Here is a 72089-nt window from a genome sequence, read left to right as displayed (position 1 = left end):
CTGGCATCTTATTTTTAAATCTATGCCAAACAGAGTTGAAGTCTGCATTGAGTGCATTGTGCAGATTTACCCTTTCAACAAATCTTATGGTTTTTTCCTGTTTTACACATTTTATTCTGTGTAAAACTACAAATACACTTGCTGGTCTGGTTAGCTTATTAATTGTTTGTCTGTTGTGTCCACTGGTTCCCAACATGGGGGTCACGGCCCCCCAAAGCTTCACAAGGGGGGTCGCAAGGCCTTTTTGATTTTAAGGGGTTGGAAAACGAATAAGATACAGTTGGCTTATACCTCAGCATTTCATTTATTTCTGTGAAGAAAACTAGACTAAACTGTTTTTGTTTTATGATTATTATTAAAGATGTAATCACACAGGATAATGTCACGGTGAAGACCTGAATAGCTATAGTCACAGAGCCTTCCCACTCTGCATGATTGTTAAAAATTCATAAAAGTACATAGTGCAGGCAGAGAGTTGTATTAGAAATCATCTCTAATACGATATTTACAAGTGTTATTCTGCTCCAAATTCAACCTAATCACTCATTTGAAAGAATCTTCCTGCAGTTATTCCTTTTTAACTTTTTGGATTAATTGTACAGTTCATCAGTTGTTCTGTACTGTTATTGTTATCAATTGAAAATAGGGGTTCGTCAGTTGATAGAAAAGGAACCACTGGTGTAGTCGATCTGAAAAGAAGGACTGCATAAATATCTCTCTACATATATATATACAGTATATCTCTGCTGGTTCTGGTGGTTGGTATGATTAAACCCGTTGGAATAAAATTATATAAGCCTCTGGATGGATAACTTTTGTCTAGGTGGTTTTACAGCGCCATAAATATGCAAATGCTTTAAGCATAAGTAACAAATAAGAACCAAAACCACAAATCCTTGCAATGTTGGTGCCAACTTTTCCTCCTCTAGCCCCTATTTCTTACTGAATTCCTTCCTAATTCAGCCCTATAAGTCATCAAAGGGAAGCTACAGATTCCTGGAATAATTTTTTTTTCTTTTCAAATATTTCTGCCTCTCAAGAAGCTTAAAGACGCAGCTGCCAGCAGCCGATGTTTTCAATGCTCCACAAGCTTCTTTTTTTTATTTTTTAGTAAGTGTCACAATGTTGCCTTCTACCTGTCAGTCACAAAAGATTAGAGAGACCAGCGAGCTGACATGTTGGACAAACGTAGAGTCGCAGGACTGAAAGGTTCTACAGATTAGCCTCTTCTCTCTTGGGAAGACCAACACCCCAGGTATCAATCTTCTCTGTGACTGCACGCTGTAGCCTGGAGGCCTGGGAGCTTGAAACGAATACTACTGCCGCCTGCGGGAGCCAAAAGGACAAATGTTGTTATGCAAAGTGGGCAGAGGAGTTGACGGAGATGTGATCACATTTGACAACATAAAAAATTATGCCATCAACTGACATTTACTTCTCAACTGAACCGTGCATTGAACAGTTTGGATACAGTTATTATCATTTGTGTCTTGTTGGAGTGCACATTGTTTCGCAGCCAGAGATTAGAAGTGGAGTCCCAGCCTTATATGCAGGACAAGACTTTAGCTGAGGCAGGTACACACCCAACATTCCTACACTGTTTGTCTTATATCAAGGATGGAACATTATTAATATATATCAAATGCATATTTATTTATAGATACACATTTATGTGTAAGTTTTCTACTTTCCCATCAGTTCACAGAGTCAGCTGGGTGGCAAAGTGTTTGTCCAAAGCCGGTGTGGGAATGATTTGCAAAATACATCGGTGTGTCTGTAATCGTCAGGAGCTTTACACAACTCTTCTTTACATTATCAGCTCTAACATATAGTGCTTGAATTACATTCCAGCTGGCCTGGACAGTCATGGTTTCTGTTTAATTTAACAAAAGTCCAAACCACTGTAGCATTTAATGAGCCCGGATCCAATTTAAACCCAATTTTAACCATGACATACAATGCACCGTAGCAGAGTCAAACTCCCCGTCTTTCTATACCTTAACTTTTTTTTTTTCACACAGTAGAAATAAAGCACATCTTGTCAATGCTGATAAATTTGTTCCTTCTGTGTTGTTTTCCTGTTTAAGTATTCGTAACCAAGAGAGGTCTTAAATGTCACGGAAAGTGTCTGCTCTGTAAGTATCCTGAGGCAGTTTGTGCAATGAGTGGTTTTGGGTGTGGAAGCTAGAATATGTGTCTGTGACACAAGCATTGTATTGCTCTGGCAGAGTTCAAGAAGACTTTCCCAGTGTACAGCTCCATCAAAAAATGAAGCATATGAAAGTGATACATTGTCCTGTTGTAACTTTATAGATAAATACTGTATTTACTGAGTAAATGACCTTTCCTTTCCGTCTCTCTCCATCTCATCTGCTGGTTTTCCCGCAGAGTGTATCAGAAACCGAAGTCCCTGCAGTTCTGCCCCAATCCCAGCATGGTATTGAGGAGTTGTCGGACGCCGTGGCAGGGCTGGGCACCGTGGAGGAGGTCATGAAGTACCTGGAGCCGGAGCGATGGCAGCTGGATATGGAGGAGTTGTACAAACCTACATGGCATCTGCTGGGGAAATCCTTTTTCCACAATAAGAAGGCCAGAGGTAGGACACTTTTAAACTTGTACATTTTAGAAAACAACATGATAATTTACAGTGATCATGAATTTTTAAATTTAAACAGAGCCACTGAATATGAACTCAAACTGTAAAAAGTTTGTTTCGATAGGAAGTCTTTCTGATCATGACTTCTCTGTGTCTTTTTGAGGAGGAGCTGATCTCAATCTGTTGAGGGAGGAAGTTCGACTGTACAGCTGCACTCCACGTAACTTCTCTGTATCCTTGCGTGAGGAGCTGAAGAGGACAGATGCCATTTTCTGGCCAAGCTGCCTACTGGTGAAGCGCTGTGGTGGAAACTGTGCCTGCTGCTCTCACCGCTGCTACGACTGCCAGTGTGTTCCCGCCAGGGTGACGAAGAAATACCATGAGGTAAATATCGATGTGATTATGAAGTGCGAAGAACATGTAACCTGTATAGTCTTTGAATTAATAAAAAATCAAATATTTAAGTTATTATGAAATGAACCAGCAGTAAAAATGATATGGTTAAATATATTTCCTGTGCACCAACCTCAGACAAATGATCAACTATATATAGGAGATAAGTATTCATGACCAAACATTGAATTTGCTGTGCATATCCTATGATCCTATGATTCTATTTCCACCCTTTACAGTATTTCCAATTGTGCACAAGATACAGCATAATGTAATAAACATGACATTTGCTGAGCACATTCATACTTCAATTTGGTGACTTCATGAACCACAATCAGGCTGACCTAACATTTTTAACCACACATCTACTGTGGTAGCAAGGCTCTCAGAAAAGCAATCTTCACACTACACCACAATATACTATAGTACTTTAATGTCTTCGGCGGTTGCATACTTGTCTTCAGATGAAATGTAATGGCAGTCAACTGTACGGCTCAGAAATTGAGAGTGAGCCTTGGTCACTGATATTATACTCTTTAGAAAAATTGGATTTCCGTGCATTGGGTCAGTTATGACTTTTTAGAAACTTTCAAAAATGTATAGGTTAATAAACTGGTATCATTTCTGAATAAAGTACCCACTGAGCATGCTTTACATGAACTGTTTGAGGGGAAGCACAGCTGTTAACTAAAGCCTCCTTCTCTTTGACAGGTTCTGCTGTTGAAACACCGAAGCGGTGTTAGAGGCTTGCAGAAGTCCATGGCGGATGTGCCCTTGGAGCACCATGAGGAGTGTGCCTGTGTGTGCAAAGATGACTTGGACTGACCTCAGACAAGCGTAATACCTGCCACTGGAATCACACAGGATGTTTGAAATTAACGTCTGCCGCTGTTGCAGCGTTCTGTATCTCATCCACTTCGGAGCAAACTAGATCGTCCCTTTATCCTGTTGTCCTTACGCTAATTGGATGAAGCAGAACAGACTGGAATCTAATAAATCTTCTAAATGGATCTGACTGCTGTGAAATAGCAATAGTGTGCTCTGAGTGCATTTTAGAAAGACAAAAATGCACTGGAGAAGATCTGGACTACTACCTATGTGCTCTGAAGACTATTTTCTTGAGCTCACAGATCAGAACATATAGGTATTTTTGCCTCTTCTTTAAGCCAGTGAGGGCTGATAGTGTCATGGAAAATAGGAGCCTCTTTGTTCAAGTACTTTTTTATGTCGAGAGCTGGCTCCAGCTGATTTACTCCCTCTGCTCCTCTTTTATTACCACCAAGGCAAAGAAAGGTGCTTTTTCATCAGCAGTTTTTCTTTGCTCTTGTTTCATTACAGATTTAATCTGCAGCCACGGTAATGCTGAAATGTCTTGCTAATGAGACCTATTATGTGTAAATATGTCATCTACATTCTGTACTATCATGTCTTTTCTACCAAAGATTCTCAAAGAGAAGATACAAGTTGCACATGTAGAATCAGTTGGGTTTTGTTCATTACAACTCTTCATTCTATCTCAAATCTGCTTGCTTCAGGAATGCCTTCTGGAATGCCTCGCATCAAGCAATTCTTGCTACGTTTGGGATTGTTCATAGTCAATATTTATTTGTTTAATGAAAGGGAAACTTAGGTCCAAGATGTCTTGTTTGTTACATGTGTCACTGTACAGTAGTATTAGCCTCCAGTTTTCATTCTTTGCTATTTTACATTGCCATCGTGTCATGGATGTTTTACAATTTTCTGTATGCCAAAGTTATTTATCTCTACCTTTGCAATAACTGTTTGTGTGTATCATTGTACTGAACATCAAAAATAAATGCTTCCATTTTTAATTGGAGGTACAGTACTTAAGCTCAGCAGAGAAGATATAGATGATCCAAAACTATTGCAAACATTTTCCAAAGCAAAAACACCCAATGATGGATATGTGCTTCAAGACATCAATGACAGAAATGATGGTTGTATTTGGAAAAGAAATACTATTGTTTCTAGCATGCTATTAGTGGAAGTTATGTGAGATAAACTCTGAACATTGGTAAATAAAGAAGGTTGAGGGGTTCTCTGTGAAACTAAGGTGGAACGTATTCCTCTGTGGGAGAGCATAACATGATCATATGCATGTTGCATTGAATTATAAATCTGATTTTCTACAAACACAAAAACAGTGAATATCGTAACAGTAACACATTTGCTCTTTATAGCCTAATGTAGTTTACAGGTACTTCATAGAAAATCCACAACAATGCCTCGAAGGTGCTGAATTTAAGAAATCTGAGCATATCTGTGATTGAGGAATTGCCTCCACGCAACATGATGATGGCTGAGCTGGCAGCTACCAACGGCTAAACAACGGCAACAGTGCTAAGAGAGCAAACAGTAATTGGGGGGGAACCAGATTAAACACTAGTGTAAGGGATTACAATTTCCCAAACAGTAATTACATCACAGTATTTACGCTAAGTAATGTTGCTGCGCAAAGAACACAACTTGTTTCTTTATGATAGGTAAGCTGTTATGATCACATGAACTTGCGGCTAGTAAGTATGCATCCTCGCATCACATCGTAAACTCACTTTGAGCTTTTAGGTGAATATCGCCTCGGGCGCATGCTTCACTATGCCCTGGGGGAGAGGAAAAGACTGGTGAGGTTCTACGAGGATGCATAAGATTGCGTTGCCCCCAAGGTTTAAAATTTTGCACCCTAACTTGAAATTGTAATATTAATAGCCAAGTGTTAGGTAGTAGGTGTACGGAGTGTGTGGACATCTCCATGCGCAACTTCTATTTTGGTTCATGTAAGTGCAGCAGCACAACATGCAAAACGACTTGGTGCATATTGATCGGCGGTGTGTCACCAGCCACCAGGTACATTTTTTAAAATGGTATCATCTGCATAGAAATATATCAAAAATGTATGATGTTTCCAATTCAGCGTATCCCACTTAATTAATTATCCAGGTTTGTTCTGATGGTGATATGACTCTTCAATGCTTTAGTTGTATACTATGATCTCAACAAAGGGGCAAGTGCCAATCTTCAACCACTTGACTCTGATTTTGCCTCATCGCATACAGTCACAGATTAATGTAAGCCTTCAGCTCATCTATCACAATGAGCTAAAAAATAACCACCAGGAAGTGTTTTTAAAAAAATCAGGAAACCTTTAGATTGCCAAAGTGTTTTTTCAGTGTGTTGGTGAAGAAGTTGAGACTTGGCACACAAAGTTATCTATTTATGCATGAATGGGTAAACCTGTAAGTTAAAGTTTGTGTGTGAAGATACAATATTCTGAGATAATTACTCCACTTGCTATTATTGCCTGATATTAAAAGTAATAAAAACCTAAAGAGGCAGCACCTCCCCATTAAACCATATATATATATATACACAGTGTATATAAGCTCCTTATCAGACACTGACCAGCGTTGTTCCTTCTCCCCATCGGCCATCAGGTCGCCCAGGAGGAGGTTCTTATTTGTCCATCTCACGCTGCTGTCCTGGCCAATTATTCTGATCTAGTGTGCGCCCTGGCAGGCATGTGCGGTGACGCCAGATGCCACTGCATAAACCCACCGGCTCCCAGTTCCCAGTGTGGTTTTTGTAATATTAAACAGACTGCCTTCCTCAGTGGGTGCAGTGTTTCTTTTCAGAGGAAACCTCACTGCTCTGGCACAAGATGTGACACAGCATGGGAAGTTTGTCTCGTTCATAGTGTGCTTGTGTATGTGTGAGTGTGAGTGTGTGTGTGTAGGTGTGTGCGTGCACAACTCCAATCCTCCACCCCCCACCCCCTGCTCATTGCCTCCTCTGTGAAACCAAGGCAGCCTCAGTCAGACTAAACCACAGCATCATGGTGCAATTTAAATGTCTTTACTTAACACAAGAAACTAGATTTTAATTAATTTAGTCTCTGAGGAAAAATAAACTCTTAACCTGCACCCAACATAGAAGTGTTGGTTAAGATGTGGGCTGAATAGACAACGAAAAGGCAGTGTGAATAGAAAGTCAAGCTTTTCTAACAAGAAATGCAACCTGCACTGTCACTGTGCAGTACATCTCACAGCCAACACACTACGCCAGTGGTTGTTCAGCACAGCAGATGTTGCCAATACAACAAAAAGCACAGAATCTCACTGGTTTGAAGTCTGTCAATGCTTTTGGAGTTTGACTCTTGCTCTGATCAAAGTCTGATGCACAATGACAGTCTTTTTCTGCCTCCTCTTCGCATGAATCATCTCTACAACAGGCGCAACACACTCAGCTCCGACATCTCCTCCTACAAAGACTCAAATCACAAGGCTACCCTCTAATAAATTACAGGTTTCACCTTTCCTCTGCATATCCAACTAGCCAGAAAGACAGAGCCTTCTACACCTCTATACACATCAGTTGACACAATAAATCCAAACTCAACACAAGGCTTCATAGGTGTAAGAGTTGTCCCTGACATTTCTCTTTCAATGAAAGATGTTGAAGTTTCCTTACAGACATGAACAATATATGATTTAAACTGAACACAGTATTCCAGTGTGTGCTCAAAAAACATGTATACACTACATTTGGGAGTGTGACAAAATTAAGAAATTCTGGGGGAGGTGATCAATAAACTCATGAACATTTTTTCCGTGAATGTTCCAGTAAACTCGAATATGATATTGCTACAACAGATCCAACAGATCTCAATTTGGAAATCAAATAATATGCATTTATTAGTTTTGCTGTATTGCAAAATGAATGATAGATATAGAAAAGTGATGCACAGATCAAGAATATAAGAATATTATTTCAAGAATAAATCATTTTGCTAAAAAGAAAGTTGGAAAGGAGGCTGTGACGGTATTCCATCACATACAGTTGTTGTCATAAGACTAGTCAGTGATTTCTGATAGGGAACTTGCAAATGGACGTAGGAGGGCCATCCCCTTTAGATTCAAGTTTGCTCACTTGCTTTTTTTCTGCTTGTTTTGCAGAATATCGAGAATAAACTCCATCTGTCATACTTGTCTATTCCCAAGAGTTAAAAAACCATTCTGGCCTTGTCTCAAATCTCAGCCGCCAGAACTTTATGGTCTTGCAGTTTCCACTTATCTCTGTCATTTCCCATCACTGCAAACTGTTCCTAGACTCTGTTGCTAAATATGCGTTATGCACTACCTCCAAAAATATGAATCTAAATTTACCTTCAAAGAAAACTGACATTTCAATTCACACTCTAACAATCGAGGGATATTGTGACATTTGTATGTCTTTGTATCTAATCTCCAAGTGTTTTCCCTGAAGTGACTTGGAAGTGCTGTTAGCATGCCCCCAATACAACCATGGGTCACAGCTTGCTGCAAGTGCATAGTTAGCTGTGCCTGTATGTAGAATGCTAATATACTAGACATTTTAAGATCAATAAAGCACGGGTAAAGAAACTTTTCTTTCCACAGACAAAACATAATATCTCTATAATGCAAGTTCAAAACTTTACGCACCGCTCGCTTTACTACGTCACTTGCTCTGACCGAATGCAAAAACGTCCATATTCAAGACATCCATGGTTTGCATAAATGTACAAAGCCAACATTTTTCCAGGCAACTGGGCTGCATCTATGCCTGATAAAAAGTAGAAGTGATCTAGAAAATGATTTGTTACACTCCCGTCCTATTTTCCTACAAGTTACATTGTTGCATCTACAAGAGGGAAATCTTGGAAGATTCACTACAGCCTTTACAGAGCCTTCACATTTGCAACCATCCATCTGCTGTACCAGGCAAATGATTATAAATTTCGACATGCGGTCTGGGAATCGATCGCAACTTGAGGTTATTTATAACAGTGCTGGGTCTTGGAGCACTGGCTGATGGGGAAAATATAACAGCTCCATGGAGATGACATCTCCAGCATCCCTAATTGGTTCACAGTATATGGAGGGAAAGGCCAAATTGACGAGTGCATGTTATGTTTTGATAATTATAGGATGCTGCAGTAGCAGTTTTCGGGGAAGCGGCTATTGTTGCTGGGAATGTAAGGTCCTTGACTTTAGTGTAGTATAAATCCTGGGTCAGGAAATCATTTACGCAGCCCAACAGAGGAGAGCTCCACGTTAAATATACTGTAGGTTGAATCATTTGACAGATGTCTCTCATTGCAGCCTTCATCTCCTCATTACGTCTAACGTTTAACCACTCCATGTTACCAAGATGAAAGGTTTTTACTCTGAACTCTATAATGCACTATACATTACACATCCTGCAATAAATCACATACGAAACTGTACAGTACACAGCAATTTTACCAAACAGAGAAACCACAGGCGAAGTAGAGCACTATACATGTATGTATTGAAACTACTAGAAGGTTCAACATTTAAATTCTATTGCAACAATCAACAATTTTTAAAAGGAAAGTCATCAGGTGTAAATTCTATTGACTGAATGACTTGATTGAAGTTGTCCCCTCCCCTGACTTAAATCGCTCAGCAAATGCCATCAGACTGAGACTTTATCCCCGAGCACATCTGGGCCAGTGATAGTGTGTGAGCTGCTTTCACGTCATAGCATATCTCCTACAATCCACGCACACAACATGGTGGCAGTGTTGTAGATTGCCGAGGGAACAGGACTGATGAGCTCTGACAAGCCTCTCACAGCTGACGTTATTAGTCACAGACGTCTGACCCCGCCGACGGCCATAAGGGAAATGCATCTTTAATAGAAAGCGAGGTCAAAAGTCACGGACTCCTGTTTCATCCAGTTAATTGGCAGTGTGTTTTGCTGACCCTGGAGGAACACTTTGTGGGTCTCTGATGATGAATTCAAACGAAGGGGAATACAGCTCGTTCTTTTTTTAGTCTTCGGCTTGCTATTTTAATATTCTGAAGGGCAGAAATAAAAGCATTCAATAAAATTCCAGGGAATGAAAGAAATGTGGCTGTTTTTTGGAGCAAAACTTAAGATGCTTGATCTCCAAACCTGAGCATTCAAGCAGAATGTATTAGGATAAACACAGATTCTCCTATTCAGCAATCGTTGTGTCCTCAGTAGGCTTTGCAACCTAATGGGAAAGGGTTTGGGCATGGTTAAGTAAGTATGAATCACTGACATTGAAGTAGAAAGCTTAACACATGGTATTTAAGGTGAAGTTGTCATCAACTATGCACAAGCCACAGCAGACATTTTTAGATGCCATGGCAGATAAAGCACATGTGTAATTAATAACATCATTATGGCTGCCAGTGCCTGGGCCCAAGTTATGTGCATGCTGGACCATTGACATGGCTTACTGGGAAAACAGGCATTGTTAATGGTATTGATTACACCTTTGATTTGTCTGATAAGTCAAACCTTCTTCTGTGGAAAAAAAGTCCATACAGCTACCCTCATATTCAAAAATTGAGCAATACAGTTGCACTAATTTTGTTAAATGTTAAAATACACAGTTTTCATCAGCCTGAATTTACGGGCCTGCAAAAGAGAAGTTACCTTATCAGATAAGAGTTCTTCACTGATTACTCTTTTGGAATTGGACATGGCAGGTGACTGATATGTTGTTGACACATAGGACACACATGTGTGCTCCACATGGCCTGAGGTGGCAGAGGTCACATGATGTGAGGGAGGTCTCCAGGGGCCTGTGGGTAATCACTCACTTGGAGCTCCCTGTGAATGCCAGGGGACCTGGATCCCAACAATCCTGTGACACTGACAGATATCAGAGTGGATTCTCCCCTGACACTGGTAAATAAGACTTGTACCACTAAATAACATCAGCCACTGAATTTAGTAATATCCATGAAGTAAAAGACATTGAATACCCTTTTTTCTATTAAACACACACATTATTATTTTTATAGTGAACCTCCTTAAATTTGAATTTTAAAGTTATTTAGTTATAGCTAAAGCTATCCACAACCTCTCCAAAACGGCTGAAATGTGGTTTTCAATATTTTTAAATAGTAATGTTTGTTGTTGTTGTTGTTGTTATTTGTGTTGTTTTACAGATAATATCTTGGAGTTAATGGCAAAAATATTCATACTAACAACCACAAAAGGCAGTGGGAATGAGGAGGGGAGGACTTCCGTCCACTGAAATCTTGTGATTACTGAAATGCAGATTTAGATTAATTATTACAATAGACTTTGCATATTGATAAAGGTAATAGACGGTTCTTATTGTGTAAAATTAGACTCAGGCTCTGGTGCTGAGCACATGCATTTACTGGTATGGCTGTCAGGCACACATTAATGGAATCAGCACAAGTTTCTTATTATGTTCTTGGGAATATTTTTGTATATATGTTCTCTGCTTTAGTTCACGCCACAACTGAATTATCCCATTATACAAGTAGTGTATATATACATTTATTTTCTTTTTTGATGTCCAGTCATTTTCAACCTGTTTTCACCCTAAATTAAAAAGTCATAACACAAATCTCACTTTGTGTGATTCAGCTGCCATCGTACCAAGGTTTGACCTGGCAAAGATGTACCCTGTTGACAAGCATAATACATTGAGTCTGTTGTTCATATTTAGATATCCGCGCTTCCGTCCCAATAACAAAAAAAATGTATGCCTTGTAATTTAATCCAACAAGTTTCCTTTATAGAGTTAGTTCACAAAAATAAAACCACGAGTTTCATATAGTCGTTCTGCTCCAACAGTGTCACGTCTTTTTAAGGTATAGCCACGGTGACTGCTTCCTTTACTCAGCTAGTCAGGACATGAGCACTGACTGCTTCTCCGTGTTGGCTTTTACATCTGAGTATTAGCTAAACACAAGGGCTCTCTGTCACACGCCAGACATAGATGGATGGTTTTTAATGCCACTTTATGTTTCTTTCTGAGGGTGAAAGGGTGACATGGTAGCATGTGTAAACAAGACTTTTCCAGGTCGTGTTGTTTTAGAGATGTGTAAGAGTATCTTTAGCTGCATTGCATGGGGGACTTCTTGATTTTGATCATGAAAACAGATATTAGGGGAAAGGACATAATTAAGAAATATAGGCACAATAACATATTTTTTTAAACGGATATAACAAAGCATTAGTAGAACTAATCTTCACTGTTGTCTACAAAGTTCTTGAAAGTGAGAAAATGCCCTGAAGTTTTGCATAACAATGATTACATAAAAAGATGACATACAAAGTTAAATTAGGAGGAACTGTTTCTAATTGCAGCATATCATAATATAAGTACAATTTTTAGTTTTAGATGTAATAAGAACCCTTTGTCCCTGAAAATGTTGGGTTTTTCTTTTCCGATTATTTGTAACAGTTTTCCTTTATTTGTAAGCAATACATTCATTCTGCAAAAGAGAAGCAACAATTAGTTGCATAATCGATTAGTCGACCGATTAATCTGCAACTATCTTGACATATCGACCAATAGTTAAAGCAATTATTCGTGCAAAAATGGCAGAGAATGCTGTTTACAGTCATCCAAATGTGGAGATGTCCTGCTTTTCTTTATTTTATATCCAAGTAAACTGAATATCTTTGAGTGTTGGACTGACAAAACAAGACATTTAAAGACATAAACTTGGGCTTTGAGAAACTGGCGTGGACATTTTGTTGTAAAAGAAACAGGATTTGAAGGATTGAGTTTAAAGTTTGCTTTGCATTTCAGGAGCTGAGCGTTAGATCATGGATCAAGCGTGGAAGGCACTGGAGACCATAACTGAATTGTTTTCTTTTCTACATGCCTGGACTTGCCCCATTGCCTCACTTTTAGTCACACACAGAAATGGGCCGAGTCAAATGGTTTACGCATCCTGTTTTCTTTTTTCGACACTGTTTGAAATGAGGGTCACAGACCACATGTGAGGCACAACAGAGGTCCCAGTCAGCAGTCCTCTAAATGTCCCATTCATGGCCAGGCACTGCTGAGCCAGTTCTTAAAAATCTACCCGACTGATGTGGTCACTAGGAAAAAAAACACAACGGACGGGGTCAGTTTACACTCCGTCCGGTAGCGAAGGTGTACAAATTTAGGAAACCAGCATTTGGCTGCTGGTGACATGGGGCGTCTTCTTTCCTGCAGACTTTCCAGTCATTCAGCTTCTGGAAAATCTCAACACAATTATACGAGGTAGCGGTGAACACCCAACATCGGTGCTGATAGCGTCAGCGCAGCACTAATCTGAAGCAAATGCTTGTCTCTGCTTAAATCAGTCGAGCACACTGTACAATCTAGAAATTAAAGGCAGACCTTAAATATTGAGTTTTATTTAATGAGACACACACACACCGAAGGAGAGCTCTGCTGCTTATCTGTGTTTCCTCTCTCTGTTAACAATGTGGACAAGTATTTCAAATTAAGTCCTGAGTGAAGCTAAAATAAACTCTCCCATCACATAACCTTATAAACATAGACCGGCCAGTGTCCTTTTAAGGAAGAAAGAACACTGTTTGAACGTACCACCATTTCTGAAACATAATGGTGGGCAACATGTACTTTGAAGGGAGACCAAATACAACATTAGATGCCAAGTGTTTTGTTCTCCTGCCAATCTCTTAAACTAACTCAGCCTCTTTCGGGTTTTTACATTTTTAAACTCAGTACTACCACCACTTATTTCTTCTTGCTTGCTTACATTTTCCCTGTTCAGATCATGTTCTCCAGTAGCATTTTCATCCACAAATGCCCAATCTGGTCCCGAGGGGTGCTCTTGACTTTGATGCCCAGCTGTGTTCCTCTAAGCAGTTGTCAGGGGAGACGAACTTGTTACGTATCTTCAGCTGTGATCATTTGAAGGTTGTGAGGAGTCTGTAGAGTGAACTCATTTACCTCACTCTCTTCATTCATGTTCCTATTTAAAGCAAAGTCAATCGTTTTAGTTGTTCTTTGACTGATATCTAAATTTGTGTAGATGGTTTGTTGTTATTATCACCGGAGGAGAGTATGTGCTCGGTAGTGTGTGTGTGTGTGTGTGTGCATGCATGCTTGTGCATCTCTGTGTCTGTCTGTTTGTTTGTACACTGCTAATCTCATATACTGCTGGACCTATCAGCCTAATATTTTTATGCTCATTGAAGGGTTAGACAATTGTTGTTTGCATTCATTCAGTGAAACATTACAGCAGTGGTCGTTGCAGACACACCTGGCAGAGATCTGCTCTCTACTGAGTGCACTTTTCTAGTTTTTTACTGGTTTATCCTTTGACCCATCATGCAAAAGGTGGGTCAATGGTAACAATTTTCAAAGTCATACCAAAGTGCCATGATGTGTGTACCATATCATGACACACCGTGCCAGATTGCAGATACTGACCTTATTTGACACACTGTTAATTGGCTATGATGTAACACACATTAATACAAATCATTACAAAATGCAGTGTTTCTGCAATCAGCTGCATCCATTTAGTCACATTTAGCAGGTTAAACGTGAATGTATATTGCTGATTTATGCCCTCCAGTAGATTTTTACGGAGAAATATTGAGCGGTGACTGATTACCATTTTAATGGGTAAATATGAGTCCATGCCGTTACGACTGTATGCTCCGGAGGCCAAAAAAGGCTACCTTGAAATGGAAGCTGCTATGATCGATTATCAAGCTGTTAGATGCAGACTGTGGAAGATCCAGTCCCTGAACTGGGACACAGCTATTGTCTAAGTGAACACTTTTTCCTTCAAATGCAACAGAGGCTTCTCGGTGTTTGCTATTGTTCTAAGTAAACCACTCCCTCAAAATGGGTGTTGAAAACCCACCAGGTTCCAAATTGCTCCCCAGCTCTCTGGATATGCTGTCATCTGAACATTAAGGCTGCACAAAAGAATTCATCAACTGAAATTGATAGTCAAATTGATAATTGCAATCTGAAAATCAAAAGATGCTGTAACTTAGTTTAACAGGGGAAATATATGACAGTCCTTTGCTACGTTTTCAAGCTGCTTTCAGTAGAAATTCAGAGTAAGAATCTCTTGCCTCTTCAAGTTTCTCCGGAAACTTTTATAAATGCTGAAATAAAATGAAATCCAAAACTGAGTTACTGCAAATCATATTGCAATTATTTAAACAATTGCATCATCTTTTTGTCAGTAAGTGGTGCAGCTGTGGTAATTATCCAGTTGATAATTACAGTAGGTTGATGACATCTTGTGTTGCTGGTCATCTTACATTTTCCAAAATAGACATTTGTCGCAACCTGTTGTGAAATTTGCAATCAGGGTTTCAATATGTGTTGTAAAGAGTAACCTTTGATGTCAGATGACAAAAAATGCAGCCCTTAGTACAAAACTGTTCCTTGGTTCTCCAGTTCTCTTCTGTCTATCTATCTGGCATTTAGTGTGCTGCATGGGTTTTATACTCGATCAACTTCTGTGGTTTTCCTAATAAAAATGTCTTTGAAGTCAGACTCAGATAAGATCAAACATTCGTATATAAAACTGTAACAGAATTATTAAACACAGAATGTATTAAAAAAAAAGTGTTGCACCCGCTCTTTGTCTGTAAAGGGATCAAAGCCTTCTGACTCCCTCAGGTATTGGCTTGAAGCGGTTAAAGTAGCATGATGGGACTTGTGCATCAGTGATATACCGCTTTTTATTTTTCTGACAAAAGTCACACATCTTGAACAAGTCAACTTTTTACAAACGGAAAGAGTTTGTCAGTAATGGCAGTGAAAGTATTCAACAAGTTTGAAGAGCTTGAGGTTAATGAATGCCACTCTAAACAAACTAGCAATCTGTTCATGTACACTTTGGTGCTTTTGTTCCTGTAGCAACACAACTTTTTCTGTGTGCTGAGCGACCCACCAATCCACAGAGACATTCAACAAGGGATCAACATTGTCATAAAGCTCTGGATAATGGCATGGTATATTTTAAAAAACGTGGATTTTCTAGCAACAGAAGTCTGTATTTACTTTTTTCCAGTGGCAGAGTTGTTGAATAGATTCTTAATAGTGGTCCTTTGGCATTGGCAAATCCTTTAAACAGAGTATTGGCCTTCTGTAATTTATATTGACTGTTCAAAGAACAAGCACTGACTTCACTTTACATATAACTATAGTTTTTTTTTTCCCAGCTTGCACAGTGTACATGCACAGCACTACATGAAGTTGACAGGGCGTAGAGACTGTTTTCATCTGAAAGTACAGTGTGCCAAGTAACTGCAGCTTAAATGAGGCTGTTTTTATTGGCTCCTTGCTGCTTGGCTCATGGAGAGTTTGGAGCAGGCATAGCCAGCAGTGTCTTAAATAGCTTGTGAGGTCCTGACTTTGCTTTATTCACGAGAGTGAGCGAGTCGCTTTGTGATTATTTTAACCGCGAAACAATTATTTACATTCCATCTAATTGATAAAAGCTTCACCTCCACATGTGTTTGGGGTTTTTACAACACTTAATGATGCATGAGGTGCTACTAGCTCATACCACTGAAACCTCGTAACAGTTCTACGGAATATTACTGTGGCAAATGTGTTGGGACTTGAGACCCTGGCTCAGCTACCTCATTTACAACTAAATGCATCTGTGGTAGGAGCCTGTATTTAATGAGAAAATAACGTCAGGGCAGTGTAAGTCAGATGCTGTTGCTTTATGTGTAAAGGATGTGAGCGGTGCATTTACCATGCAGCATCCCACGCCTTACGACAAAGAAAGACTTATTGAAAAGCCCCCTGTAGACAGTTCAAATGTGACGTTGCACAAAGGCAAAGAACATCAGATATTTTCGCCTTGTCCTGCATGACACCTTAGTTTATCTATGTGATTATCTGGGTGAAGGTTAATGAGGTCTCTGTACACTTTGTGAATGTCTTAGATACAGTAAGACCAACGCAATACCGGTGCTTATTGCATTTTACAGTATGCTCTTTTGACAATGTGAGGTTTGCATCGCAAAACATATGACTTGTATCCTGATCTTGACTTGTTTTAACCTTAAAACTGTCACCATCACTATTATAGAAGTGTTCAAGAGACCATGGCACATACAAGTTAATAGGTTTATTTTAAGTTACCAAGATGGAAGAAAAGACATAAAAAAATAAAATACAAAATAAGAATAAATGATACATTTTTACTAATATACGAATGTAGATTATAATTCTAGGAAACAAGACATAACAGTGTTAAACAATTTTCAATATTACATGGAGCTCACAAGCTATTACTGTTATACATTTTGGTGTAATGTAATACATGGTGCAACGATAATGTAATTCATTTATAGTAACTGTGTTAGGACTGAAATGTAAATGCCTGGCACACAAAAGCTGAGGAAACATCCCAGCCAAACCACATATTTCCTAAATGACTTTAAAAATTGTGTTTTAGGATATGGATAGAAATGCTTTATAACTTGTTTTCTCATAAATGTCAAACATCTGCTGATATAAGCGTCTGTCTTGAAATATAACCGAATCCAGCCTCAATAACAGAATTGTTAAATTCATAAGAGAAAAGTTCACCCTGAGGGAACGCTTATTCTAGCCAAATGTTTTTTTCATGAAGATATCATGAATTAACTGTTAGATCTGTACAGTATTATCAAAAGTCTAAAAACAGTGTCATATATTATCAGTGGGTAAAGGAAAAATACACTTAAAATGGTGTAATATAATCATACATTTTTAGTAGAATAACTATCAGACACTGCAAACTCTCAGGAAGGGGCTGTAGGGAAATCTGCTGCATACAGAGCAATTGAAAAGAATCAAGACTACCACATCCTTATTCAATAACAGACCTCAGATTTTGTCTGAATACGTCATTGTGCTCCACTGTTTGGATATGGGTCCAATAATTTGCAACTGTCAATCCCACCATTTAGTAAGATAAGTTGCTTTCATAGGTTTTGACCATACTACTTGAAGCTGATTTAACTCAAAATGTGGATGATTTCAAAGAAAGCCACTGAAATGTTGAAAATGGTGTCCCACAAGGATCTACAGTATATTAGGTCTCCTGCCACTCTATAGATAACTTGATCTTGTGGTCATGTCAAACAAATTGATAGGAAACTTTAAATTGTATTCTTGCAAGAGAGCAGAGCTGGTTTTATTTATTTTTTTACAGAGATATCCTATACCATAAATGCTCATGCTGCTGCCTTAGATAACTGGATTAGTATCAGGATCACTATTGCACTCACAGTTGTCAAGTCTGAAAATATCTGATGGTCATCACCAACATTGAGAAAACTCAAGTATACTTGTGTTGCAAACGACAACAGTGAATTACTAATAGATACACCTAGATACTAACACTTGTAGTTATTTTCTCATGACTGGAGCTGTATGTTATTATTTGGTATCAAATTTGTACATCGGCCTGTGTGGAGATTTAATGAGACTTCCTGGATAAATAAAACAACCATTACAACCTGAAGCAGGAGGAAAAACAACAACCACCAACACAAAAATAAACCAATACATATCTAGTGCAGACAGACAATCAACACTGTCCTCTTCAAGAAGGCCTGATTTCAGTGTCCAACAGGGAGAAAGAAGGTGACGTCAATTCTTAGATCACGATGCTCCAAGACATTGATTATGAGACCATTCTTTGCCACCTGGGGAATAGAAGTTTGTTGCAAGTAATGGTTTCCTAAGATAACCTAATAAAAGAGAGTGTGATCATCCCGATGGAAGCGCCAGCGCTGTGTTTGAACAGTCAAATGGAACAGAGACAGACCACAGTCACTTGCTGGGGGACCAGTCTTTTTGATCCATCACTCAGGTCAGTCGGGCAGATCTTTGTGGAGACAAAAAAAAATGGCAGTACCACATTACTCTTGGTCGCTCTATTTCGTAAGTATAAGCAACATTTAAACAATAATTTATAAGGTAGATGGAGGCTGATGTACAGTATGTGTTTATTGACGTATATTGTATGACAATATCGTAAAAAACAGCTGTAAAAATATGAAAAAATGTCTTCATAGAAGAAGTTATAAAACTGTACATTAATAAACACTTAAACATGTTCTTATAGCTGTGCACACACATTATACGGTGTCATAAACCATTTTTTTAATGTTTCTATAAATGCTAGGGGGACTTAAAGTAAAGTGTATACCCACATACACATGCTTACTCATACTTGTTTTGTATTTGGCAACACTACAATGTTAGCATTCATCTAATCCTAAATTAATCTGAGTGAGAGTCTGTGAGTCATATGTGTAAATCTGATTAAAAACCTTGAAATTATAATTGCAGTTTGATTGTACGGTGACGCCCACAATGGTTATAGATTATATTTTGTTTTAGCTAACAACAATTGGGGTGATGTTGCACCTGTAGTAGATCTACTGTTGTTTGGTTGATCATTTAACTATTTTGCTATGAAGAGGGAAACTACAGACAAATGATAGAGCAGAGTTGATATAAAAATGAACTCTGTGGGAGGAAGCATGTAGGCATTGGTGGACTGCCACTGCTGGCACCAACTCAGAGTGTTTCCACTGGAGATGCCAAATAAAAGCTGTGCCAAGAGGGAGATGGATCAACGCGACGGACCGTGGTATCCCTGTCTCTGATCACAGAAGGTATGCTCTGCAGGGGAACCTGGGGAAATCCGGAGGTGGGAACGGTTTCTGATTTGCTCTCTGAGCAGACCTTCGACTCGCCCGTGCATCAAACCTCTGCGGTGCGTTTTCATTTCGATCAAAGGGCCCAACCCCAATTCCAAGCATGCAAACACAGTGAAACATCTGCAGGAGAATCCATGATATTTCCCCTGAGGATTTTCCAAGTGGACATATTAAAACAAACTCCTCCATGCTAACGGCCCCACCCCTGACCACTGGTGCTCTGACCACTCTGTCCACATCTGTGCTGGTTTGAGAGGGAAATAATCGTGAGAAAATGAGCACAAAGATGTTGAGTCTGGTGTGTCCTTTTAGTTCATCCCATCTAGAATGCAGTAGATAAAATACTGCAGCTCATTGACGTATTTGGCAGGATGGGAAAAGTAATTTCTTCCAGTGAACATTACTGACATTTGTTTCTCATGCATATCAATTGGCATTTTTTACATACTTGAGGGATGATCTATGCTGCCATTTGTCAAAATATAAACCAGATATTCAAACCACAGAATCTGCAGACAAAACATCGGCAATGATCTCATCCTTCTGGCAGATTTAATCTCACTTATATTCAGAAAAATTAGATTATAAATCCCTTCTTCATCCACTTGACAAGCCCTCACACCTATAATTTCAATAGAAAAACGGTTTAAATGCAACAACAATGCTTGAAACACTCAGGAAAGACTTCCTTTATCAACAGAGTTCCTGTATGCAAACATCTCCAAACACAAATATGAGACTGAAAAAATTGTTGGGTGCACTGTGGTTGAAAATGGGTGATAAAGCCATCATACATGGAAGGATTTATGGTTCAAATGCTGACAGAAGTGAATAGGAAACCATTTAATCTCACTCACACACATACATAAATACAAACAAATGACAGATTTTGTGGATACAGTAGAAATGTGCAAATGGGTGCAAAACATTGCATGGTACAACTTATTTAAATGTTCACTGCTTAACAACACGCGACACCACAGAGTGACAACTCCTGTGACGGGACTCACGGGACGATACTAACAAGTCATGTAAATAAACATGACAAATCCACAAACCAGTGGATGACGTCACGGTGACGGCGTCCACTCCTGATTTACAGTCTGTGAGGTGACTGCATGAATGAGTGAAGGGATTAAAAGAGCGGTTAAGTCATAAGAAGAAAAGCCATAAAGAGTTGCCAACAATCATGGAAGCAAATCAAAATGAAGCACAGCAACAGGGACATTTGAATGCCAGTTTGGCAGAAAGGAAACGCTCTTGATAATTTAAGAGGAGCTGAGTTTGTATGTTTGAGACTGCGACTACACAACCGGTTGCTAGGCAACCACACTGCCAGCTCCTGGAAGTGAAGTCTCTTGAGTTAAACCTTCCTGCATGGCGGGTTTCATCAGTAAGCCTTCCAAACACAAGTCAGGTATTTTATTTAAACAACTTAGATGGTGTCATCCTGGATTTAGAAACGGTAATTAAGAAGAGACACACACACAGATACACACACACACAGACACATATACATATATATATATATATATATATATATATATATGTTACCGTGACTGTGTAGAAAGTCAATGAAAAGAAAAGAGTAGAAACAAAAACTGGAGGAAAACAACTGAATTAGATTTCCTGGTGAGATTTGAGATCACACGCCTGCATCACCCACGTCACCTGGAATCCCAAAATGCCATAAGAAGCAATTCCCTGTCTTTGCCGAATGAAAATGAGGTCAACATCCTGTCCTGTGTGTTATCAACCTACTACAAAGGGACAATTGACTCTGTATTAGTAACATTCCTGTGAGCTATACAGAAGCAGAAAATAACATTATAAACACTATTGCTGTAACTCCAAAGCTGTTGCTGCCTCATATGTGAGGCTAACACATAAAAACTGATTAACACTCTCCGGTCTAGGTATTAAATACTACTACTACTGTAAGTAGTTGGTTGTTGACCTATACTCTGATACAATGCAGGTCCACAGACATGCCCAACACATTCTCACTCACTGCTTGGTCGGTGGCCCTAAGCTTTAAACTATGACGCTCTAGGTACCCCTAGTGTCAGTTGTCACGTGGACGTGTCAATGGACACTCTTACCATGCGAAGAGTCTTTTCAAAATAAACTTCTGTCTTCACAGGAAGTTAGTTTAGGAAACTAAACCACTTTGTTGGTTTAGGAAAAGAGCGTGGTTGACATTAACTTGACTAACAACTGATGTGAGAAAATGTCAAAGTAAACTTTTAGTTTCACATTGGACATTAACAGCAGACTCCTGATTGAAAGTAGTTTGTTTGACCCATCCAACACCCCTCCTCCCCACTCGGTGTGGACTATCACACAATTTACACTACGTCAGTTGCTCTGAGCGTCTAATAATGCTAAAAAAGAGTAACTCGCTAACAACGTACGATTTTAAAACCCATCATTGTCTCTAAAAAGGTCTTAAGATAATCACATCAATGAATGTTTCCGCTAAGTTGCTAATTTCAGTAATTGAATAATTTCTGCTTCAGACATGACATTAGTTTTGAATGATTGGTTGAGGCCAGTTCCATGTCCGCTGAACAGCAACACATCTGCTGCACATATCTCTTTGCTTTAAATGACAGTTTGTCCGCGATTGTTCACCCACAACAGTCTATTTCAAAGTTTTTACTATGATAGACGACGCAGTACTTTTTCGTTTGATATGAGGCCATTGCTAAGAGATAATGACATCATGCTTCAAATATAGTTTACAATACGAGGTTGTTGTTGGGGTTTTTTTCTCTCCTGCACTTGGCTCTGACATTATATCGTGCCTGTGGGTGACTGTTAAGACCTGAAAAATCTGCCCATTAAAATGCCTAGACGAGATATTTTAGGCCTCGTTAAAGATCTGCTGTCTGTTCAGATGATGAATTCCACCCACACTTTCCTTTTCTTTTCCTCTTTCTCTCTTTGCAATCATGCTCTCTCTCAAAGGTTTCAATACAAAGGTGGTGCCGCTGAAGAGAACCAAACAGAGTTCTTTATGATTGTGATGTAACAGTATCTCCATCCTTTGTTTAAGAGTCTGTAGTCTCGTCGTCCTGCTTCTACTCTATCAGTTATTTATGTCTTCATTCCATCCATCAAACTCCCATTCATTTTCAATTTCAAATGACTAAATTAAAGTTGTAGACTGCATTTACATAGCATTTGATGAAGTGATAGTAAGTGATGATGTATTTCTAAATTAGTGAATCAAACCATATAATTCTAACATTCTTAATTCCCTATTATTGTAGAACCTCTGTGGTCACTACATTAGCGACCTTTTGGGAGTGATCATCTTTGTTTTTACTTCCAAATAAAATGGATTTGTAATGGTTATCGTGGTTAAATGTTGTGTAAACCTTGTGTTACTTGCCCCCGGCTGCCAGTGTCACAATGTTCCCAGATTACAGCGATACAATTGGTAAGTAAAATAACAAAGTAAGAACAAAGCCCAAGATGTAAAATATTGCTTTTCAACTAGCCAAACTAGCATTTAAGTAACTTGCCATACTATGATCATTCTCATGTTGAAATAGTCATTATCCTAATGCAATTGTAATTGAAAAATAGCTAAAACAATTAGGCTCACATATGGTTTCTTACAAATACTGACATAAAGAATATATGGCTATTTAAATTAAAACTTTCCTTCCAAGCTTTAAAAATAAACTGTCCCACAGGACAGTTTATTTTTAGCTGGAAGAACAGTTAGTGTTAGTATATAAAGGTCCTATATCGAGAAATATAAATCTTTAGATTTATAAGGTATTTCAATATATCATTTAAATTGGAGAAGAGGAAAGAAAAGTGTGACCATGCAGTAACAAGGTAAAATAGTGAGGGAAAGTATTATAAATGATATAATAAATTACAGACATTAAAATAAAAAATGGCAAATGGCTGTGGGAGAAAGACTAAGATGAAGTTCCTCCATCTGTGTTAGTGTCTGGACTCGCGCTGGGAATGCACCTGTGTGATATAAAGCCCATTATAGAGCCGTTACAAGGCCATTTCCACAGAGGGAAGACCACAAGTGGCCAATTAGATAATTAGAGCATCCTTTTTGTCCATGTCTTCTCCTCTGCTTCTCCTCTTTCTCTAGCTCAAAACAGGAATTCTTAAACTGGAACATGAAATCTGTAACCGTCTCCGATGTAGGCCCAGCTGGATACTCATGAAAAAATGAGGGTTAAGGGTAAGAAAAGGACTATGTCATTTGTCTTTGTCAACACACCACAGGACTTGTTTACTCTCTTAACCCAAGTCATTACTACTGCAGACTGTGGAGAATAATTATGTCTGAATGCATCTGGGTCCTGGACATTTGTGCTACTAAATTACTCTTAATTTCAAGCACAACCTCTCTGTTATTTACTTTAGTTTGTGTTGTTATCTTGAAGTAGGCTACTTTTTCTTTAAATATATGTTACAGTATGTTTACAGTATGTTTAGATTAAGGGCCGAAGGAGGAAATGACCTGGGTGTGGTGCTCAGGGTGGTGGTTGTCAGCCTGAGACATTTGGACTTCTTGTTCCATTTCTGCAAAAGTCAATTTTGATTACCTTTTAATAATGAATGTAGTAGTTTACACTTATCCATTGCAGAGTTGAGGGATTATTCTGCGTGGGTTTATTACTACGAGGGAGGCCTTTCACATTGTCACATTATTTTCACACTAACATATGATACAGTATTAGTAGTCCAGTGTCCATGTGAGGCATGGCCGTAAGGAGCAGGGGCCCGTTTGGAGCGAGCCAATTGCCTGTCCCCAAGGAGGTGTAGCTTGGAGCATTGTCGAGAATTGCCCATGCTCTTATAGTCTCCGGGGAGGTGAAGAAGAGTTTGGTTGTAACGATAGTTTATCCGGCATCTTGCAGCAGAAGTGAACTGCAGTCAATGAGCTGCGGCCTCATGGTCGGCCGCTGTCGACCACATGCTTAACTCGGTCTGCAGAACCTTGAAGCCCCGCCCTCTGCTGCACAGAGCGCTGCTCGCTTGTTTATTCAAAGTTTATTAATATTAAACATGTTGCATGTCCAAATTGCAACCAATTTGACGCGGCACTCTCTTCGGTCCCCAGCAATACACCCGCCATATGTGAAGTAGATTAGATGAACGGTTCTTAATACACATACACCCATACAGACAAAGATACTTTGCTTTATAGTTTGATACAAAATAGTGATTATAGCCAATTCAAGGTAACACAATGCACCATTAAATACATTTAAAAAATGGTTGTAGATAAGCTGCAAGCAAACTTAAGGACTCTTAAAACATAATGCAAATTATTATTGCTGAAACAATGGACAGAGAGAGACGTTACTGCCAAAGCAATGCTGCTCACTGAAACAGACCAATTAAAACTCACACTGACACTGAGCACAGTGGGAGGAGGTGTATCAAAGAATAACAGAAGATGAGACTTGTTTTCCCTCGTCTTCCCTTCCCTTCTGGGCCCCGTGACACTCGGTGATAAATAATACAGCTCAAATGCAGCCTGAGGAAGCAACCGCTCCCCTAAAATCAAGGCCTCAGATCAAAGGATTAGCTGTGGAAATTTGTGCACCAGGCAAAGTAATGACCGTGTGCTTCGGCTGTGTGTCCGTGTGGGTGTGTGATTATCTCAGAACTGTGTATGTGTGAGCGAGAGACACACACACAGATAGAATTAAAATGGCAAATGGTCGGAGTACCTGTCGCACTGATTGAGTCACGACCGATTTCATTGTGAGTGTGACCTGCAATCATATTTCCTTTAAACGATGCAGGATGATAATATGCATGCATGACTGTTATCTGCGTGCTAGGAGGCAGGAGTTTGTGTGACGCATGTGGTGGTAGTGGTGGAGAGGTCTGTTAAGGGATTATTACCATAACCCTGGAAACCTTTACCCTTTTTTTTTTCAATGTATTTTTTTGGGTACGGACACTTCCATTAGAAATGGATTACGGTAATGTTTTTTTTTATATATATATATATACACAATTCTTTGATTGATGCAATTTGGTGGTTTGTTTTTCAGCTTGGTTTGTCTCTTTTATGTGATTTATTTTATGTTTTTATGTTCTTTTTAACTTTTGGCTGTTTTGTTTTTTAAGTCTTTCTGATATCAACTCAGATACTTCGTGGACTGTGAGGAAAACAAGTTTTCTAACCATATTGCGATAATATACATACAGTATATGAAGTTATATGTGTTTCTTGCTGTTAAATCAAGATGGCATTTAAAACTAAACATGAAAAAATTCCATTTGCCTCGTTTTACTTTGAGCTGCGTAGACATACACTGGCTTTCCATCCTTTTCTCAAGTTGGAGGCTAAGGGTATGTTTTCATCTTACATGACAGGAGGAGACCACTGGAAGAAGACAGAAACAGCAGGGCTGACAGGTTACCTGCAACGCCTGACTTTCCCACTGACCATTAACACCTTGTCGGAATAATGCAGTTTTTGGACTTAGGTTTTCAACTTTAGTTGGACTTTTCTAACCTTACAGGTTTCAGGCCTTAGGTGGGCTTACAAAGGTTTCAGGCTGCAAGGAGTCATCATTGTTGTAAACAGACAGATAGGATGGAAGGAAAAATGTATGAGGATATCATCGGGTAGCAGGTTTCCAGCTGGTGACTCATGTGGTTTTAAAGGACATCTGAAGTCTGTGATGTCTGGCAACTAGAGAGTGAACAACAACATTTCTCTGTAGAAAGGCACTTATGGATTGTGCCCCGATCACACACATACTTTCTTGTTATTAATAATGAATTATCAAGGGCTGAGGATTGAAACATCAGCTAATTCAAAATGTCAGCCAAACTGAATTGGAGTTGGAGTTGAGAAAAAGTGCCAGGAAATATGCACTGGAACATTCCTTTTGTAGAGTTTGCTTCAAAAGAACTACTTCACAAACATGAAGTGATGATCCAGAGCACTGTGCATGCTGATAACTGTGGAAAACATCAAATATGCACGTATCGATACCAAGTGCAACATCACTCCCTGTTTTGAGAACTGGTTCGATTGAGTGTCGATTGGGAAGGTTCACGTCTTCAAACGGAGTGCCTAGTGGTCTACAAATTGCTCCAAACCAATGACCTGAGCTCCTGCAACTGTACAGAAAAAAAAGCGTTTTTGTTTTATCAAAATTATGAAACAGTTGAAAATTGTCAGTGAGTTAATTTTGACCAAAACTGCATGTAATAAAGACATGAATATGTGACTGCTCAGTGAATACCAAGACAGATTGATGTGCATGGCTGAACTCTGCAAATGAATCAATTTCAATTCTGATGAGTACAGTAAACAGAATTTGTCACAGAGATTTAAAAATCCACAAACAAGAAAGTTGAGTTTCTTGAACGCTTATTTCAAGTTGTGGGTTCTGGATTTTGCCCTGCATGTATAGTTTACTATAATATACTAAAGACAGCTGTTTGACTGACTGTAATGATACTGTGTTGCAGTACAATTAAGATATATTTAGTAACATCAAAATGCAGTATAAGTAGCTGTTACATGAGACATAGACATGGAGCAGCATGTGTGAACTTGTGTTGGTTTAATCACATACCTGTTGATGAGCCCCATGTAAGGCTTTTTCCAACCGTCTTTTTTATCTATTAGCCCTCTAAATCCGAAATGGCTTAAAACTGTCAGGACTGTAGTATTCAAATCTCCAAATCATTTCTACAGACTCATAGGAAATGTTCAATTAATCATTCAGTGTAATTTGGCAGGGGTTGATTTGTTTGGAATTACGAAACAGCGAGCTCTGCAAAGTTCACCGTAAGGCACGGTGTAATTACAAATGGCATTTTCACTCAAATCAAGAGGGAGGCATGTTCAGAATTTATGCTCGCAAGGGCTATCAAATCATTGATTGCATGTAATGTTTACAGTCTTTATAATTACAATACTTTTATTGCACAAGTATAACAGATATACTGGACTTTAACTTGGAAACACGAAGTGTTAAAACAAATATAAAGACATAACGTTAACTTTACTCAGTGTCACAAAGGGCAAGAAGAAGAATTTAAACAATGGAAATAGGACCCACTTTTTTCTTGGTGGAGTCAAAACATGAAAACGAAAACTAATATTTGAGCATGAAATTGCATTCTTCACCTTTGGGAACAAAATAAATTCAAGGACATAGTGTTGACGGTAAAGACACTGGGAAAATGAGTGAATGGACACTGGGAGCAGACTACTGGCCCCTCATCAAATTCAGACTTCAGTTCAAGGCTGTTTGGATCACTTATCGAGCTCTCCAAGGTCAGGCTCCTGTCTACCTTAGAGATCTACTGCAGCCTTACAGTATGTCACTAAGGTCCTCTGATCAGTGTTTGTGGGTTGTTCCTCGCTCTAGATTTAAAACTGTAGAAGACTGTGCTTTTTGAGGTTGTGGCTCCTAAACGTTGGAACTGTCTCCCTTCAGATTTTGGACATGTGTGGAGATTTAAAAAGCAGCTTCTTAAGTCTATATGTTATGGCTGTTGACAGGTTACGTATTGTGAATCCCTTTGTGATAAATAGATGTACTCATTAACTTACTTACAATATCAATTATTTGTGATTAGGCCAAAACTGGTCACAGATCATGGAGACCCAGTGACCCGATCACTGTTGGGTGTGATTACAGGTGGATTGAATCTCCACCCACCGCTTGAGATTCACCTTTGCAAAGGTGCAATATTTTTCTCAAAAGCCAATGGGTATTTTTTTTGGGGGGGGGGGGGTGCTTAAAGGGGCAGGTGCTAAAACAGATCATTTCTGACAGTATGGTGAATACATGTATATTATGAAAAAGTATGTTTTTTTGGAACATGTTCCAGCAGAGACCCTGCCCTGGTCTTGTACTGAGGTTTCCTCACTGAGCTAGCCTCATGTCCATTCTCGCAAGTGCCATCATTTACATCTAATTAAGTGTGCCATTATCAAATTTGTCTAACAGTATATGCTCTGTATGGGGGTAATAGAGATTATTGATGATGTAAACTGACATTTACCTTTTCCACCTGACAGCAGCGGTCGGGTGAGCTCAAAGAGCTGGATGTCTGGATTTACACTCAAGCAGTTATTTGATGCCTGATGTTGCACCAGTTCTCCCAGTGACAAGTGGAGCCTGGTGTGAGCTGCAGGGAAGAAATCTGTGTTTTTTAGTCCAATTCCTTCCAGAAGAGTGCATCACTGATGGAGAAGGGAACACTGCCACCTAGAGGATAAATAGCTTACTGTAATACTGAACTGTCGCTTATCCCTGCAGCCATTTTGTTCTGAATGAATTTATCTCGATCATGTCAAAAGCCACTAACTTGGCTTTTGTGTTGTGCTAATGACAGAGCTGCAGGGTGTCTTTGTATCTGCTGTTTTAGCCTTTTTGACGCATTATTTTGCCCCTTGCCCAGCCTCTGGAACGTGTGTACGGCTGTTCCTGTGATGTTGTGTGTTGTTTTGTTGCAGTGACTGACTTCCCATTAAAAGAAACTGTGTTAGGTGTTTCCTGTTTTCCAGGTCATTCCATGGTGGACTCGGTACACGACTTCAGAAGGCACCCGCCCTGCTCAGCTGACCTCTCCGTCTCCCAGCAGGCCACCCCGTCTCAAAGGTGCCGTGTGTGAGCTGAGTGCTGGGATGTGATTTGATGTGGTGAGCTGGGCTGTGGAAGCCCAGGGAAGCAGCTCTCCACTCCAATCTTCACAAGTCGTTTTTTAAGTTTTTGAGTAGCGTGAGTAACGTGACCTGTCATTTACATCTTTAAAATAGCACTCTTAAGGATGTTTCCAGCTGAGAGGGCCAAACAAGCGGGACTTTCTTCTGAAGTTATTAAGGGACTGTGTGTGTGTTCAGGCAGTTTTTTCCTTACCCAATGTGTGCTATTTCAAAACCCTTGACCAGTGAAAATACTGATGGAACAATAATAAAAATCCTCCAGGTGACACAATGAACATATTGTGTGATGTGCATTTAATACAACCTTTAGATTAGGGAATATAGGAGCTGGGTTGAAGGGGTTTATGGGGGGAAAATGGACTGTAGTTTGGAAACAGATGTATTTGTAAAGATAACAGGATGAGTCAAAAGTAAGACGTTTAGAAACAGGAAGGTAGGATTCTTTAGCTTTTCTATGCACCACATTCTACATTTTCATTTAGGTCTTTATTTGAGCTATTATTCTCTGCTACTTACAGGATCAACATTAGATTAACCTTAAATGTGTGGGTTGCCAACGTAGCATTTAATAATTGGAATATGAATATGTACCGTGCCACTTCATTTTGCCCCTGGAATAATAAAGTATGATTTAGAAGTGATATGAACCAGAGTAAAAAGGCAGCAGTTCCCCCATATCTCCTGAATAATATACAATCACATTATACTGTGTATGCTATGGAATATTTAAACTTTTGAGGTTTGCAAATGAGAAGCATTAAAAATAGCATTATTAGAAGTCATCAGTTCCTGCCAGGCTAGTAGAGACAGACATTGAAATGTGACCCTGGTGCGGCAAGTACTTTTGAAATCCCAGTTGCATAGCAACGCATCTCCATCTGCAGTTAAGCTTCCCTCTGCCAAAGAAACAACTGTCATTTTTGCTTTACAGGCAGTTTTATACGCTCAACTTTTCCAGAGAAAAATATAAACACTATTCTGTTTGAAGAGTATGAGCCTATTTTTCTACATACTTAAAAGGATTTATGCCATTTTCACACCCCTTTATACTGCAGCTATAGTCTAACAGCAAATATTTTGAGTAAGTAACAACCACGGATTCCGTACAGTCCGTGGCAAATTTGTTTAAATAAAGGCCTTGTAACTTGCAAAAACGCCTCCCAAAAGAATCCCAAATTAAGCTAGAACGAGGAGAATAACAAACATGTAAAATGACATAGTTGACTCAACATTCCTTATAGTGTTAAACTAATTAATTATGCACTGCAAGTCAATAGCCAGCTCATAGCTGTATGCTCACCTTCCCAGCAATGAAATGGGCTTTTGACTCTTGTTTAATGAATGAAATCCTATTTTACTTCAGAACTCGTGAAGTATTCATCACACAGACTGCAGTTTATTAGATGGTGTGTTTTAATATCCTCAATATAAATACACACATGAATCATGTATCCATGCACATTTGCGACGGGCATATACACGTACAGTATGTGTCCACAGATAGGTGCACAAAAAGACACATAAATGTATTTACACCAAAAAGAGAGTAACAGCTGCACGCCTACTACTAATTTAATGTAACAATTAGGAGATCGTTAGAAGATCACTGCAAGTCTCAAGACAGTTTGCTTCATCCATTAGGAGTCTCATAATGGTTCAATAAAATTTGTGAATTGTAGTTGCTGTGCAAGCTTGTACCTTAATTTAAATTACATCTGTGTGTATCTGTGCTCCTCTGTGCCACAGAGTACAGGTCTGAAAAAGACTTTGACTTTGAGCTATCGATCAACAGCTGTATCAGAAATAGCATCATTGTCGGTATGTTCTTTATTCAGTTTTTACCAAAAGTTTAAAGTTATGAGTAATCTGTTGGAAGAAAATCATCGGCCCGGCCAAAGCAAGGCACTGAGCTCCCATCAGGTTTATCAACTTTATGTTTTCTGGACACAAACATCTTTTCCTTTTGGCAGATCATTTTCAAACTGAATGATTGCCAGATGTGATTTTGTGTAAGTATAAACACACGGTCAGATGGGAGGCTGATTAATTAAAGGGAAATAGGTACTTATTTGTAGAAAAGGTCATTTATTAGCATGCAAATTGTAAACTCTGTGGACTCGACCAGGGCCTTTTTTTTCAAATAAAATCATAACCAAAACATTAATACAGACAATACACTTTGTCCAACTTAAACCCGGACAATTTAACTCAAACTGAGCCACACATTTCTATGAAATTCCAATTAAAATTGTGGTGTAAATACGTTGTAAATAGACATTTAAAGTCTTCTGAGATAAGCCATCTTTAATTGCTAAATCTGATAGCTATTTCCAACAGGTAAGATGAATTCAAATATTTAATAAATAATCATTTTAACAATGATTGTTTGCTCTCGTCACTGAGAGTAAAATAATCATCATATCACCATGTAACTCATAGTTGTGGCTAAATAAGTTCATGGGTTGTTGCAGAGGAATTTCCACATGCACAGACCCACAAAAAATGCACACACACTCGCATACACACCTCTGTTTGTACATGCACCAGGTAGAGATGTCCAATTCCACATTCTTAGGATCCACTTTGGCTTCCTCCTGTGTGTCACACCTGAGAGCACGGTGCATTTATCTTGACACACCTTGACACTTTTCCCCCCAGTGCTCATCAGTTTGCCGGCCACGCCTGGGTGATCATCTAGTTCGCGGAACACTGTACTTCTGTAGCTGCACTTTTTGTATTTTAGCTGACAAACTGCAAGGCTCTGTGTTGCTCGCTCCATTGAGTCTGTTGTTGAGTTTAGTCTCAGAGGTTTCACTGAGCAAAAATCTCTTTAAAGATGTTTAAGAGCCCACGGTTTGCCCTTTCTTACAGTAGTACTAAGCAGATGCCACTGTATTGTCAGCAAAGCAAAAAATGAACAAGGGGTTTTCTCGGTGAGGGTTGGTGTGGGGGCACATCAGCAAACTAAAAGCTTCGCAGTTCAAAATGTGCACAAAGCAAAGCAGGGAAAACAACAACCTACTGTAGAGTGAAAGACGGACAATAGACAGCTAATCTGTACTTTGATATTTTTACCATTCTATCAAGTTTACACTTGGAAAGCGTGTTTTTATAGGTGCAATCAGTCAATAGATTGCAATAAAGAGGATTAAACACATAAGAGGCAATGTAGTACATGATCATCAGTCCGTCCTTAGTTGATGATACAACTTTATTACAAAGAAACCGGCTAGTTACCAATATCACAAGAGTAGTGCTTGAGTTCTTTCTCCAGTTATTGAATCGATGCGTTTGTTTGTACTTTATTATTTCTCAGTATTGTCATAAAACGTAAAAATTTGGCCCAGTTTTATCCTTTGGCCGCATTTACGGCTCTACCCTTGGTTGCAAGCACTGTGGAGAACTTCACAGACCGCTAACACTATGAAAAGTTACATGAACAGAGTTGTTGCTCATCTTTTAGGTCATTGTGGTCATTTTCATCAGACGACATGGCATGGTAGTTTCCCTTTAATCTTCAACGTGTCTCATTCTGTGGAGGGAACAGAACACTGCAGATATGAAGGGACACATTTTTGCTTTTATCCTGGGATACTGTAGGTCCTGAGGACTGCAAGAGGGCACAATCCATTTTTATTGTTTTGCTACTTGGATTGAATTACATTATAATTCCTTGGGTGAGACCCAGCTTCAAGTATGCCACTTCCCTTTGGAGCCAACGTGAGAGAGCAGGCTTCAGATGTTAATACACGTTATTGCTGAGTGCTGCCTTTTTTGAAGGAGGGGATGGCTGTACACTTGGCTGGAGAACATGGAGTCTATCTATTTTTATCTGGGCCCACAGAAGGGCGTCTGGATGGTGAAACTACAGAGCAAACAAGTTGTTGCAATTACGGGAGCAAGCCATGCAGAAAATCTTTTGACAATAATGCAAATTACAATTCCTCTGAATTTTATTTTTTGAGCCAGATGGGACACCCTGGTGGAGGAATGGAAGGTTGTATGACAAGGCCATAAGGCTCACATCTGGCCATTACAAACAACGTGGGGTGATAGTATGATGGATGGAGTAAGGGAGACACATCAAGGGCATTCTAAGGAACTTGAATCACCATGTAATGTGAAATAAAGGTTCAGTACTTAGTTACTTTATATGACTCAATGTGTGTGGATCAATTACACTAATTACTTGTAATTCAGACTGAAAACAAACATGCAGAAAAAGTTAGTAGGTATACTTCATGTGTGTCACATCTACCTGTCTGTCTGTCTGTCTGTCTGTCTGGTTATCTATCGATCTATTATAGGTTAAGTCATACTTTGTGTGGGCATTAGTCCCAAGAATGGTACAGCAGCGCCCTCAAGTGGACAGTCAATACAATATTGCCCACCCCTAGATGTAACACAGATTATTGTCTCCTGTAAAGTGTCTCAAAAAATGTACAGTGTCAGACGAGTAAATCCTTGTATTTTTAAAACTAATCCTAAAATAAGTGTGTTACACTGTATCAAGGGGTTTGCATGTAAATATTTGGAGTAAACTTTACAAAAAGGCTGCAAGTTGAGAAATCTGAATTTAGCCAACTATCTCCATTGCTTTACGATTTCACATGTAACTTCCCATGACTGGTGGTTGAAGTAGTAATTGAAGGTAAAGGCAGTAATACATCAATCTGTACATAAACAAGCTTTAAAAGGTGGTGTAAAATGTATTGTAATGTAATGATTAATGTCCATGCTGTGCAAATGTAACTACCAGTAATTATTCTGAGTTGTTGTGATTTCTTTTTACATAGTACAGGTAATTGACAGTAATAGGCGCATCCATTCATGTACCGCCTACTTCCGGATACAAACCGCACAACGCATGCGCAAAATTGAATCCCGTGGCGGGGAATCGAGACGACAGCAACGTTTTACTTTCCATTCAGCCGCTGCTGGATAGTTTTACTGGTAAATGTTTTTGTTTTTAATCTGAACTTGAAGATGGTTGAAGGTCCGGGGTGCACGTTAAACGGAGAGAAAATCCGCTCTAAAGTCCAAAAAGGACAGAAATGGAAGGAAACCAGAGGCAGCTTGATAACATCCACCGTAAGTTATGTTATGACGCAATTAGCGCTGGAGTTTGTGCAGTTAGATAATTCTCCAGCTCGTTTTCCGTTAACGTTTTGTTGTCTCCTAACAGAAAAACAACCCTTCTGGAAATGCCTTCCACGGTTTTGTTGGTTGTCCGTACACCGGAGTGGAAACTCTGGGCAAGGAGCTCTTCATGTCCTTTGGTGCAAGAACGTTGAGGTAAAGTAGAGGGCTGTACACTTGCAATTACTACGTGTGCATTACAAAACTCATAGTACCATACTTCTTAGTTTGCCAGAAAAAAAAAAAGATTAGGCTGGTTCGAGATGAATTGTGCCTGGAAGGAGGAAAAGATCTGCAGCAGCAGCAGGGGGGCGGGGACTAAAAGCAGGAAGTCACAGCAATATTTACATCCTGCTAGATCCATCTGTAGGATACCTGTAGTTTGTACACCACAATCAGATTTATTTAAATTTGTTTGTAAAAAAAATATATATATATTTATATATATTGCGCAACATAAGACTAATAGCCTACAATCATACGTTAAATTGCACAGAAAATTAGGATTGAAGACAAATAATTGGGATTTGTTGTCAAAATTAAAAGAGCCAATCGGCGTCTTTCATCAGGCGACAGCCAGGCGTTTCCCATGATGCCCTGGGTCTCTCAGTCGGATGAGAGAAACTGGGGCCATGGCTCTATAAACTGCAGTGGCCTCGATAGCTTGAGGTTATTGTGTGCATGGCGTCGGAGCAAGTCTGGATCAAGACGGACACAAATCTAACCGGCATGCATTGTGTGGCGACGGCTGGGGATCAAATCTGCGCAGGCCTGGCTCATCACGGACAAGCCTGTTTACTGCGCCTTCCAATACCCGTATTACCATACTATCTAGTATACCAGGAAAAGATTAAATATGTCCCAGTACAAATCACAAATCCAGTATGATAAAAATACCATGATGTCTTACTGCATCTGGTCGCCTTTTGCAGTATGCACGCAAGCATGCTTCTCTGGCTACTCTGACCCACAATCCTCTGCACAGCAGGTATATAAGCTATAGTGTCAAAGTGCAACGTAATGCATACTGCATGCAACAGTTCATGTTTTGTAAGGGCAGCTGCAGTGTGTACTAAAAATATAAACTATGCTTTTTAAAACACAGTGACAATCTCTGAGTAGCCTCACTTCTAGCTCAGTCAATGCTACCCGGGGTTTTGGGGTTAATCCAAATACTGTTACACGGTCAGTTTATGTGACCTGATGGACTTTCAGCAGTAGAGTACGTCAAGTCAGTTGAGAAACAACATTTATCTGTTTTTGGCTAATCCATTAAATCAAATGCTCAATAAATCCAGATACTGCTATCATTGATTTGCAATGCAGCCAGAGATATTAAAGGGATAATTCAACTGTACAAAAACAACATTGTATAATCTTTAACATCTGATACACTTGTATTTTCTCACAGTACACACTGTACATGTCTTCATATAATAACCCAACCCAAATTGTAACAATGTATAGAGTTGCACTGTACTTATTTTAATCATGAAATAAAATCAATCAGTTGTCTTTCGAGGATACACAGCTGCACTGAAGTGAGCAAGCAGGTTGAAGTGTTCTTGCTTTGCCTGAGAACCCTTCAGCATTTTGGGGTTTGAGCCTGCGACGTTTCCAGTGTCTCCCACCACCGGGCCTCCTTTCCGTCGTTTTGTTACCAAGCCTTCTCCACAAACTGAGACATGCTATCTGTAAGTGGAATTTGTCATCTTCTTCCCTTCTTTTTCTTTCATGCTCCCATCCTTTAGAGTCCATTTTGGGATGAATGGATCAATGCGTATAAACCCTGCTGAGAGGAAGGATAGGACCAGCTCTGCACCGGTGCTGCAAATACACCTGACTAACGACACGGTGTGCTTCTTTGACAGCACGGTGGAAATAAGGTAACAGGGACACCGGCGTAGCCTGGATAGATTGAGGTGACAGAGGTTCACCTTGGAGTGTGAGTCTCACTCAGTGGGCATGTCCTACATTAGGCTGTGTCTGAAGACGGCGGCTACTGTTGCATGAAAAACACGGCGTCGACATTTGTCCTGTTCATTGACTGTAAGGTCCCGGTGTACTATTCAGCAGCCAGACACACATTTATTTCTGCCGTCTGAAAGTTTAACCTACGCTGTCCTACCTCATAACAAACAAACTGTAACAGAATATATGAAACCGTTTTGAAATGTTTAACCTCCAGAACCTCGTGGCACACGTTTTCTAAGGTCCTCCAGTGTTGTAAAAGTGCGTTACTTGCAGGTTGACAAAGGACTGTGAGCAAAGGGTGAGGGCCTTGGAGAGTCTGGACGTGTGCTCCTCCAAGTTCAGCTTATCCCGCTCCGTGGAGGCGGTGAGGACCCAAAGCAGCAGGATGCTGTGCGACGTTCTCCTCGACCAGGCCGTCATGCCAGGAGTCGGCAACATCATTAAAAACGAAGCCCTGTTTGACTCGGGCCTCCACCCGGCCGTGAAGGTACGGGAAAGCTGATGGATTGTGTTCAGCAGGGGAACAAATAAAAATGCAGGACAACTCTCACAGAAAAAAAAACCCAACCTTTAAGCTCCTGCATGATTGACTGATGCATTGCAATGAGGAGGGTGAAGCAGGGAAAAGAAAAAACAAGCGCATTGCGACACAGATGGGCCTGTTTTGAATTGGGGATTTTATTTCTTGAATGTATATCGTCTTTGTCGAGACTCAAATAGGAACTTTTCCTTCTGACTCTTAACATGTTTTTTTTACAAAACATCACTTTAATATGTATTATTCATGATCTGGAATTCATATCACGTGAAATGAGAAAGATCCAATGCTTCACAATTCTCTTAGGAAATAAGGAATTAAGCAAGCGGAGAAGAAAAGTGTGATTTTTATTTTTATCCATTGCCAGTAAGAGACACTTTGTGCCATGAATGCTGCTACTATGCAGCTATGGTTTGGCTCTGCTCACCTTTAGAAAGTATTAGATGGGGTTTAAAAATATAGCATGCCGGACCTTTGGCCCCTTCTTCTGGGTCCTCTGAATCTTTACGCGCTTCCCCTCCTTCATCAAGCCCCGAGCTGTCCTGAAAAAGCTACAAGTGGTGTAAGTTTGTGTGCTTTTTCTTCTTCACTCTGTGTGAGCCATAGTTAGGTTCTTTGCTGCCTGGCCTTCAAGTCTTAGAAATACATTGTATGTCATTTTTCTTTTCCCGTTGCATCATTTTAAATCCAGTTTTTCTCGTTCGCGTCTGCTGTTTTTATTGTTTATAGCTTGTATTATTGATTTGCTGACTGTGAAGCGCCTTTCATCTCTGCCTTGAAATGAAGAGCTATACAAACGAGGTTTGTTCTCTCTCTGTCGGTGAACCGAAGCTAACTGTGCCGCTTGATTCTTCAGGTCCAACAGTTGACAGACGAGCAGATCCACCACTTGGTGAAGATGACGCGTGATTTCACTCTTCTGTTTTGCAAGGTTAGATGTTTCTACATCAATAGCTGAGGCAGTATTCAAAACAGTGGTATAGCTCTGTATGTGCGTGCACAGTTACTTGCAGGTATTTAGCTGACACCTCATTTAGACTGACTCGCAACAGCAGATTAACTTCAAATCCTGCATTGCAGAGGAAGGAGAGGAAAACCAAAGCCCCACCGCCGAGAGAAAAGATAAAACAAATATTCCTGTCCATGCATAATAGATAAGCAAGGGAAGGTGAATGCTTTTTTTGTTTGCTCTTTATCCTTGTCTTTTTTTATTCACTCTTGTCTGCCTTCCTCATCTCTATCAGTGTCGCAAATCTGGCTCTCCCCTCTACAAACATTACAAAGTCTACAAGCGTCCCCGGTGCGGCCAGTGCTTTCATGTCATCGCAGTGTGTCGTCTCGGAGACAATGGCAGGATGACTTACTTCTGCGAGAGCTGTCAGAAGGGAGATCCCAGCGGGGTCGACGTCAGGTACAAATCCTCAGACATTTGACACTTTGACTGTAGAGGTATAGTGTCTGGCATGCATGCAGGGATTGTTTCACTGGAGTTTGGTCTCGGTGTTGCTCAAAGATATTTGATAACCTGAAGTAAGACAAAAAATGTAATTGTTGTTTGGCTTACATTACATTTAGTGTGTTTACTTTTTTAAATCTTTAAAATAAAAGGTTCCAATAGGATAAAACCTTTTTCCATTCGATTTTCTTAATACATTTTAATAATTTTTGATTCAATACCAAGAAGCGACACGGTGTCATTTTTCCAAATCTAGTCTTTGCAGAAAAGTTCAAAAGCATTTTTAGATAATACGCTCAAATTTAGCGAGGCCATCTTTGCAGGCAGATGGGCTTGGCAGGGAGTGGGAAGTGTTATGGGGGGGGAAATTAATGCGCATATATGGCTGCGTTTGCCAGACAGGGCACAGGCTCAACACCTCCTGGGTTGTATTTGAGCAAAGCTTTGCGAGGGGTTAGAGCCTAAAGCCCTTACAACGCATTACACAGCTGATAAAGCAATCTGTGAGGAAAGTTTCCTGAAAGCCGCTACTGCTTTCCTCCTCCATGACTGTTGGCATTGCAGATTTGCCTTCTTGTCAAACATAGCTGAGCTTCATGTCAGAGCACTAACATGTATGCTCGGAGCAATTATGTGAAACCCGTTGCCTTGTCGCATATCTTCATCCTCTGCTTGATCTGCAAATGTTTGTCAAGTTAAAGTTGCCTCTTCTCTTTGCCTGCGTTTCCTTCAATCGGCTTACAACAATAGTATATGTTTTTTATAGTATATATTTGTATTGCTCTTATTGCAGTTCCTAATAATGAATGCCTGTAATATGAATAATCCATGTATGTTTACACATGCACACATTGTAAGATCATGTTTTCTGTTTTTGTTGTTTTAGAAAGTTGGTGATTCAGTATTTTGTGCTGCTGTGTAATTGAATTGTCATTCTGATTGGTGTTTCAGAAACGTAGCCTACCATCATTGATATAGATGAGGTGGACAAAATATTAGAATAACAAAAAGTAGTCAAAACAATGTGTCTCCCCTCATTGATGGGTACAAGTGTGTGTCCAGTTTTTAGGATGAACAAACACAGCGGCATTATTGCCGCCACAGTGAACACGTTTGACTCATTAGTGCGCCTGTTTTAGCAGGTTTCTAACGGCAGTCCCTCTTGCGTTTCTTCTCTCCAGTAAGCTCCCGGTCAGGAACAGTTTGATTAGCTGGGCCTACAGTGAGAGGACCAATGATAACGTGGCTAAGAGGGAGGAAGAGGACTGGGCCTGTCAGCTCTGCACGCTCATCAACCAGCCAGCAGCAAAAGCCTGTGATGCCTGCCTCACTCCAAGACCGGAGGGTGAGTGAAATGTCCTGTTTGTACAGTCACTGAGTTTAATGGGGTGACAGAAGGTCCTTGTTAGCAAGAGATAAAATGATAGTAGCTGTAGTTTAGCTGAATGACCCGTGTGTGTGTGTGCGTGTGCGCGTGCACAGTATATTGCAGCGCAATGAGCGTGTCTGTCAGTTGGCCATTTTTCTCTGACTATGTTGAGATTACGGCAGCAGTGAACCAGTGTTTGAGAGAAGTGTCCCTGCTGTCTCTCTGGTGCACAGCTGAACGCTCTACTTTGTATTTGTTTATTCTTTTTAGGATCGTTTCTGCCAAATTCTGATGAAATCCCGCTTTTCTTTAATGACGGCTGATTGTGCAGCTGTAAGAGAATCACTCAGGACTGGAGTTTGTTCACGGCTGATTTTGATGTGCTGAGCTTTCCAAGCATGGCCGGTTGTCATAAGTCGACCTACGTTTTGGCCATGACTCCTGCAGTTTGGTTCAGATAAAATCACACTTTGGACACTGAATTCACAGTGCCTGTAGAAAATATTGGGCATTTGAAATTCATTTAGATTACTTTGTAGAGCCACTTTGCCACAAAAGGGTCTTTACCTGTTGATTAACGTGAATTAAAAAAGCCACAACAAATCCAGTAAGACGGGTTTTCTTAACCTTTTGTAACTCTAGGCTCCGTAGACGCTCGTGTCTACGGAGCCTCGAATTAATCGCACTAAAAAAAAACATCCCCTGTGTTCAACAGACCTTTGCTGGTACAGGGCTGTCTCCCACATCTCCTTGTTTCAAAAAAACGATCCATTTAGCGACGTTGGTTAGCTAGTAGCATCTCTACCCGATTGCCGTAGTGACATCTGTGGAGGCTGAAATCTTCCCCACCGAGAGAAGGCCGGAGAGCACGCTCCACTGTTGTTTTACAGTAGAGTTGCTTCTTAATAAATCTACCAAATACTGGTTTACAATTAAAAGTATTTAATCCTACTGAAGCTAATACAATTACAGAATGAAGTACACTACTAACAGAATATATAATAATATGGTCCGCGCGGAAAAGCTATTCACTCGCGACTCAGCCTGAAAACACAGATGTTTCCACGCTGAGAGCCGAGCAAGAAGAGAGCGAATAGCCCTTCCAGCACTTCCTCATACAGTTTGAAATCCCACCCTTTTGCACATCTTAATTCCTATTGGCTAATTTCGGTTGCCTCCTCCTGGCGTCAGGCTTCCGAAAACCCTCGCGCGGGTACAACCTGCAAATGTCTGTCTAGAAGTCTGACTTTCCCTTGGCTATTCTTCACAGTTTAATACATTCAATGACTGTCTTTTATGGCTTAACACTCCTACGATAAACATTCTATATAAAGATAAGGATTTGCAACTTTTGTCAAAAACCTTCACAAGTTTCACAAACAAATATAAAGGTGCTACAAATTCTACTAAGATACACTTCTAACTACAAAACACTTCTAACTACAAATTCTAAAACACCTACAATTATGAATCTTTATCTCTTCTAATCATGATTTCTTAATTATGAATCATTAAACACTTCTATTGGAATTTCTTAAAACACACTTCTAAACCCCAAATTTCCTACACATCATTTAAGTGTTCATCGGAATTATGCATTTTAATTCATTTTTTTTCCATTTACGTGAATTATTGAGCACATTTAGATATAAAAAATAATTAGCTTTGTGATTACCATAGAAATGTTTTTTCTTTAATCTAAACATGCAGCAGTACCTCAGCATCCCACTAGATGGCTCTCTGAGGCCCACCAGTGGCTCAGAATAGCAGCTCTAAGATTTAACAGGGTGAATCATTTCTACAGGGACGTTACTTGTAACCATCTGAGTTTGAATGGGGCTGTCGACTGTTCAACATTTAAATATGAGTCAGCCAAATGTAGATGTGCCGTACACATGTGCAACATCCAGTGACACATTTATTTCCCTCAGAGAAAGTTGAGCTAAATATTTAGATTTTCATTTGTACAGTTTTATTCCATTTTCTACTGTTGAACACTGAGCTGCTTCGCTAAAACAGCAGGGGGTTGAGTGCCTTGCTCAAGGGCACATTGATGGTGGTTGAGTGAGGGGGAAGAGTAATACTCAACCGCAGCTTTGTGTCGATGACTTTGATGTCAAGCACCGTAGTTCACCGTTACTGAAAACCTCGCCTACTTGTTTTTTTTATAATGGGGCATCGTTTCACAGGACCTTGCATGAGCGCCTCTTCAGCACGGCAGCTTGTGTGACACTTTATTTGACGACACAGCGCGGCAGTCAGCTGCTTACTGGTAAATTTTATAGCAAGATAACCGCTTAAAGCCGACAACAACCTGCATTTTATGGGAGCAGCCAGTGCGTCGGAAATAAGCTGCAGCTGCTAAACATGAAATGAGTTTCTCACTCTGGCTTCCGTCTCCACAGTCCACAAAGATGACATTAACACTGAGGCATCACCCTTCACCGCTGATTTGATTAAATACCCCTGCACTGCCTTCAAGAAGCCACAGGAGGAGCTCAAAGTCAACTGGAGGTCTGCGTTCGGGACTTCCACCCTTGTTTTCTCTGACTTGAGCAAGAAGCCAAAGCCTGTAAACTCCCCACTCTCCCCAGCCGGCAGTCATTTGAATTCCTTGGCGGCAGAGCGAGGTTTATATAAATACAGCGTCTGCCAAGGGACAACAAGCCCCAATTATGCCTCTGGTGGCTGGCAGAGGCAAAGTGCCGAGCTCTCCAATGGGGAATCACTGGCCTCCTACAGTCACCCATCCAAGAAAATGAGAATTGATCACAGCCCCTTTCCCAGTAACAATGCTCAAAATGGAGCCCCCAACTCCGGGTGAGTGGATCTCTCGCTTCGCTTTTCATGAATAAGTTTATAATAAGAGAAGTTTTTTTGCAACCTCAGGCAGATAAGTGAGATAGGAAAAAAAAAAAAAAAGCATGTGACTGTGAAATTGTAATGCGACATTGTTAAAAAGAAAAGTGAAGATTGATGAGTAGGACGCAATGCAAATGCCATTATTACCAGCACACACTGTTGAAGAGAGGTTGTTTGTTCGCTAATGAGGTTTGATGTGACGGGTACACTTGTGTTTTATCTATTTGTCTCAAACTAATAAGACTTGTTTTCTTCACTCCTGTCAGTATGCGCAAAACAGAAGCGACGCGCCGCAGCCCCTCCGCTTCTTCCAGTCCCAGTGCCCCGTGTTGTGCATCGCATCGTCGCCCGGCTGTCCTCAGAACGGTCCACAAGGACGGGGAGAACAAGGGACGACGGTTCTACGCCTGCTCGCTTCCCAGAGACACCAAGTGTAACTTCTTCGAGGTGAATATGGAAAGCAGCTGATCTCTGTGGCATCACGGAGCCCAGAAAATTAGTTTCAGCTTAGCCACAGCCTTTGCAATGTGCTGGCATCAAATTTTAATGCCTGAAATAAAAGATAACAACATAGTTAATAAAAACTTATTTCCTCTGTTGCAGTGGGCTGACTCGCACTTCCCCTTTTGTCACCATGGGAAACGCTGTTTAATGAGGACCGTTCTGAAATTGGGACCCAACAACGGCCGGAATTTCTACATTTGCAGCTTTCAAAAGGGTAAACAGTGTGACTCTTTCCAGTGGGCAGAGAATGGACCAGGGGTTTCAATACTTCCTGGTTGTTGATGTTCTACTTCTACTGGAAACTCTGTTTATATGTTCATTTAAATACATGGGTATAAATATGATATAGAAAGAGACTCTTTAACTCATAATTAATGTTGTAAAATACACAGATTTGTACTGAACAACTGTTAAATGGAGAATATCTATCAACTGTATGACCTTTAGATCATGCCCAACCGCTTGTTTGTACAAAAATGTGCATTGTATTTGTATCATGTCTTGGTATGTTAATCTTTCAAATATGTGTTTCAAAGTTGTCGTGAGAATGATGAATAAATACAGAATGAAAACAAGTAAAAGCAGAAACAATTACTTTTATTTTTTTTTTGTATGGAGAGTGTTAATTCATGCAAGTACATAGAAGAGATGCACACGGTCGAACAACATTTAAAAGCAGTCCACAGATTTCAGGATTGGTGAGCTGGACTCTGAGTTTGACACCATGTAGTGAAACTGGGACAAGCCCGGGACTTTGTTACAGGCGGCACCTTAGGAGATAAAAAAACACAGAAAAAAGTATTTATTCCCTTTAAAATGCCAATATTCTAAAAGCATGTGTAAACTCCGTGTCGGTAATATTTTAATGACTATTTAAAAGGAAGCAACCCGATATATTTTTCATACAGATTATTCATCTGTTCAAAACAGATTGTTTTGAATGTTTTTTTCAGAACTTAAATATGGAAGTTTAATATGTTTTGCAAATTGAAAGCAAATGCATATAAATAACAAAAAAACGTACCCTATCAATGTGTTTATGCATATCCGTCTGCTCGTCTACACCTCTGTAGATGCGAGCGCGTGTGTCTTAACACCTTTGCCAGTAGCTGAACAGTCCGTATTTGTGAACCTCAACACTCACCATAATGACCTGTTGTGTTAGCACAGATGATGGCTCCAAAGAAGTCTGAGTAATGCCTCTTGATTCTGGAAATTGCCGTCTTGCAGGCTGCCGAGGGATCTGCCCCGGCCCTCATCAGCTCCACGGCCAAGTAACTGTTGGCAGGATTACATGCAGTACACATGAGGCAGGCTAACAAGTGCTGTCAGGGCCACCAACCAGGCTGATGATGAGGACGCGCCTACAATTATGGTGTGGGATAAATCTGATGCAAACAAATCAATGTCAAGAAAAACTGATGAAATATAAAAAAACCTGCCAGCCTCACTCCATGCAAGAGAGTCATCCCACTACTTCATAAGTGTTCACAAGTGGGACAATTTGTAGACGTTGACCATCACCGCAATCCTAATTACTTGCTCTACAGAGACAATATGGGAGTCATTAACTCTATTTGCAGTCAAATGTATAAGAGTGTGAGTGAGTAACACATTGCAATTTCCTAAAATTGCCTTGTAAAAGTTTGGGATTATAAAGAGGTAAATTTATTCCTTTGTAAATTCTTATGCCAGGAGTTGTACTGTACATCTTTGGTGTTATTTTCCACACAAGATAGCAAGCTAATAAGAGTACAATTCCCATTTTTGGAGAGAGGTACTTTATATTTAAAAGTATTTCATAACACTTGTTCAAGGAAAGGTTTGGGATTTTTGGACCAGCGTGATGGATTTTAACACGGCCTGCTGTTGGTGATGTGTTACTGCTACGTGTTGACAGTGAGGTCCCTGGGAAGGCTTGTAATCATACTTACAAAAACTGTGTATGGCATGGAGAATGAATGATAAACACTTCAGTTCACACTAGTAGCGAGGTCTTCTTTAAAAAACGTAACCCCCAATCGTTCCAGGAAGTGAATCAGAAAGCTGTGATTGAAATACACGGCCCCTCAGGAGTGGGTGTGTGTGTGTGACTATGAATGTAAAGCTCAGTGCAACTTTAAAGAAAACACTCTGTGTACTCCCCAAACTATCCTAGATAAATAAATCTTTTTAAAAAATAAACCATTGGAGACTGCCAAATTCTCACAGCCTGGAAACAAACTGCTTTAGTCTCCAAAAATATCCCTTCTGAGAAATGTACATATGACAGTTTTGGGGCAATGTAGTCACACCTCCACTCTTTTATAATAATGTTGTTGCACTTTCAGCAGGAGGTTCACTCCAGAAATTGGCTGTTAAAAAAACTGCACGTGACACAAATGTCATTAGTCACTGAAACACAGTTCTTCATGTCAAGAAAAAAAAACTAACATTCCTGTTATTAAAAAAAGTACCAATAAACCCTGGTTAGTGTGGAGTTCCAGTCAGCCTATTTATCATGGAATTTAAAATGCAACACTGTTGAGAGGAATTCTGCTGGATGACTATTTATGATGGTAAGGTATTTTCATGTACATTTCGAACTGAGGAAGAAAGCACAACAAACGACGGGTACCTTGGCAGAAAGCGCATCATGAGGTCTCCATCTCCGGTAGCAGCAGCACCTCCAGCTGAGCTATCTGCGTAGGCCCCGGCTCCAACGATAGGAGAGTCCCCGACGCGACTGCAGGACGGGAAAGTGAGCAGGGTTTTAAAACAGACACGATGCCACAAAGTGCAGACAAAATGAAAAAGAGTGTAACTTATATTTTTTTTATTAAATGGCAAAGGCTTAAAAATGTTATACAACTGAAAACAGTATCCTAAAACATGTACTGTACTGTAGATTAGGACACTGATCTACAAACCCTGGAACTTTGTGAGTGAGACCGTTGGTCGATGTACCAGCAGCCATGTGACCATTTCGATCAAGAGCCACCATCCCTGTTGCAAAAACCAAAGAAGTGGTATGTCAGCTATCCCCCCAGGATATCCTTTTAGCTAAAGAAAAAGTCATTTCAAGCCCTTTTGTGAGGTAGCGCTAATACTCCCGAAGGTTTTTGACAGCATATTCAATTCCTAACGATTCCAGGTGCCCTGATCCAAACAATGGTCTGCCTCACATCACATTAAATTGGGGCAGGTCAAAAAATACAATTTCTGTACAATTTCTGTGCACATACATTTGGGTACCCACAAACTGTGAAAAAATAAATCATATTTCTTTGCAGGCTGACTGGATCAGATGCCATGTGATTCAACAAGCGGTTCAGATTTGGCTCCCCTTCCTGCGCCGCATGCAGGCTCTTTAGAATATACCGCCCGCAGCTTGAGTACTTCCTTTGCAAAGGAGCGGCACGTTTTATTCGCAAGATAATCAGAGCAGACTGAACTTTTTGCGGGAGGGGGTCTTAAAGAGACAGGCGCGCAAAATGAAGCGTTTTCAGACGGAGGGTGAACACAGGTATATTCAGACAGACGGTATGAGGAAAATAATGTTTTTCGAACATTAAAGCATGTGCACATGTTCTAGCAGTAACCCAAAAATACAAGTATGGACCTGAAAATGAGCATGACATGCCGCCTTTAAAGATGAGATTTTTTATTTAGACAAACAAAAATGTAAGACCTCCAGAATTGAATTGCTCCCCGTTAACCTCTACATCCGTACTTCAGTAGGTCCGTCTGTGTTCTTTTTTTTGGCACATTATGCTGCTTCTCGCTCTCATCCATGCCTGGTTTCAATGAAGCGCTTACATACTAAACTGTATAAAAAGCCTGAGGAAAGCTGGCTTTGCTTCACGTTCCGTGTTAACAGATAAAAACCTACCTATGGTGTCATGGGAGCGCGTATTGGCATGCTGTGGCCTCTTGTTCTGTCTCACTGTCGCCCTTTGCTTGTAGGGTCCACAGGACTCGGAGGGATCTGGAAACACATTCTTTTGACAGGAAAGAAAACATCAACGCCGTTTGCATAATTTCATAATCAAGGCGTGTGATAAAATTCAGCCATTCACTTTGATTTGCTGTCGTGTAATGAAATAAAGCTATCAGCTCAATTCTCACGAGTGGTTTGGCACCTGATAATAAACAGAAGGGAGTCTTGTTCCGTCTGGACTCTCTCCAGTATCTTATTTCCAGTGACTGAACCATTAAATGAACAAAGCATCTCACTTTAAATCCCTGCTGCAGTCAAATCCCATGTTTTATTGAGACCGACAACCTAGTGTACCTGAGGGTAGTGTGGTTTGAGAAAAGGTTTCCCTGTCTCTCTACCTCAAGGTGCCTCCTCTGCTCTCATGAGTGAGCGATGCACCAGCTTGACCTGCAGGGAGGTGTGAAAAAGTTCATTCTGTTCCTTTGATGTTACATGCAAGTGGAAGTCTGTCACATTTTGAGTGTAAGTGAACAAAACGCGGGGCCATAAAAGGTAAACTTAAATGTTAAAGCAAAGGTCTTTTCATATGGCATGTATCTGCATCAGCATTACTTTTATACAGGGCTGCCATCATGCCATTAATAAAGCAAAGTCAGGAGCAACTAGTCTGCTTAATGTGCATAATTCATAAAGCAAAGTCTAAAATATTCCATTTCATGATGGTGAAGGTAAAACCCTTGAAAACATTCTCTTTAGTTTCCCAGAATGGAGGTTCGGTTGTTCTCCTGTGACCTCAGCAACAATCTGAAATTGTCCCCAAAACAAAGAGACTGCCCGATGGATTGTACACTTTGTGGAAGTATTGAATGCATACTTTTATGGAGACCAATACTTAGTACTCTCTCCTGTTTTGTGTCTTGTACTATTTGTCAGTATTTACTGCTGCATGCTTTTGTACACTTCTAAACCAAATCTGTAACACATTTCGCTAACTTCCCGGTGCTCGCTAAATACAACGATTTTATTGGCAGGATCAGTTGGGAGGTAGTGGAGTGCTTCGATTTTTCTCTACATCCACCATTGAAGAGATGACCTTCAACAAAGCATTTAACTCCTATGTTTGGTAGTGAAGCAGCTCAGTGGCCTTCAGTGGAGGTCCTTGAACTGGATCAGCCCCAAGTGGAAAAACGGTGATCATTTGATCAACAGGGCACTGCACACTCTCTGGAGCAATAACTGGCTGACTGAAAAGAAAACAAGAAGAAATCCGACACTGGAGATTTTGGGGCATTATTGAGGAAGTGAACAGGTTTCGTTTTAAAGAATGTAAAAAAGCCATCGCTGTAGGGCATCACCTCCACCACCAACTTCTTTCGTATGCCTGTCAGTTTTTCTGCTTATTATCAATCTTTTAGAAGCAGCACGCCTGTAGCCTGTACAAGTGAGGAAAAACACATCCTCTAATACACACACACACACACACACACACACACACACACACACACACACACACACACACACACACGCGCGCGCGCACACACGCGCGCGCGCACACACCTTTCGATAATTAGGTTGGCAGTTGCCCTTCAGCCACTGGGAGAAAATATTCACAGATTTGTTGGTAGTCAGGTCTTCTGCGATGAAGCCCATGTTTTCAGCAAACACAGACGCTATAAAGAGAGAAGCACTACTTTCAGGTCAAGTTACACACACTGACCTTGGGTTAGAAGGAAACAAAAGGAGGGGCTGGAGGCCATCTAATCTCATTTTAGCCAAGTCCTACATCACTACTGTTTTTAGCAGTGACCTTATCGTTCCTATAAGAAAGCAAAACTGAATCTCACTGGGAAAAAAATGTGGGAGGTTTTTTGAGTTGTATTATTTGGTTGACAAGTCACTCATCATAGTGGAATAAAATGTTTCAACATTGGCCTTCAGTTACCTTTAAATTACTTGCAGAGAGATGAGCTGCTCCTCCATTCTTTTACTGCTGTCATGAAAAAAACCTGAAGGCCACGCATTCATCGCTACCTGCTGGTGTTCTGTGGCGCGAAGCTTACTGAAGTGCTTCAAAAACGTATGCAAATTCAAAAATCAAGGTGTCTCCTTTAAACATACGTGTTAGATCTCTGTTCAGTTAATTTTATACACATGCATCTTTACATATGTGACTGGATTTCTAAATGTCAAGATTATCCTTTCCGACACAAACCATATTTTGTTTGTTTGTTTTTTTACTTTTGTGGGTATTGATCCTCACGTACCTGACTCTCCCACCAGCAGCGTGTGGTCCGTGTGCTCCATCACAGCTCTCGCTACTCCAATGGCGTTCTTGATTCTTCTCAGGTCTGCAACTGCACCCACCTCCATTGTATCCCTGGCCACAAAGAATAGCCAGAAAATAAGCATCACTACTGGTTGACTGGACACAAGCGCTGTGGAATGTTTACTTGTCGAAGCGTGACGGAGCTGGGGTTTTTTTTGAGAGTGGGTCCTCGTTTCGTTTGTCTTGTGCGACAAGGAAACGAGTGATAGCCTCCACATTCCTGCCAGTGATGTCACACTGTGCCACCGATCTGTGGCTCTGATGCAGGTTTCAAACTTAAGAAAAATCTGCTTTTGCCGATGTTTTATTGAGGAACGGTAATGCATTCATCACGTTACACTTGTTAGACCTCAAGGGTACATATTCCGGTAACACTGAATGTAAACAGAACTTTTGTGTTTCCAAGAAAAAACATAATATTTTCTAGATATTATCTTTAACTCTTACACGTTACATGGTTGCGATTATCTCTTTATAGTGTGATGCAATTCACTAGAAATGCCTGGTGATAAAAACCTCTGAGGCTGCAGCTTGTTGTGGTGCTTCTAATATTGATTCACCTCAACCAACTAAAGTCTCCTTGTTGCCATAGAGTTGAGTGTCTCGCAGACACAAGATCAAACAATGAACGTTACACTTTGAATTTATTACAGAGCTCATATTTATTGCAGGGCTGTTCCATTGGATCGCATATAACTGTACAGGTGTTTCGATTCCTCTGCTCAGTCAAAGTGTGCAATATGTCTGCTGGTGATTCTCACGCAGCTTTATTGGATAGTGAGTGGGAGGCTATCCTCTCCCCACAATGTATTCATGACTATGTCACCAAAACAAAAAAAAGTGTTTTCTTCCTGCCAAATGGAAGAAGGAACATTCCATATGGTAATAACAAGCTGCTTGCCTTTTGTCTGGCGTCGCGAAGCTGACATTTGCCTCCCGTGATAACTCCTGAATGTGTAAATGTTTGTAAGAATGTAATAACTGGCAAGCTTTCAGATCCAAATGAGAATCTTAATCAGTGCTTTATTAAAGAGAGGCTGGCTGCAAAGGTCAACCAGTTACAGCCGTAAATGTTAAAAACAGAGAGATAGCACAACTTGTGACAGTAACATGCTGACAGCTGCTGGTGCATAATTTCAGTGGCCTTTTTGAATTAAATACAGGTCATTTATGTTCAATCTATTTCATGTTTTTTTTTCTTTTTTTGTTTTATGGAATTCAGAACAACAGCATTGATAGAAATCCAAGCATAAACAGAAGATTTGCAAAGATAAAACTGGGCTTGTACTGTCTCACACAGCTGCTTTCAGGTGGCACAAATGGCAGCTGGATAGAAACCAAACAGCTGTTCCAAATAGCCACACGCACATTCTACATGTTACCCATCTTCGTAATCGACTGCTTCTTCCTGCTGCATTACAAATATTCGTAACCATCTCATTTCCTATTTTTGCTTTCAACTAAAAGCGCAGTTCATGCCCGTCCGTGGTTTACCCGTTCATGATCATGGCATCCAGCGTGGTCTCTCCGGACTCATCTGGGCTCCCACCATAGCCCACGCTGCCATGACACTGTTCCATCTCGCAGCGGGCACAGCCCTTCTCCACTGCATCCAACACTGAGCCACCAGACTGCAGGGTACTCCATGCTACAGTATAAAACAGAGCACAGTGAAACATTCAGTACACGATAAACTACAAGGAAGTAAACACTGTTCACCGGTCACATGATATTACAGTGGCCATGCAACATTGTTGAGCTTAGTTTTGTCCTGGGAGAGGTAAGATAAGGTCAGTTATAAACAACCATGCTGGGAAAGAAAGTTTGCGTCCTGTTCTGAGACTTTACCGTATAATTCATATCTTGTTTTATAGCAATTTTGACAGCTAATGTAAAATGATCTGATACCAGAAAACACGTTTAGCAAACCACATATTACTTCAGTTGAGCGTTAAATGTTATTTACAAGTACTGGTTTCTCATCCTATAAATAGTGAACAACAATCTCCCAACTCAGCGTGCTTTCTTGGAGATTATGATTTTAAATGATGTTAAATATGAAGGGTAATTATTGAAATTCAATGAATCTATTTGTCCAGTTTACATATCTGCACAGATGAGTTGAAGGTTCAGATGTTTCAAGTCATTTAGGATCAAATACCCAACAATTACAGAAGCAGTCGTCAAATACTGGGTCTCAAGTTCCCTCCAACAATGCCAATTAAATATGCTAATTAAATATGTATATAAAGGAAATCGCGCAAGTAAAAAAAAACTAAATGAGATGCTAAGATATAAATTAGTAGTAGACCATTATTGCAAACAAATAGGCTGAATTTTAACAGTAATGTACTAAATTGTGTGTGTATAAATATATATATAAAGATGACGCATGAGATGACCACTACGATGGATTCCTAATAAATGGAATGTGAGCTGACAAGCATTTGGTCACTGATCCCCCAAGTGCCCACGGGGGATCAAAATACCAACTGGCAGCACTGTCACCAGCTTGCCACTAAATTCTCAGACCATCACACTGTGTTCAGCGGGATGCCACCACCAATTCCTCCTCTTATCACTTATGATTCATCCATCTATAAATTCTGTCTGTCTACCATCTTTGGTAAGTGCTCTTGTCTCAGGATATAATTCTTTTTTCTTTTCTTTAACATATGAAACTCAGCATTACAGTCCTTTACACTCAGAAAACACAGCAGAATGTAAGAGGAGATTCGCCTGCTATTCTCAGCTGCTTCTGTAAGCCCCCTAAGGAAAAGAGATCTGCATGGGCGGATCAATGGGGGCTCACAGACTACACTTTTAAATATCTACCCACAGAACAGATAGCATTTTTCATTTTCACACCCGCCTCGGGGAAAATAGGTGATGCACATCTGATAAATTAAAGGCTATCCATCTATCAAATGGGGAGATTTTTTGAGGGAACTTTAATCACCTGCAGGTTTTGATGATGCCGCTTGAGATGTTTCGAGCACCATTTCTATCATTTCTTTTTTCGTGTTGAGCTGTGCGGCTGGTTGAAGTCCACTCGACAGATAAGTCACAATATTTTCAGTTTCAATTTGAACATGTCCGATGTATCATCTTGTAGGAAATCAAATAGGTAGAACCGACCTGGCAATTGGTTATGGTGCTTGCCAGGGTTTGCACATCTCACTCTCTGTCGTCTTGGCCAATAAGATGACAGAAAATAATGAAAAACGCCTTTCACTACTAAAACCCAAGGAGATGTCTTAAATGTTTGGGTTTTTTCTTCGACAAACGGTCCAAAACCAAAGGAGATAAGACAGCGACAAGCTGATATATTTCATTGATAAATGACAGAAACAACTAATCGGTGGATTATAATAGTTGCTGATACATTTTCTATCCAGCGACTAATGGTTTCAGCTGTGAATATGTCATCAGAACTCTAATCAGGAATGAAATGGAAAAAATTCATTCACTTAGATAATAACAACATTTTTTGGGCTATGATGAGTCATCTAATAGCAAAATGACACAGTGCTCAGCTATGACCATTTGCTACTAAATTAATTCATAACACTACAGCTCCTGCTCTGCAACAAGACTGTTAGAAATTAGATGTTACTTAACAATTCAAAGTAGACGCATGTCACAAAACACAAGGCCGAGGATGTCCCAGAATAACAACAAATCATATCAGACGTGTTGATGTGTCTGATACATGGTATCCTCTAATGTCATGGCTTCTAATGGCTTATCTGCTAAATTCATGTGTACCGGCTTGAAAATGTCATTTCTTTTTAGACTGTGAGGCTTAATAACAGCATTAGGAGAATTTATTTTTACGATTTTAGTTTTTTTAATACTACTTTGCAGGTACAGGTGACCAAACGACTGTTTTCATCTTCATAATGAAATTGAAAGTATAGAATACACGGTACAGTATATTTGCTGTATAATATATTGCAGATTAGTGCTGCAAACATTAAAGTACAGGAGCCTTTATTGCAGAATTTCCTGCAACTGATCTGTCCAGTGATTATTTTTAAGGCCTACAGAAGCAATGCTTTGATGTGCAAAACGATTAAGATAATAATAATAACCGTGACGTACACACATTTATATACAACAAATAAAGCCTTTATATTATATACATTTTGGGTGGTATGTTTCTCTGCAGATTTTGGCAACAATGTCTCCAGACGGAATGAAACTTTTGAAACAGTTCCGTATAAACACGCAGTCACGTGACTGTACGGCCTAACTTTACCTGCAGCCGTCGCATTCTTGAATGGCCACGTATTGATAACGAGAGGTAGCGAGGACAGTCCAACTGGAAACAGTAGCGTTAAAGTAGGAATCAGGAGCGATGCAAACATGTTGCCCTGACAAACAGAGAACTGTTGACGGTATTTCCTTTTCATTGATCTTTGCTCACGCCACCGTTAGTATGTAATATCCCGGCATACTGTCAGACAGAGCAGGTTGAATACATATGATATGTTTTCAGAGAGAGTTCGCTACACTTTGGTTTAATGCAGCGTTGTATTTAAACGTCCTACAAAGGTGCTGTCTCTGCTTCCTTGTGTCACATGTTGAGTGGGCGGCTTCTTCCTTAAAGGGGCAGTACACTTCGGAGTTGTGGCTTTACTATATAAATGACCTCGGATAACAAAAAAGAAAAATCAGGTAGCCTACATATAACATCCTTTATATATTCAACCAATGCAGCAGTTGCCTTAACCAGATTTTTCTCAAAAACAGTGTCAACACTTCTTTGCCTTTGTGAACATTTTGAAAAATATAATTGTGGGAAAATAAGTGTATACTAGGGAAAACATTCTGAATAATACAGAAGGTACTCAATTATTCTGTGTGATATTTACAGGAAGGGAAATAATGTTGTCAAGTGGCTGGCAATGTTGTGCAATATAAAATCTAGGCTAGCCATGCTAATTAGATAGAAAATGTGTTTAGCTATGTAGGCAGGCTGATGTCCACCATCATGCTAAATGCCAGCATGTTTGGATAATACCTGTTTTGCAGATGGCAGTGCAATGTACTGTTTCAGTATCGCCACCGTTGGCAGCACTGAGCAGTGGCTGAGCAGGTGATGGGGAAGTCATGTTGGATTTTAACAGCAGCCATTTTGACATGTCACAGCAGAAAGAATAGCACAAGTTTAATAAGTAATATCATCGAGGCGTGCATTCCTTTCAGGTGTGCTGTTTGCAGGTCCCTGCTGCTGTGCATGCTGGCTCCTTCCTATGGTTTAAAGGAACTTAGCCGTCATTAACTAAAACCTTCAAGTCAAAAGGTCTGCTGTCAGAAAGGACCTGCTGACATGAAAACCCTTATTAGGGTAAGTTTTGCTTTAAGTGACTGACATCCACTTTTTCTCTGTTAGATTACTGAGAAGTTCACTTTCCCCCCAGGTGACTTTGTATTTTCATATTAAAATCCTTCCAGTGAAGAATTTTAATGAGCATTGCACCTAAACTGAGTGGGCTGACTGGGCAGCTCTTTTAGAACTAACATCCAGTAATTCATACAGGTTCTGCAGGATGACCTTTGTAACCTGGCAGAGTTCACTGTTTGCCCTCATTCACACCAGAGTGCTCAGACCACTTCAGCTAAAACCACCTGACTGTGCTGTTGGCAGCTTGGGATCGTGGTGACTTTTCTCAAGGGATTCATTCACTGTGGAGATGCCGGGAAACCGAGGTAATCATTTGCAGCTAGCTGATGCTCCTGCTTGTGCTTTTAGTAGAGGTCTTGGCTCAGGACAGTCTGTTTTGTGCTTGGCAAAAAAAGCTGCCCTTGTTGCTGACTGTTTCTCTGTCCAGTATCAGTGTGCTTTTACAACAATACAGTTTGTCAGAGAGGCATGCATTTGTCGCAGGGTCTTTAAGGCTGTCCTGCATGTGCTTAGATGTCATAGCACCTTCTGCCTGCTTTTCTATCAATCTATTGCATCTACAGGTACATCAAAGGCACTGATTGAGCATCCAGGCTATTTTATTTGCTCTCTGTTTGGAACACGCGTTATGCCTTCATGCTATTGATTACTCTAGTGAAAACATTCATTTTTGAATATTCTCACGTACCTCATATTTTTTTTATTTATGTGCTAATTTGTTCTAGGGCATAGTTCTGCCTCATATAGTTGATATTATTTTGGGATTTGTTTGAGGGCTTGCATTAATACTGTTTAATTTTGGCTTTATGGAAAATATGGCGATTGTCACACTATAACTAGTCATATTTACATTTTTCTCCACAGACTTTATATTTAGCTATAAGCATTAGAACATATGTTTACTCAAGATATTACTTTAATGTACTTCACCATTCTTTATTTTCCAGGTAGGTGAGAGCACCTTGATTGCCTCTAATAGCAGCATGCATCCATTAGTTACAGCATATTTCCCTTGTATGAAGACACTATTTGTATCTTGCCGTTTATTTAAAGAAGAAGTCTGCACGATCACTGAGCTACATCGCAAAAGAGTGGATGCTTGGGTTATGTGAAGTTTTCATAAAGAGTAGAGCATTACTGTACAGCCAGAATAATCAGGCAGTTGCTTGATGCTGATCTTATGTTAACAGTGTCCATCAAAAACTGATGAAAGCTGAAAGTCCAAAGAGTGTAGCTGTGTCTCGATTCAGAGGTTGGTTCTTCCAAAGGATGTTCTCCACAAAGGTTGGTCTCTCGGAAGATTAAAAGTCTAGTCTGAGCCTGCACCTCTTTCCAAAATGAGAACAAGAGACCAAAACTAATTGGACATTCAGGCAGCGGTCCTCATCAACTCGTGAAGTAAAAAGTTGATTACCAGGCAGTTGCTCTCAAATGAACAGAGAGTGTACCATTGGTTAATCGGGATAATGATGATTATAATGATTCAAAAATAGATGAAGTCCATGAGATAAAAAAAATACTTGCAAGAGCACATATAATGTGATATATCTATGACAAGAATAACCTCAATCCCACACTGTCAAAGTCCAAAAAGTAACTTTACTGTGACTTAGTAAAGTTTTTGATTAGCCTCAGACATAGTGTCAAAATAAGAAATGTAAGTTCTGAAAGGTTTTATTTTCTATAAAGGACTGCAAGAAACAGAAGATAACCCCTTTTGTAATGGAATACACTGTACCCAAATGTATCATGATTGATTACTTTATTTGTCTGTATGCTATAAATAAGGGAGCAGACAATCGATACAGAAGCCCAGAAAAGTCTAACGGGCTCATAGATGTTCTTTTTTTCCACTGTGCATGTGGCATACGTGAGTCCTGTGAAAAAGTGTGCTCCACTCCTTGTTTTCCCTGCTGGGTTCTGTTCATAAAAATAAAATTGCATGACCATCTAACACACTCATACCTGCTGTCCAATGTAGATCTTATTGGCCTATCAACGAGAGAACCAATGATGAATGCAAACCTTTAGATTTAATGGTTTGGATTTTGATTACAAGTCACACATCAAAATAAATTTCCTCGGAGAGCCGTTTTAGCGACAGTCATCAGTTAAGTGTCATCTTTTAATAATTTGAGCATATAAATCAATGTTCCATCAGTCCTTTCTTCATCTCCTTCAATTTACCTCCTGGTAAGAAGCAGTTGATCGTGACAGAGTGAAGGAAATGGGTTGTGGTGAAAAGTTTTGGCATACTCTCCAAGTCATACCATATGGCACTGCCTTGACACTACATAACTCCTGCTGGGTCTGGGATTTTCTTTTTAAGTTCCTGGAATAACATATCCCAACGGAGGAGGCAAAGTGTCCCTCAGAACAGAAAACTTGATAGAATTGGATCCTCTCATTTCTTGCCAAACAAGAACAAAGCGTAGGCCAGGCGGAGGGAACTAACAATATAGTCTAACCTTGAGACGTGGACGCCAACAGCGTGCCCTCTTTTACATTATTCATATGAAAAATACAATTTTCACTTATATTTTATTCATTGGTTTTTCCTTAAACAATGGGAAGTCCTAGTGTGGTTTTGACAGGGGTGGCTGACGGAGAGAAAATGGATGAGAGAGAGAGTATTATTACTTTCACCAGTGTTATTGATCGAAATTAAAGAACAGCTGTTAAAAAAAATAGCTTCTTAATAATAACTTCATCAGTCACCGATGTCCTTTGAAGTTGTTTCATAATGTCCTTCATAACAGTCTCAGAGGGTATACGCAATGTCAATACAGGTGAGCGCAATGGCATCTCAAAAGATGTGTGGATACATGTGTGGAAACCACAACACCACTGTGTGTAATAGCTGGTGGACAATGTCCTCTTCCTGATGGACGGCTGCTGACAGACTGTTGTTGCAATGTACAATGGGGGGTTTAAATTATAGCTTAGGTGATACTGGATTATTAAGGCCGTTACTAATTCAAGAGTTCAGTAATTATATATCAGCTGATGTAACTTTTTATACAAACAAAACAGGACATTTAGTTTTGTTTTTAAATCTCACCACTGCTCTTTGGTGGACAACCTATCCAGACACTTTCTATATGACCAAAAACATACCTTTGGCATTTTTGTACATGCACGGATATTGTTCCCAATGAATCCAATAGCAACCCTGTTTCTCCTGGGTTGTCTCATTGACTTAATATTTTAACTTTATGCTTACTTACAGCCAAGAGAAGAGACCCAATAGAAAACGTTGTATCAGTAGAAACGAAAGGGTTATCTTGGTTCTTGGGCCATGTTTAAGCCCAGGGAGATATCGTAGATAGGTTGGTTTGTCAAAATAGATGGTGTTTATGTATAAATTTAAATTTAGTTGTTTATTATTTTGAAAGATAGGAAATGGCTTCTTTAGAAATAAAGTAATCTTATGGCTGAGATTTTTTCTTCAACAATTCTTTCTGTTTCATTGTTAACAAGTTGGGCCCACAATGTCAGCTTAAGAATCTGCTAAATTGTGTTATTCATCTTGATATTAAACTTTATCTTCTTGCTGATGTTGTAGATGCTGAGAACAAACAGTTAATTAATGCGTTTAGTTGAGGGAATTCCATCCCGGCATTTTTTTTGTCAAGTGTTTACACAATTTAGCAAATCAGCATTTTTCAATTAATCCTATGAACGCAGAAAAGGAAGACGGAACACAAAAAAATCCACTGCCATCCCAAGAGTTTTTCTACTTTATCTTGAATGCCAGCAAAGTCAATTATCTCTTTTTGTAAGTTTCTCCATGGTTTCCAAAACAGATGGTTTACCGGTTTGTCCAGAGACCTGTCTTTGTAACAAAGTTGCAAAGGGAAAAGTTCAGATGGCACCATTGACAGGTCTGTTGAAAGATCAGTTGACTTTCAAAGGCAATAAATGGGGTAAAATGCCAACTAGGTAAGCTGCGATACCAGCTGTCAGCCACAAGAACAAGAAAAAAATCTCAGTTGATGGCTGGCACTGGACGAAGTATTCCACAGAACAGATCTGTCCTCAGAGAAAACATAACCCAGATCTATCAAACAACATCAGTTTATAAAGTACTCCCACCTGAAAAGTACTTTTCATGAAGTCACAAAAAATACTGGAAGAATTGTCCATATATTTCCCTTTTTTAAAGCATAGCCAAGGAATCCCAATTACCTAGCTAATTGCTAATATATTTGACACACCTTCTCTCACACGTTTATTGGCTAACTGTTTGAGTGACTTGTCACTTAAAAGCTTTGGAATTTTTGTCAATGAGAATTTTGTTTATATAAGTGTATCAACATTGAATTTTGTAGCACTTTACATTACAACTCAGTGACAACGTGGTAATAGTGGGGTAATAGTTTGATAATAAATAATTAATTAAGTAATACCATGTACCATCTACCAAATTTATAATGCTGACATTCATCTTCCCTTGTGTTCCAAACCTTCCCTTTTGTTTCAAGGTATGGCTGTATAACTTTTATGATATATTCATACATTTTGGTTCAATACACAACATAAAACTTTCAATAAACCAAACATTGAGAGGCGTAATGATTACAGGACTTGGTATTTCACCCAAATGGGTGTGCTTTAAGTGGGATGATTGCTGTTGTTCTTGCTTTCTTTTGGATACTGACTGTGCATTGTTGTTACATACATACATACATACACACTCATTTGGTAAATAACTGTTTTTCCCACCATTGTTGCATGTTTAAAAAACAAATGACAATAAAAGAAAAAATTATCACAAAATAGGTTGAGAGGAAGTGATTAACTGTACTTTGAACTGCAAAAATCTTTTGGCTCAGAAATGTTTACGGGAAGGAAAAAAAAGCCCCCCCCCTGGCTAGTTTTAGTACAGGGGCTGTCTTCTCATTATGCTCATGTTTTCAGGCAGCTCTGAGATAAGTCACACAAACGCCTACATTGCATATCACTGTATGTAAAATCACTCTTGTCAACACTGTCCTATACAGACATTTGTATACTATGCACATCATGTTAAAATGTCAGTCATTCAGTAACAATTCCTCATTTGAGCCAATCCATTGTACAAACCATACAATGTTTTTGAAACATCCATTCATGTCAACTCTTGAGCTCATGTTAGCAAATCTGCATAGTCAGTCAGCCATCTACAGAGGCTTCAGGAGCTTAGATACAGCTGTACTGTTTGTGATGGAATGTTTGAGTCTTCTGCAAACTAGGATTTGAGGCCATCCAGTGTTTGCTTTTTCATTTAGTTGAAGCGTGCTGAACAGACTGTCAGACATGCCGGATTAAAGATAAATCCATGCATGCACTTCTAAATAACAGTCAGACTTCTAACTAACAGGGAGACGCTGCCCAGTGAGATGTCATCTACACTGTGCCTGCAGCTCCAGGGGGAGAAATACGCAAGTTTACCAGAGTGTGCTTTACAATGTAATGATACAACCCTGTTTGCGGGTGGATGAATTCTTGTGAGAAATTTTCAACCTGCTGTACATTCTCTTTTCTCTAACAAAAGTTAACTGAATAAAGAGCATGTTTCTGTGTGTGCAGCGGGGCACAGTGTGCTCTGCTATATCTGCTTTAATAATGGTGGCATAAAAATACTTTAAAGCTTTTATGCACTATGCCAATATTTCCTGAGCAGCAAACCTTGGAGCTCTTCCTTTTTCACACTGTACATTATTCTTGTTGCCTGATTTTTTGGACTTTGTATAGGCACGAATTTGGCGATACGATACGTATCACGATGCAGGGGTTACCATTCAATATATTGCAATCCTGTACGCAAGGCAGTATATTGTTTTGTTATATTGTTCATTTTTTATGCAATCAGGACATTGGAATCTACATTTGCTTTTATCAATTCAATTCAATTTATTTTTGTATAGCCCAAAATCACAACTTACAAATTTGCCTCAGAGGGCTTTACAATATGTACACATTTGACATCCTCTTGTCCCAGGACCCTTACATCAGAACAGGAAAAACTCCCCCAAAAAACCCCTTTAATGGGGAGAAAAGAGGAAGAAACCTTAGGGAGAGCAACAGAGGAGGGATCCCTCTCCCAGGATGGACAGAAGTGCAATAGATGTCATGTGTAGAAATCACAGTAAACTATTCATTTAAAATCAATTAAATGTTTGAGAATCCATACAGTATTACTCAACATAATATCGCGATACTCGAGTGTATCGATATTTGACCGTATGGCACACACACACCAGACATATTTGTCTCTGACGTATATTAGTGTGCAAAAATGGCCCACTGACGATTCATCTTCCTTTTTATTAATGTAAGCAACATTTATCTTGGGACAATAAAAGAAAATCTATTATTTTGACCTGCTCACTGTGTACGCCCTTCTTTCACTGTACTCTCTAGTACTAAGGTATAATGTACTCCTCTGTATGCTGCAGTTTTATGATAAATGATGCAATAGGTTGTAGCTTGTTGGCCCAATATATGAAAAGTGGCAACAGGAAATTTATTTTTATTTTTTTCACTTAAAGGAGATTCCTCTCCTCGGGAATCAATTTAAATAAAGTTGAACAAAGAAGGCCCTCACACACACCAATGAAAAATTGTACTTTGGGATTCATTTAAAGAAATACATTAATTAAATACATCCCTTGCGAAGTTACACCTTGAGCAAGGCTCCTTAATTCTATTACGTGCATTTTCTGTGCTGCTCTTCACTCTTCACTGCTCTGCTTTTGTTGTCACAACTGATAAATTTAAACACCTCGGTAGAGGATTTAGATGTACTCCACACACTGCGGCAGGTCCATTAAAGTCACTCTGCTGGGAGGGGAAGGCGCTGTTTAGACAAGGGGAAGTGACAGAACAGTGCTCATCAGTAGCTTTAGTGATCCAGCGAAGTCAATCACAATGTAATTGTGCCTCTGATCCAGGGGATGGGGCTGAAGCATTAACTACACAGTGCTGTTCGGCTATTCTACTTATGACACAGTGTGTCTAATGATAGAGCTGCAGTCTTGCACTCGCATGACTCTCGCATGATTGTAAATTGAATTGCGGCTCACACTGAGGCAACAATAGATTCTTTTCAATCAGATTTCCAAGTGGCTAAGGTGACGGCCTGCTGACGCGTCTGAATAATTGTAAAGGCATCATAACAGCATTTAATAACATAAAGAAAAAATAAAATGGATGTTGGACTATTCTCCTGAAAATACAGTGCTGCCCACATGGGAAACTGTAGGATTCTTCCAGTACACTAGCTTCAACTACTGCAAAAACCTGATCCCTAAACATCGTGGAAATATCTTTTGGAGGGGTTTGTGATGTCTTTAGAGGAGAAAACTTCTTGGTAAATGTATCACAAAAACCACAGGTATTACTCCGGAGAGTTACATTCCTCTTCACGCATAAGAGAGCAAGAAGAGGCATTTTTCCCAGCATTGGCAATGGCACACCTGTCTTTTCTTTTTTTGGGCTCTCTATTCCCTGCTGCCTGAGAAGTCCTGATAAGACACACAAGTGTCTGGGGAGGAGTATAACCTCAGCATGTTGAGGTGGGATTCAGATGTTTGATAGAGTGACTGATTAACTGTTTTTATTTTTTATTTCATTCTTTTAACTCCCTGATGTTGCTGAGGAACATTGTGATGGTGGGGCCATTCCAGTTTTTCTGCCAAGCCACTGTGATTGATGGTAGGGATTAAATTATTTCTGACATTGTATTCCTGGCAGACATGCAATTTGCTCTCAAGCTCGGCTACTGTAGGGCCATTCGAGTGGCAGAGCTATATCGAGAACTTTTCCTTTCTGTTGCAGAAAATCTATGCAGATTTGTTCATTTAAAATGTGAAAACTGCAATCTAGAATACTAGACCCCAGCAAAAAATCCATCAACGACTTTTGACTTAAATGTCCTCAGTCCAACAGCCCGACATTCTTTTAATTTGGTGAATTAAATGTTGTTGTTTTTGCTAATGTACTTAAAGGATGCATGCAGAACTCCAAATATGAGTTGATATGTACCTCAAAATATGACCACAAATAGATATGATGTGCTATGAAATTAAATAAGTTTCATTCTAATGAAGATTATTTGGCTGTATAGAATGAGATGGGCACGCATTTACAGTAAAGGTGAGATATAGGGTTGTAGAATTACTTTTAATGTTTTCGCCATGGTTATTAAGCAAGATACATTTCGATCAAAATAAAACGAAAAGGCTGCTGAGATTCTTGGTTTTTCTGTGTTAATCTGTCTCTTAATATGTTCTGACTTCAGCCCCAAGCCCATTAATTCCTACTAAAATCGTAAAACGGGTCACAAATATACACTTATATTTTTTAAAGTAGGCTAAATAATTTTCTAAAACAGCTGGGCTTTATAGTGTTTAACAAACGTTAATCAAACGGGAGTAAATAGGGCATTTGTTGGGGACGTTTGCTGCACTAGTGAGCATGAAAGGCAGAAGGCTGGTGATTGTGGGATTGTCTGAACATAAAGTGGTCATGGTATTGAAGAAACACTTCACCCAATCAGCCCTGGCTTATTAATGTGTTTCTGTTTACAGGTTTATGGCACAGAGGAATCAGCTACATACAGAGTTTGGATACACAGACGAAATGTAGTCGCATCAATCGGTTATCGGTTTTGGTCTTTTCATATTTCAATTGAATGTTGTCATACAACTCTGCAAAAATACAATGCTCCGCTTGTAATAACAACCCTGATGAAGGAAAAGTAGCTGCAACCGTTTGAGGACCAAAACATTCTGGTATATCAGAGGGTTGTTGTGTGATTAGTGTAATTGTGATGGACTTTTATTGAAGCACGACACCACTCTGCACTTTGCTGTGCATGCATTCTCAATATTGAGACATTGTTTAAGAAGATGACAACGTGTAAGAGTTCTAATCGAGTTGAAGATAAATACATATGCTCATCGGCCGTTCTCGGTATTACTTTCCAAAATGTTAGTCTGACATCAGCCTTCACCTCTCTGTAGTCCTCCATGTAATCCTTTCATGTTTGGGAAACTTAAGACGTTATTACTCGATGAGTTTGGGGTCAAGGGCCTTCGTCTGACTTTGTATCAGTGTTTTTGTGTCCTAAAGAAGTAACTCGTGGAAGCCCTCAGTCACTTCTCACAGAGGGAATACAGCCTCCCATTAGGGATTGAGCCAACTACCTTATTAATTAGCCTTTGCAGCTTTAGGCCAACCTGCTAACCCATTTAATGAGTAAATAATTGCTTCTTAGGTCTTATGTCATCATGTCTTTTATTAATATGGGAAGTTATCTCAAAATTACTCTTGAACCCTCGGAGTGCCAAAAACGAATTTAGAGCAGAGGAGAATTTGGCCCAAAGATCTTTCTTTGGGCCATGAATCTGAGAGGATTGGTTCCAAAATAAGATAAATTCCCATTTGATTCCTGAAGGATTTTAAGAATTGTCGAAAGACTTTTTGACAAGGGATTGTTATCAAATAATTGGAAAAGTACATCCAATTTAAATATCTTTCTCGAACTTGCAAACAGATAAATGAAACTGTTGGCTCCCTTTCAGTTGTTTGGTTATTCCTTTTACCTTACTTTGTTTTCACTTTCAAACTTTCACACTACTGAGACTAATCATTCTTTAGATTTACTGAAAACAGATTCATTATAATTATACGAATAACAATGACCATACAAAGTACAGTAAGTCACTTGCAGAGTGATGAATAGATCCATTATCAGTCCCCAGGGTCAAACTATCAGCGGCAGCGGAGAAAAACTGGTAATTCTAGTAACTCGTATCATTTTACATGTTGAATTAACTTTGAACAATTCTCTGAGGCCTCAGTGGGTCTCTGCTAAGCGAGTAATTGCCATCCTTCTTTCCACTGCAAATCAATAACTTGTCTTTCTTGGTCTACAGCCAACATGTGATTGATATATTACAAATCAATGAGGGTTTTTAAGGAGTTGATATCCTACACTGCCACGATGTGATGTCATCCATTCTTTGTGTCAGCACTGGACTGTGTTCCTCTGCCGTTAATCATGTCATGAAATGGATGTGTAATGTCTTATAAGTAGATTGTGTTGTCGCTAACTGATTTCCCTCCTTAGAAGATTGGTAATCATTTGGTTGACTGTCAATATACAGGGAAGGTTTAGTGTGGGAAGTTTTACTTTTTTTAAGAAAGCTGAAACATATAATACTTAATTTCATATATAAATCACATGAATCAGATTGGCCTATTGATAGTTCAGGGGCATGTTGTTGGCAACTGTGTACTTAAGTGTAACAATGCATATTGTCAGCACTTTAAGTTCTTCTTAACTTCTTAAAGGTGCAGTGTGTAGGATTTGGCGGCATCTAGGTAAGGTTGCAGACTGCAACCAACTGAAACCTCTCCCATGTGCCAAGTGTGTAGGAGAACTACTGTAGCCGACACAAAAACATGCATGGACAGAATATATTCTTTTCAGTAAAAAGCTTACATGTAGAATATAATATCTCCCTAAATGCTACAGACTGTTCCTCTATCCATCCATCCATTGTCCTCCGCTTATCCGGGGTCGGGTCGCGGTGGCAGCAGTCCAAGCAGGCTGACCCTGACCTCCCTCTCACCGGCAACATGTTCCAGCTCATTCTGGGGGATCCCGAGGCGTTCCCAGGCCAGCTGGGAGATGTAATCTCTCCAGCGTGTTCTGGGTCTTCCCCGGCGTCTCTTCCCAGTTGGACGTGCCTGGAAAACCTCCAGTGGGAGGTGACTGTTCCTTTAAGTAACAAAATACCAGATAATAAAAAAAGTCAAATATACCTTATTTGCTGATTTTAAGTTTCTGTTCTACAACTCCGATTATGTGACCTACTTTCTCCATTTAGAAAATGTAGGGCTGAAAGTTATCCGCAGTGAATGTGTTTAAATCACCTTCTCGCCTTATACAATCTGCACTTCATTTAGCTGGTAAAGTAATGACCGTCAATGGGTTTGTATATAACCTACTTAGAGGACATTATGCTGGAGAATGTGCTAATTAGCAAGAACAATGCTTGCACTGGCATTGCGAAGGCATCTAGTTCTTGCCCTCGAAAGCTCAATGAATGTATTAATTGTGTGGGGAACCACAATAAATATTGTATTGAAATACTCTTATAATAATAACATAATTGTATTGGAATAATTATTTCTTTAAGCAAACTGAAATATGCTTACCATTTATGCCACGCTTCACCAGAAAGTGTAACAGTGCGTCCGCTCCCCTTTATTTCCTTCTGGATGTAATTCAGATGTTTAAATTTTGGAGAGATCACCACCCTATATTAAATATAAATATAATTAAATATATTAAATATAATCATATAACTATATTTAGTAATTTAATTGTCATTTGAACATGATTTACTTTTATGAAAAGTCATTTTCAGCTATAGAGTGATAAGACCTGAGGCATTCAGTCAGAAATCAGTCACTTTCTTACCTCACTCCTTTCAACGGACGTTAACCTAAATGAGAGTGTTGGAACGTGGTTTGATTAACAAGAATGACCAACCATTCAGGAGACAGGGGCCCTCAAAGTTGACCCATGCATGTTGGAAGCCCACCCCACCTAAAGACGCATATCTTCTCTCCTCATTGATGTTTGAAAACAAGTCAGAAAATGATTGATTTCTGACGGAATGCCCCACTTATTTGTTTTCCACGAGCCCTGGTATCACTTGACCTATGAACTATGACCAAGCATTATGTATACACACACACGTACACACAAATTGTTGTCTTCTGAACCTTGTGAACACATGACAATGTGCAGGTAGTGATTTTAAGTCGTCGTGGCAGTGTGTCTGCGGACATTTCTGAGCATTAGAAAATGCTCCTTTGCTGCCATTCATGCTGATGCCTAACAGCTATGACAACAGCTGCGTTTTGACTGGCTGGTTATGAGGCAATTTGTCAAAACTCCTGACAACTTCGACTAGAAATTCTGCAACAGAGGAATGTAAGTGTCAGTCCAAGCTTTGTAAAGCAGACAGGCGGCAATGAGTCAAGATGTGGCGCTAAAGACGGAATACGTTTCTGACCCATCCTGAAGGACCGGGTCATGTGGATGTCGAAATGTGTTTGTCCAAGCTAAAACACATGAGTGATGGGCGTGTACTAAGATTTATCTTTGGGGAAAGAAATCGCTGGTGTGGCATATACAGTTTAAGTGTCTATGTAGTGCTGAAACAATAAGTCTAAACTTTAACAATTTAATTGGGTAGTAGTAGATGAAATTATAAGGCAAACAATTCTGAACCCACTCTTGTTCCAGCTTCTTAGATGTGAGGACTTGTCCTAATTTTCCATGTTAATACTAGTATTGTTTTATTTAATAAAGAATCCAATCATAACTCAAATATACCGTTAGTCGGACAAGATTTAAAGGAAAAGTTTGACATTTTGGGAAATCCTTTCTTGGTTAGATGAGAATATCATTATGGCTCTCCTGCTCTGAGGTAAATATAAAACATGAAACTACGGCATGCTGCTGGCTAACTTATCTAAATACAAAGACAGGAAACGGGGAAACCAGTGAGCCTTACTCTGTCCAAAGGTGACAAAGTCCACCACCAGAGATCACTTATTAACACACTTTGTTGATTCCAAAAGAAAAATCAGTTATGTGCAAATTATATTTAACCCACAGATATGAGTCTTCTCGTGTAACTCTGAGCACAGAAGTGTATTACCTAAAATGTCAATTTTGTCCCTAAAAACGTCACATATTGTATTGTTTTGTGGACATATTGTTGACTGAAATAGAGTTATTTGAAAAATAATTATTTTCACTCTTGGTTTGTAAAGAATGTTTTCATGTGAAGATCAAGGCCAACTTTTGTATGTCTTTGTCATCTTTTCAGAAGCGGTTTCTTGAAATGAAATACAGATTTGATAGTTTTCAACTACAGTCCATGCATTTTCTTTTACAACTCATCACCATCAGAGCTGTGGATGTCATATTCTATAAGCATTTGTTTGCCGGTGTCATTCAAATGGAATTTGACCAAAACACACTTCTGAGATGAAAGAGAAGGAAAAATGTCCTCTGCTGTGTTTTGCACAATCCTCTTGAATGCAGCCTTTTAAGGAATATCTTCCTGATCTTCACAGATAACATAATGGCTCAAACGTTTCAACGTTTACTCCACGGAAAAAAACACTTGGGATGGAAAATTGAATATAATTCATGGCAAAGTAATCAAATCCGTTTCTTTTGGGCGCTGACCAGTGTTCCCATTGCTTCCTAGAACACAACCAGTTCAATTGAAGTTAATTAGAATGAATGTAGCAGGAATTATTTGGACGATTGAGACAAATAACCAATCTGTGGTCTTCAATTGAATTGTTTTGTTGGCAATAGAGCTTCCAATCAGGGTTGGACACCTCTCTCCTCTCCCTGCTGACTTCAGATACCAAAAGACAATGTTCGCCTCATTTGCTTAGTAAAGATTTTTTTGTTTTTTAGCCATGCTGATTTTCCAAATTCAATTTAAGGCCAATTTCTTGCCAAGCTAAAGAAAATGTCCTCTGGAGTGGGAGTCCCTGTTTTGATCATTGTTCTCTTTAAGGTTGGAGAGAGAATTATTGATTTGGATTCAATTGAAGCCCGTTGTAGAGGCGAGAGGTCCATTTGTCGAACGTTTCTGGCGTGCTTCACTCCAGGTAGTGAGGAAGCATAATGAAGCATGTTAAGTCTGCGCTCCGCCGTCATCAAAGCGACAGCGCTTTGATTGGCACCTGTCGCCAAATCAATGGAATCGACTAACATTTATGCATCGCCATCTGTTTTATAGTCGTGTAGTACAGGTTTTTGAATGAGGGGGAAGTAGCTATGATAATTCCCTTCTTCTGTCAGTTTTTCTTTTCTTTTTCTGACAGTTTCAGGAGCCTAAATGACTATATTTTGCAGTGTGGGGCTATGTCATTTCCACTTCTTCTCACAGATGAAATAATGCATAATGTCATATTGGAGATGTTTGAATTGCCGTGTGTGCTTTTTTTCCAGCAACATACAGCAAGTGTGGTCACCCATGAATCCGCCAAATGCAGAAAATCACACTGGTCAAAATCAACTCAGTTGCACAAGTGAGATTAAGTAAGGTAAAAGACGAGGTGTGCCATTGTTGTATGAACCAGGAGGATTTGGCATACGGATGAAACAGTTGAGTTCGTCCTCCCATGTGGGGCTATCCCTTATATCTTTAATTAGGGCATGAGAAGACAGGAAAATGTAATCAATCCTCTCACCTCTGGGGTTTCTGTGGTGGGAATATGCAATAATGTACATTCCTGGGGGACATCATTTTCATCAATATTCTATAAAACAAAGTATTTTTTTGTAATCGCAGATATCGGTTGCAAAGTTTCAACATTTTTACAGAACACTAAACCGGAAATTTTGTTAACACTTTGTGAAAAGTCTCTCCCCCGTTTATCTGGATTACACCTGATTACTGTTAATTGTGAGCAAAATAATAACGATGATGATGATGATCAAGAACAGATGGTGACATTTGATATAATCACTTTAACAACTGGCTCATAACCAGCAGACTCTAATTCCACACATTGTAATATGGATCAACTGAAGTTAACAGCTTTTTGGGGGGGAGAAAGGACACTGAAGTTGTTACAAAACCACTTGGTGTTTATGAGTGTACAGCAAGGTCCTAATTAATGCGTGCGGAGGATTGAAGCTTCCATTTATGCCACAAGACATTTGGGATAGCTTTAATTTATGGAGTACAGAGAGAACTGATGCTCTGACACGAGCAGCAGGGGGTCTTTGAAAGCAGGCGGCATTTTGCCGTGGAAGAGCTTTGAACATCTCCCCCTAAAGCAGCACAGGAATCAAAAGCAAAGGCTAATGCGCCTTACATGCCACAGTGTTCCATATCCAAGATTGTCTCGAATTGTTCATTATTCAAAACAAATCCTTGTTAGGTTAGGTGTGCAGGTCTGACATGGCAACATGTTCCTCGTTACTCTCCTTACTGGGAGATACGTAGATGTTCGCAGTTAGATTATTATACACGTATGTCACTATACAACTGTGGTTTTTTGCGGGGGGGTTTGCATGAATTTTGCGGCGAAGCTAAATTTAGCTGTTAAGCTGAAATGTGTTTCTCTTGTGCTGTTTGCAGCTTGGCACTGTGTGACCCTCTGCTGGCCCCCCGCAGAGCAACAAAGATGTTGTTGTTCTTGTCAGATGCTCACAGCAGCTAATTAGAGAGAGACTAAGATCCACGAGAACCAATACCATTGCCATAGGTAGTTAAATGGGAAAAGAAATGCCATGTCCGCTTTCAGTAAACTTGTAAACAATATGCACTTCAAAGAACTCCCTTACATATAAACCAAAGAAAGTGGTGTGTGACTAAAAGTGTGTGTGTGACAGAACTCCTCACGAAAGTAAAGTAAATTGATAGAGATTAAGCATACGATGCTGTGCTACTCCTACCTGATATATACGCTAATGAGAACCCCCATGGTTGGGGCAACATCTCGGCGGATGAAAGTGTGGTTTACACATGCGTAAGTGCACGATCAGGTGCTAGATTCCTAGTAATTGTATGGGAACAAGATGGCGTGTAGGAGCATACATCTGCCCTCACTGCTAGAGAGCAACATGTTTAATTTTGACACCGCAGGGGGTTCAGCGACTGAACACAGGCTAAGGAACCATTAATTTACATGGTAATTACATGAACTTGAGACCAAACTTGTGTTATACCATCTCCTGATGCAAAGACGCCTCCTCTCGATGGACAAAATGACTGCTGATGGCGTCAGCTACAATTATCTCCGCAGTCTGTAATGGAGAGAAACAAATTGAATGGCTGCGTAAATGAAACTGCGAGCAAACCTTATGATCTGTGAAATTCCAAATGTAGCCGGGTGGCGTGCAGCTGGTAACTGTTTTTATCTGGATGGGCCTGAGGAGTTAAATAAACTTCATTAAGCCTTTTTTACTTCTACAAGAGCTGAATACAGCTGAAAGTTACTCCCTGCACACTTTACCCTAACATAAAATCACTGCCTTAGTTAAAATAAAACACCCCAGAATCTGTATTAAAATGTGTTTTCCCCATGGCCCATTTCAGTTCTGTTTGGATGGCTTGATAATATGTTTGGATAAAATGAGATTAGAATAGCCTTCCTGCAATTCCTTGGAGCTGGCCCTGAGCCTGGCAGCCACGGTCTTCAGAGGTTTTGTCTTTTGTTTCGATTTGTATTGTTTCAGTGAAACAAACACACATGTATAGTGCGTTATCTAATGCGTGAATGAATATCCAATGAGGTCATTTGTTACTGTACGTTACATTTCTAATTAAGTTGTATGTATTCTTAACACCGTACGCTGCTGTAGGTTATTGATAGAACATGACTGAGCAGGCAGTGGTGTCATTAAGTTACCGAAAATTAAAGATTCATATTCTGTGTCATGATAGTTGGATAAGTTGTGTGTAATGTAATAACAGACAATTAAGCAGAAAGCACCACTCAGATTCACACATTTTCAGACCAGATTTCACAAGTTAAAACTCACTGTTGGTGTTAACATAAAACCAATCCCAAAACTATATAAAAGGTTTATGTAATGTCTGACTCCTCGGTTGCAGACTCTTAGTCTAAGTCCACCATTGTCCGCAAGCTATTTCCACAAGGACACCCGTGGCTGCATCCTGTTCTAAGCACCGCCCAAGACGATTGTGATTGGTTTAAATAAATACACACAAGCCAGTGTTTTTTTCCCCCTAAACCAGATTGATGATGCGTGGAGCCAGACCTCTGCAGTGTGGAGATAGGTCTGGCTATGCGAGACTAATATATATAATATACACGTTAACCTTCCCATCATAAAGTCAGCTATGGTACTATATTTACATGTAAGATTTGGGGGCAGTGCTGTCCTCGACCAAAGAAATTCTTAGTCATACGATTTAATCGACAGGTCTGTAAAAGAGTTTTCTCTACAAAGAATCGCATAAAAGCACCAATTTAAAACTTGTATTTACCAGAAATGTGAACGGAAGTTTCTTTGAAATGAGTCATTCAGCATGAAAAGAACGACGGGTCGACCAAAGTGACGGGAATATTGATTTCTTTCTCAGAGGATTTCATGTTCATCAGTGAAAAAAGACTGAAACTTATGCAACAGCATATTGATGGAAAGTGGACGTTGCAGGCCAAACACAAATCTGAACAGTTTTAGTTACTAGGAATCATTTTAGTCTAAAAAAGTACAAAGTAAAAGCAATTTTGCAGTAGCGACCCATGTACTTACAGTATGTATTTATTTAAAACAAATGAATCACCTGTTCTGATTTGTTTTGTTTTTTT

General features: G+C 39.7%; 3 protein-coding genes across 4 annotated transcripts in view; 2 read left to right on the top strand and 1 right to left on the bottom strand.

Moving 5' to 3' along the window:
- The window catches only part of pdgfc (platelet derived growth factor c), a 41643-nt gene extending 36757 nt beyond the window's left edge, over window positions 1–4886 (top strand). Inside the window, exons 4-6 of one of the 2 annotated variants that reach the window (XM_031866897.1) lie at window positions 2389–2596; window positions 2760–2980; window positions 3701–4886. In XM_031866897.1, coding sequence (XP_031722757.1) covers window positions 2389–2596; window positions 2760–2980; window positions 3701–3814 — 543 coding nt within the window. In that variant the 3' untranslated portion in view covers window positions 3815–4886. The remainder of the gene's footprint in view (window positions 1–2388; window positions 2597–2759; window positions 2981–3700) is intronic. The other variant, XM_031866895.1, reaches the window with a different exon arrangement.
- A 29194-nt stretch (window positions 4887–34080) lies between these two features.
- Window positions 34081–43825, top strand: neil3 (nei-like DNA glycosylase 3). The gene is made up of 10 exons (XM_031866968.1): window positions 34081–34301; window positions 34396–34505; window positions 36101–36235; window positions 36597–36810; window positions 37718–37792; window positions 38106–38272; window positions 39499–39662; window positions 42092–42506; window positions 42815–42995; window positions 43152–43825. The coding sequence occupies exons 1-10, from the start codon at window positions 34197–34199 to the stop codon at window positions 43332–43334; spliced, it is 1749 nt and encodes a 582-aa protein (XP_031722828.1). The 5' UTR covers window positions 34081–34196; the 3' UTR covers window positions 43335–43825.
- Window positions 43629–53888, bottom strand: aga (aspartylglucosaminidase). Its single transcript, XM_031866969.1, has 9 exons — window positions 53559–53888; window positions 50792–50945; window positions 49236–49348; window positions 48529–48641; window positions 46924–47032; window positions 45962–46037; window positions 45670–45777; window positions 44197–44330; window positions 43629–43822 (listed from the first exon to the last, which is right to left on the bottom strand). The coding sequence occupies exons 1-9, from the start codon at window positions 53710–53712 to the stop codon at window positions 43722–43724; spliced, it is 1062 nt and encodes a 353-aa protein (XP_031722829.1). The 5' UTR covers window positions 53713–53888; the 3' UTR covers window positions 43629–43721.
- Between the last annotated feature and the right edge of the window lie 18201 nt (window positions 53889–72089).

The sequence above is a fragment of the Anarrhichthys ocellatus genome, unplaced genomic scaffold, assembly GCF_004355925.1.
Source record: "Anarrhichthys ocellatus isolate YVR2014 unplaced genomic scaffold, GSC_Weel_1.0 scaffold37, whole genome shotgun sequence".
In the NCBI taxonomy this organism is placed as follows: Eukaryota; Metazoa; Chordata; class Actinopteri; order Perciformes; family Anarhichadidae; genus Anarrhichthys; species Anarrhichthys ocellatus.
The sequence above is the reverse complement of the archived record's forward strand: the minus strand, read 5'-3'. Positions and strand labels throughout refer to the sequence as shown.

Excerpts from the sequence above, each read along its gene's own strand:
- aga (XM_031866969.1), bottom strand. The coding sequence starts at position 53,712 with ATGAAAAGGAAATACCGTCAACAGTTCTCTGTTTGTCAGGGCAACATG. Across the intron at positions 47,033-48,528 it reads GCCAACCTAATTATCGAAAG|AATGTGTTTCCAGATCCCTC; the intron begins GTGTGTGCGCGC and ends TCCTGTCAAAAG. Across the intron at positions 43,823-44,196 it reads TAACACAACAGGTCATTATG|GTGCCGCCTGTAACAAAGTC; the intron begins GTGAGTGTTGAG and ends TTATCTCCTAAG.
- neil3 (XM_031866968.1), top strand. The coding sequence starts at position 34,197 with ATGGTTGAAGGTCCGGGGTGCACGTTAAACGGAGAGAAAATCCGCTCT. Across the intron at positions 36,811-37,717 it reads GCCTCCACCCGGCCGTGAAG|GTCCAACAGTTGACAGACGA; the intron begins GTACGGGAAAGC and ends TTGATTCTTCAG. Across the intron at positions 39,663-42,091 it reads CCTCACTCCAAGACCGGAGG|TCCACAAAGATGACATTAAC; the intron begins GTGAGTGAAATG and ends CCGTCTCCACAG.